We start from the raw sequence: 54372 nt of genomic DNA on the forward strand, positions 1-54372 counted from the left end.
CAAGAGGAGGCAAAAGACCTATATTCAGATGAAATATAAACACACAGATTGGGCCTATCAATTAACATAAGTTGAAGACAAATCAGAGTTATATCTATTATATGGAAAATATAAATCCACTACTTTATCATTTATCTAAATTCTTGCTAATTTCATGGCATGTGTAATGGATCTGTCAAACTCAACTGAAATTTATTTAAAAATGTACTAGACATGAGATTAGAATATATATGATTGTCGGCAAGAATATAGATAAGTAAATACTTATAGAAATAAATAGATAAAATATCTGTACATTCTTATAAGTAAAAATATAATGTAATAAATGAAAAAATATGAAGTTAGAGCTGGATAAATTTGCCTCATTCAATTGAGAAAGTTATATTATTTTGATGCAACAATGATAATAATGCCTTACACATGAATATTTTAGCATTCTAGCAAAATTAGGGCAACAACTAGAATTACTTGTGCAAAAATGCTAACAAGTACCGTGGAGAAAATGATCCAAGTCTTCATGACTAGATGATCTTAGAACTAGTTCATCCCCCTCCTCCCCCTTAATCCAAATAATAATGCCTTTTTTCACTCTTGCAGGAAGTAGACGGTCAAAATTTGTGAGAAAAGCCCAGAAAAGAACACACACAACAGAAGAAAAAAAAAAAATCCAGGAATCTTCAAATTTGAGGTAGACAGTGTGATGGCATTGATAGAACAACAATTGATGATGAATCTTCAAATTCAATTTACAAGTTGACATCTCAGATTCTCAATCATAAAACTCAATTCTACGGATGTGTTGAACTATGTGAAAATCTTCCCCTTCATTGTCATGTAGCACTCGAACCCTATCTTGGAATGCTCTAGGCATGTTCCGAATTACTAGAGACTTCAACTTGGAGATGAATTTTAATCCATCAGGAATCTTCTTCAACTCCTTGCAAGAAGCAATCCATAACTGAGAGAGAATAGGCATGGCTCCCTCCTCCACTCTCCATTCCTCTAAATTGTGCATATTCAAGAGGGAAAGACGTTGGAGACGAGGAAAACCACCAATTGAGCAAACAACTTCTTTTCCCACAAAAGCATTAAGCAAACTGAGATAACTTAAGTTAGGCAGCATCTCCAAAGTTGGCATAGGATCGCCCTCAAGTAGAGAGTTGATCAAGGATAAATTCACAAGGGACGGAGACAACAAATAGTCTGATAGCTTACCAACAATGGTTCCTCGTATCATCAAGTCACCAAGTCGATCATATGTGATAAATTTTCTTAGGAGGCTTATTCTTTCATCCTTACAAGAATCATCAATTTCAACTTCAAACGATGCGAATTGCAGCCGATGCTTGTGAGGAAATAAGTAGTCGTTGATTATTGCTAGGTTATCATCAAGTTTTTCATTCAAGTATGCCGCAGATAGTACCCTGAGATTGGATAACTTCAAGAGCCCTTTGGCGTCAACCTTATCTGAGCTAAAGTGTTCTAATGTTTCCAATTTGCTTAAACTATCTATTCGCAACTTACTTGTTGTATGTAAATAGTTACGGTGAGGAAGATAAAGATGCATCAATCCTTTCATCCTCCATAACACATTTGGCACTCTAATCTCCCAACAAGTTCGCAAGTCAAGTGTTTGCAAATATCTTAGGTCCCCCATTGATGATGGCAACTTTCTAAAATAAGTATTTCTTAATCCCAAGTACCTCAAAAGGATTAGATTTCCTGTTTCTTTTGGTAAAACTTGTCGACTAGGATAAACACCTTGTACATACTCAAGATCTAGAACTCTCAAAAATTTGAAATCCATGCAAAGAGGGATTACTTGCAACTGACTCCCAGCACCGGACCCCGCACTGAAGAATACGAATTGAATCATCCTTGTCCCCTGAATCCTCTCTTCTTGTCCAAGACGTTTAATATTTGTATCATAATCCAAATAGTCAATGAGTCTATGTATTGCGGTACTACCACTACTGCTAGTTAATGATGCATCCATAGAGCAGAAAGGGGGTTGCACTTGCTGATTTGAATGTCTATAATCATTTATCTCAACAAAATTCTCTTCTTTTTCTTTTCGCAAACATAACTCTCGAACAAGATCATGGAGTCACATTTGGTGAACCTTGTACGTTTTATGGGTTCCGGGTAATCCTCTTCTAGTGTCACTTGAACCATATACCTTTGTGCGAGTTCACTCAAGTAACGTATTGCCACATCCATACTTGTTTCTTCTTCTCTGGTTTTTTTATGCTCCTTTGATTCTGGTACAAAACCTTCAGCTATCCATAATTGACATAATTTCTCTACTTCTATGTCAAAATCCTCTGGATAGTGTCCCAAATGGAGAAAACATGTTTTCAGTTGATAAGGCAATTCCTGATAACTTAAACTTAACACCCCTAATATTCTTCCATCTTCTCCTTCTCCGTACAATTTACCATCATTCATTAGATGTGAATCAACATTTTCATACACCTTTTGCCACTCGCTCAAGGTATATTTTTTTGTTGCTAGAAGACCCCCAAGCACAACAATGGCAAGTGGCAAGCCCCCACATTGTCTTGCCATTTTCATTCCTAACTCTTCCATCTTCGCATCAATTTGAGAATCTGCAATAGAACAAAAATCAGAATTACTTGTGTACAACAAACTTGATTGTCTTGTTTTGATTTATTTGTCATATAAACTATTAATTGTCATTTAACTGAGAGCTTTATTGATAATATTATAAAGATTTCTTTTTCTTTAACAGTTACTTTTTAGTATCCCCTTAATGATACCAAATTGATGACCTTCCATCTATCTTGAACATTTTTCTTAACGCTCATGGTATAATGTTTATTATGAAATAGTAAGTTCAATACATATGTATATAGTTCTATAAGCAAAATATTGGAGAGTGTAAAATGAAAATGAACGGCATTTACACAGATGCATAAAAAAATGGTCTTTTTGTTTTGTTTTTTATTTTTTTTGTTTTCCAACTATAACAAGAGGAAAGAATGAGTTCAATGAAACAGAGATTACCGAGTCAAGAAGAAAACTAACCTGGATCCTCGGATGATCTTGGAAATGCTTTCTTGCGCAGTAACTCCCAGCTATCTTTCTCATCAAATAATGGTGGTTCGTGAATGATGCCCAACGGATCTATACCTTCAGCCACATTCCTAGAACGGCTAGAAAGCAATATTTTACTTCCTGCCTTTCCACTTGGGAATGCACACCTTATGATCTCCCAAACCTCAGTAGACCATACGTCATCAAGAACGACCAAGCATTTTCTATTCTTCTGGATTTTAAACAGTTGCCTAACCAACTCTTCGTCTCTCATGCTCTTAGTTTCCCCCTGCTGCTCAGGCATCAGGTCGGTTAAGAGTCTTTGCAAGACATCCTCTTTTCTCCATTGTTGTGAAATGGTAGTCCATCCAAACCTGTCAAAATGATGCCTAATGGTCTGGTGATGATAAACCTCTCGAGCAAGAGTGGTCTTTCCTAGCCCGCCCATGCCACAAATTGAAACAACTCGACATTGGTTATCATCACGCATCAATTGTGCTACCAATTCGCTTATATTTTCTTGAAATCCAACAAAATCCTCTTCAATATAGTGGGAATATGTCCGTCGAAGTAAGAATTGTGTGTTTTGCACAAAATTTGAACCTTCACTTTCCCTTAAACGACTAACACCGTAAGTATCTAAACTGGTAGTGAGATTAGCGATCTTGACTTTGATCTCACCAATCTCCAGTCCGACATTGTGAAAGTTTATACCTATAGTAAACGCATGTTATGAATCTAATAGAACAAAAACAAAAGACTCAAATAAATGAAGTTGAATGATTTTGAATTACCTTCGCTGAAGATGCAAACAAATCTTCGCACCATGTTACGCAAGCCTCCGGATCGGCCACTCCTAGACGCAACTTTGAGGACAAAAGCATCGAGGACGTTCTCTGCTTTGTAAGCGAGCTCTCTGATTTCCCCAATCCAATTACGAACCCTATTGTCTGTGTACTGAATGTTATCGGCATCTCTCAGGAAACTCTGCATTCGTTTGAGCTCTGTTCGAAGATCCTCCACTTGACCTCTCAGTCCGCGTAAAAACTTCGCTTCTTCAATCAACAGATTACTGATTCTTTTCACGGCCAAGGACACAACAGCTTCCGCCATTATTGACGGCCGATGAGATCGAGTGCAATTTGATGGTACCTTGGAAGATCTGGTTGTGCTTCAGAGAAAGCGAAAGCAATTTTCTTGAAACTGGACAGGAATCAGTCTGATGGAACTATATGAGCATCCAACAACGTTAAAGCGGGCAGACATTCTGATGGGAGATCCAGCTAGGGGGCAAACTGATTTAAGTAGATTTTGCTGAACTGGTGTAAAGAACATCAACAACTTAAAGCAGTTACAGAACCCTGTTTGTTTACGACATAACAAGATTACTCACACCTCCAAATCTGACAAAGAGTCGTACGTTCTCTTCTCTTTTGTGTCAAACACTGTTATGCCAGCAATTTTCTGAACCCCTAGTTTCGTAGCAATTAGATTCTGCAGAAAAACACGGTTAAGGAATCACTTATAAATGATGTAAAAGGCAGTTAATGGTAACTCAAAGATACATATTAGCTGTTTAGGCGGCAAATCACCACTATGCTGCCGGCGTTCCAAGAAACTTTAGACAAGGAAAAATAGTGGGAGATGCAAATATCATACCAATTACTTAATTCACTCACGGCCTAACTCAAGGGACAGGGCGTGAGAAACACAAACTTGAGAGAGAATCTGAGGCCGGAAAGTTCCAGAAGAGATCGAGACGGAGAGAGACGCGCTGCTGGAGGCGGCGGCGAGGATGAGAGAGAGATGCGAGGCGAGGCAGCAGCGGCGAGGATGCAGCAAAGAAATGGCGGCAAGGCGAGGCGGCGGCGAGAGGGTCGGCGACGGTCGTGAGAGAGAGAAAGAGAGAGAGCGAGAGAGAACGACCCGAAGGGTCGCCGCGTCTCCGGAGGTGGAGGACCGGAAGGCCGGCGGTGGAGGACCGGACGGGCGAGAGAGAGAGAGAGTACCGCGGGGGGGGGGGAGTGAATGAGTAAGAAGTGGGCGGGCGGGCAATTTAAACTGGGTGGCAAGAGCCAAGCCAATTTGACAAAATCACCTGACGAAGGAAGCGTGCACCTACTCCAACGTGCGTGAGTAGTGTGTGGGGCAGTGTCTGGAGAGTTTTTAAGGTGAGAGAATTCATTTTTGCAGCTAAGGTAACATGCACCTACTATCGCACTTCAAACTGAAATGATTGAGGCGCCTGCCTTTGCCTTTTGAAAATGCCATTTGTACAAAAATATTGTTAGAGAATATTTTATAATGGGTGATATATTGTGATATATGTTCATTCCTTCTCCTTCTCCCTCTCTCTCCCTTCCCTCTTCCCCTTTCATCTTCGCTACAATCGACCACTCATCGCCATTCTTCGCCTCAATTGCTTCGCCTGCTCTTGTCACCACCTTGCATCGTCTCGCTGTGACCGTCTCGTTCTGTCACCTTTGCCGCCTCTATCGCCTCGCCTCACCTCCAGAGCCGACCCTAGGCCAGGGCTACCAGGGCCATAGGCTAGGGCCCACAAGTAAGGGAGGCATAATTTTTTTTTTAAACTTATGTATATGTGTATAAAAATTAAAAAAAAATTAACAAAAGAAGTTGTCACTTATACCCTATCAAAAAAAGATTTCATTGCTATTTTTATTTTGTTGGTACATGTGATGATTGTTTTTATTTTGATTAATTGTGGATGATTAAAAATAGGGGTGTCAATGGTTCGGATTGGTCTGGTTCTATAAAAATTCAATAACCGAAGTATTACATATATAAAACCAAGCCATGACCAATCCGTCACACTGGACTGGTTTCGGTTCGATTTCGATTCTATCCAATTAATATTTAACTTTTAAATATTTTCGCAAAATGTGAAATTACCAACAAATTTGTTAATTAAAATAAACCCATAACTTCATTAATACTTCAAGTCTTAAAGTAAAAGTAAAATAAAATAATTCATAGACTATCTCATCAAATGAGATTACATCGACTATTTAGTATAGCAATAGCGCATAAAAGATTAGAAATAAAAGAGTTCATGAATCTCGTTAGTTTTCTAAGAAGTGATATTATTTATGTATATGTATATATATATATATATACTCAAAAAATTATAATATATATATAAGTATAATATCGGTTCCGGTTCCGGTTCGGTTCAAACCATGGTTTGAAAAAAAAAAAAAACTAGTAACCAAACTAAATATATTGCTTTTTAATTTTTTAGAACTAGAACCTAACTATAGAACCAATCCAAAAGGCATGGTTCGGTCCGGTTTGGTCCAGTTCACCGATTTTTGGATATTTTTTAACAACCCTAGATGAAAAGAAAATTGATCAAATCAAAAAATACTTACGAAGATTCAGGAGAAAATATGTAGACTCAAATATGTTGTTTTCGTTTTTTAATACAATATTTACAATACATGGTACTCTTTTTCCTACATTTGGGGTTTTGTCCCATTGGATTTTCTCTAAATAAGGTTTTAATGAAGCCCAAAATTATTTTTTCTTATCTTTTGTAAATTCTTATAATTTTAATAAAATTAATTAATTGATAATTTTTATTTTTTTTATTTAATCTGTATAAAGGGGCACACTTGAAAAATTTTGTCTCGAGCCTCCGAAAACCCAGGACCCACTCTACTCACCTTGCTTCTGCCACCTCCTCTCACCTTACCACTGGAGTTGAAGGTGTGAGAAGGAGAGCGAGAGAGACATAGAGGGAGAGAGAGATGGTATTGCAGGGGCAAAATGGATATTTCATTGCCTGTAAGTGATTTTGTAATTCTCCTTTGTACAAACAACATGACTCTTTCTGAATTATTTCATGTCCAAGGCATGATTTGTGACCACAATAATTCTATCACCAAGTCAACAGTACTCATGGATCACGTATTCTATTAATATAGGTCATATTAACCCACTGAAAATTAATATTAATATATTAAAATATTTTAAAAGACAAAACTATCATTCTTTAAAACTTTTAACAGTCTTAACATAATTATAGTTAATTAATAATCAAAGATTAACTTAAGCACGTGAGGGTTTAACTCTTAAGCAACTTATGCTAAGTCTAATTTTCCGTTCTCATTATATTATGAACCTTACTACATTATTCGAGAGGTTCACAATCAGCTTTAGATACACACATGCAACAATAAAAATATCCTTCACCCTTGGTCTATCTCCTATTTTTTCTCTCTTCTTCCTTTTTCCTTTTCCATGGTTGTCACTCGTTGTCTTCCTTGTTGTTACCTCGCCTCGCGCTAACCGCTATTACATTTTCCTTGTCCACAACAAAGAGGGAAGATGTAGCAGTGATTGGTGCGAGACGAGGCAGAGACAAGGAAGATGACGAGCGACAGCCATGAGAAGGGGAGAAAAGAGAGCAGAGAGGAAATGACCAAAGGAAGAGGTGATGGGTATTTTTGTAATTTGATTGTCAAAATAGTGCATTCGATCATTATCTTAGTCATGCAGTCGGGCAATGTAATATTTTCCTTATATTATTTGGGCATGAATCTCTCTATAATTCGACCTTATATAAGTTCATTTATACATGTTAAGCCTAATTTACTCTTTATTAAATTTAACTTTTAAAATACATTCAAACTTGACCAAGTAGATCACCAATTGATGGGATTAAATAATCAACCCTGATGGGATTAAATAATCAACCCTGCTAATTAATTTTGAGGTGTCACATAGCCCAAGCCAAGTGAAACAGGTAGACCGTTAGGTAAAGAACACATGGCATGAATCTAGGAAAAAGTCCTAGTTACCAGATGAGGACATCCCAAACAAGGTACTTAGCAGAAATCACACTCGGATTCTCCCTTGCGCAAATTACAAAAGCACTCAAATTTTTCGATAATTGCAGCATTAACTCCTTTCCTACTCATTACTATACTCATTCTCTGATTACCGAATACTAACTTAACCATTAAAGAATAACCCCTAAGCTTGCAAAACATCATTTGGTGTTTCTGTGGGTCATTATCTTCACCAACATCACCAATCAAGTCTCATTTAGCCCACAACACAACTCCTTGGACACCCATTTTCTCAATTTTAAACCCATCCTAAGGATAATTATAGAACATTTGAAAACCCCATTAAAATTTTTTATAGAATTATTGTAATACCCCGAGAGCCTAAGGTCAAGTCCAAAAAAAGACTCTAGAGAATCTAGTATATATATTAAGAATAGTAAGGAAGAAAACAATACTAGCTGGATCTTTTTTGAGCTGAATGTGGATAAAGAACTCCCGAATTGAGTGTACTTGAGTTAGGGTAGCTCAATGATGGGTAATCTCTAGAAAGTTCGCGTAGACCCTTCAAGGTAAGTTGACCCGGTCCTTTTTATCACTTGATGCGAGATGTTACAGGTGGTATCAGAGCCGACCCTTGGAGAAAGCGGTCCGATAAGGGCGAGGAGTGGCATCGAGGCGTGAGAACATGAACAAGAAATGACTCTTGACAGGTTTCTAGGATGATAGCCCCCAAAGAGGAGAATATCTGAAATCAATTGTAAGGTCACATGACGAGGACGCCATGTGCTCAAGGGAGGAGAATGTAATATCCCGAGAGCCCAAGGTCAGGTTCAATAAGGGACTTTAGAGAAACTGGTATATATATATCAAGGATCGTAAGGAAGGAAATAACACCAACTAGATATCTTTTGGACTAAATGTGGATAAAACTCTTGGGTTGAGCGTGCTTGAGTTAGGGTAGATCAATGATGGGTGGTTCCTGAAAAATTTGCATAGGCTCATTAGGATAAGTTGATCTAATCCTTCCTATCGCTCGATGCAGGATGTTACAATTATTGATTAATATTCTAAGTTGAAGTAAACACAACTTTAATCCATCATACTTCTTTTAATATGTGATTGTCTTAGAAAATGCACTATCAATACCCAAATTGCAAATAATGTTGTAATTTATGGAAAAGACGAGACTTCTCGTTGGATTTGAATAATAAAGACTAATTATCTGAGACTAATATTTTTATGCTCAAATTAGTATAGATGGACAGAGGGAGAGAACCATGAGAGAATGCAAAAAATGTGTTGTATATGTAGAAAAAGAAGAAGAAGGGGAGAAAAAGTGAGAGAAGAAAAAGAAGTGAGCTTAAATAGTCTTCAAAATATGAGAAAAAATTATACAAAAATGACCTCAATAGTCTTCCTTGTCATTTTTTTTTTTTTTGGATAGTTTATTTTTCTTAATTTGTCATATTGGTGTTGACTTGTATACTTTTAGTTAACCATTTTCAATGACAATATAGATAGATTTGTGGAATGTTTATGACTTATATTTCTTAGTTTTATTTCAGTTTTTTTGAGGTCTCTATTTGTTAATTTTTTTCTTAGCGATTTTTTCTTTTTATTAAACATAATTAGATAATTTTCTATCTTCTTGAATTCATGCTTTTTGTTTACTCTCAATTGGCTTTGTTTAACTTTTTATTATATGTTTGTTAAAATTTCTTTTCTTTATGGGTTGTGAGATATAGTGTTCAATTTTTTGTTGATGCTTTTATCTTTTTTAGTGGTTGATCCTTTGGACCAACATTTTATGATTTGTGAACTATAGTGTTTGATTTTTTATTGTTGCTTTTATCTTCTTTAGTAGTTGATCCTTTGGCCCAACATAATAACATATATTTTGTGAAAAAAATGTCATGCATTTAAATTTTATAGACATTTTTATTGTACAAAGCAAGGGAAATGCTTTCTTTTTTGCATAAGGAAGGTCCTGAATTTGAATTTTAAAAATATTTGTATTGTGCAAAATAAGAGGAGAGTTTTGTGTAAAAATAACCTCATGGTTTAAAAATACCTTTTATTATAATTTTTTATTTTTTCGCGTAAGTGTCATTATTTGTTTTGAAATGCATTTTTTAATTCCTTATTGTTATTAGTGTGTTAATTTGGTGGTAAGCATTAGTTGTAAAACTATGGTTGTGGTTTTATAAATAGATGGTTATGGGTTTAAGTAGTTATAATAAAAATTTCATAAAAAATATTCTTGAAACACTTTTACAACGAAGAAAATCATGTGTTATGAGGACTATTGTCTAATAATTATTATAATTATTTTTTATATTTTTATAGATTATAATTTATAAATAAGTTATGACGATGAGTTTAAATCTCATTATTAGATAAACTTGTTATCTAAATAGTTAATCTAATTATATAGTGAAGTCTCACCTTATCGAATGAGATATGTTAAAGAAATAATTTTTGGAGACATTTTAACTTTTGTTTTTCTAATTAAAATCACTTATTAATTATTTATAATAATAATTATTTTAAAAATTATGTTTTAAAGTTGTATGTTTGGAAAAAAAAATTCATAAAAAACATATTTTAAAAGAATCTACTAATGAGTTTTATGTTACATACAATAGATAGATCCTTGATTGATAAAAAATTGATTTAGGAGTGTTATTATTTTTGAAAAAATATTTCTTGGAATCTAAAATTGAATCTCAAAGTTGTTATAGTTTATTCATTTGCTCGAACATCCCTTAATCACAAACAACATCAATCAAGCCTTAATGAGCAATATGAAATTAATTAAACTTTAATTAACTTAAATTAATTAAAATGAAAAATAAAAACAAAAAAATAAATCACTTTATCAACTTCGATGAGTAAAGTTTTGTTGTAGGCATCAGCAAGGTCTTCTTCTTAGACGACACATGTCTGGGCTTGCATTGATGGTATAAAGATGGAAAAGATGATCTGACGATAGAGATAGACTAGCAATTAGAAATGTATATCTAAATTCAATTATAAAACTCTATTTTACAATTATGATGAACTATGTGCAAATCCTTCCCTTTGTTAGCATCTACCTCTCAAACCTTATCTTGAAATACTCTACACATGAATTCAATTACTAGAGACTCCAAGCTAGAGATGAATCTTAATCCATCAAGAATCTTCTTCAATTCCTTATACGAAAAAATTCCCATTATGGAAATATAAGACATGGCTTCCTCCTCCACTCCTCTAAATTGTGCATCTCCACGAGGATAAGATATTGGAGATGAGGAAAACCAACACTTGAGCAAAAAAAATCTTTTCCCATTAAGGCATTAGACAAAAAAAGATACCTTAAGTTAGACAGCATCTCCAATGTTGGCATAGGATCCTCCTCAAGTAGAGGGGTCTCCAAGGATAAAAGCATTAGAGATGGAGACAAAAGATAGTTTGATAACTTACCAAAAATGGTTCCGCATATAGACAACTCACAACAATCATAATTGGTTGCAAGTCAAGTGTTTGCAAATTTCTTAGGTTCCCGACTGATGATGGCACCTCAAAAGGATTAGATTTCCTATTTCGTTTGGTAACTCTTTTTGACGAAGAAAAGAAGGTTGCAATATTTTCTCAAGATATAGAACTCTCAAAAATTTGAAATATCTACAAAGATAGGATAATTACAATTGACTCCTCACATTGTAGAAGAATTTAATTGTCCTTGTCTCCTAAATCCTCTCTTCTTCTATAGGACGATTAATCTAGGTATCATTATCTAAATAGACATTGAATCTATGTATTGTATTACTACCACTATTGTTAGTCAATGATGCATCCATTGAGGAAAAAGAAGGTTGCATTCGTTGATTTGAATATCTATAATCAATGACCTTAACAAAATTTTCTTCTTTTGCCTTTGATAAACATAAATCTCAACCAAGATTATGTAAACGTGAACCTTGTATGTTTTATGGGTGTTAGGTAATCCAACTCCACTTGAATTATATATCTTTGCACGAGTTCACTCTAGGAATGTTCTACCACACTCATACTTGTTTCTTCTATTGTCTTTTGATTCTCCTTTGACTCTAATACCTTTAGCTATCCACAATTGATACAAATTCTCCACTTTTATGTCAAAATCCTCTACCTAAACTTAACACCCTTAATATTCTTCCATATTGTCCTTTTCCATACAATTTACCTTCATTCATCAGATGTGAATCAACAATTTCATACACCTTTTGCAACTCATTCAAGGTATATTTTGTTGCTAGAAGAACCCAAGCACAACAATGGCAAGTGGTAAGCCCACATTGTCTTGCCATTTTCGTTCCCAACTTTTCCATGTTTGCATCAATTTGAGAATATGCCATAGAACAAAAATCAGAATAACTTGTGTAGAAAAAACTTGATCATTTTGTTTTGATTTATCAGTCACATAAACTATCAATTGTCATTTAATTGAGAGCTTTATTGACAACATTATAAGGATTTAGTTTTTTTTAATAGTTACTTTTTAGTAGCCCCTGACCTTCAATCTACCTTGAACATTTTTCTTAACGCTCAAGGTATAATGTTTATTATGAAATAATAAGTTTAATACATATGCGTATAGTTCTATAAGCAAAATATTGGAGAGTGTCAAATGAAAATGAATGGCATTTACACAGATGCATAAAAAATTGTCCTTTTTGTTTTGTTTTTTTTTTTTCTGTTGCTGCTGCTGCATTTTCCAACTACAATGAGAGGAAAAAATGAGTCCAAAAAAATAGAAATTACCGAGTTAAAAAGAAAACTAACCTAGATCTTGAGATGATTTTGGAAATGCTTTCCTGCGCCAATAACTCCCAGCTATCTTTATCATCAAACAATTGTGGTTTGTGAATGACGCCAAATGGATCTATGCATTTATTGAAGGTGTGTTGTATTTTTATTGAAGGAGTGTTGTATCTTGTGCTTTTTAAAGAGTGCCATGAGGATTTTAATTGGTAAAAGTTGGTTCTGATACTGATAAACCTGTTGGATCTCATGGCAAAGATCGCTGAAAATCTGTCTCACTTCATGACCTGCAACAAATGTTTTGTGTAAGTTCTCTCCTTAACTATTAGCTTGTGATTTTTATTTTTAGTGGATTGGGTCTAGGAAGTATGTTTCCTTTTTTCCGTTTAAATGAATTTATATTATGCATTCATAATAACTCATTGTAATCCTTGAGGTAAAACCTTCCATTAAATAATAAGATAACTCATGTTTCCAATTGTTAGTTGAATCTTAAATATTGATTTCATTGTTTTATTTTTTGGGTGGAGAATAGTGTTTTTTTTTTTGGGAGAGGAGGGAGAGGCATCTTAGATGAAAGTCTTAAATGAAACTAGGTCTTAAATGAAACTAGTGTTCAAAAGAGAGGCGAAGGTGATTAATTCAATGTTCTAATTGTTTATCGTCTCATTTATATGCACATGAAACATCCAACACTCCTTTCTATTTGTCAGCAACTGTTTGAATGCAAAAGTGAGTCACTTACTGTGAGTTTTCATTTGGCAATGTTTTTATCATGTGGATTTTTTCCTTTTACAATTATCTTACTTAGCTAAAGAAAAGGTTTATCAAATCCTTCTCAAGGGAAAATGAAGTCGCACAGCCCTCAGACTCTTAAAAATTCTTTTTCATTCTTCAATTATGTGTGGACAGATGAAGAAAAAATTCGCTGCAAAAACTATACTATTCTGTCAAAAAGCTGGAATTGGGGCACATGGGAAACCAAATTCCGAAGAGTAGAGTGGCTCCAATTTTAAAGAAAAATAACAATTATCCAAACAGCAAGACAGCCTTCCCAAAATCAGATAAGACCTGCTGCTTCTGTGGATCATGATGACAAATTGGAACCAGTAACTTCATAAAAATTGTCATGGCCAGAACAACCACAATGTCTAGACCTCCTTGTATCCATTTAAACCCACAAGCAACTCACTGTCCTTGCGGGAAACACAACTAGTTGTATGTAATGACACCGAAGCAAACATATGAGATGAACAGCAAAGCAAATATGACAATATAGAACACTGCTTCACGGAGTTGATATGCTAAGCAAAATGAAAAGCAAATAAGTAAAGTCAAATCATAGAATAAGGAGCTCAGCTTTCTATTACTAGCTTATGCAAGTTCATAGAAACACTTGTGTGAAGATACATAGCTTTTGAATGTGTAGTACAGCTCTGGTTTGACTTTTGGTACTTTTCTTGTAACTTGTAAGAAAAAGAAATAAACTAATAATAATAAATGGGGGAAAACTAATAAACTTAGAGTGTAGGAATGTAAGTGAAAAGAGAAACCAGCAGCTGAAGAAAGCAAATTTGAGCCATTTGCAGTTCAGTGCAATTCCAAGTTCCCAATTGTTTGTAACTGGGGGGCTTTCTGCTCAAGTAGTTGCTTAACATAGAATATTTCACAATCGTACTGGTCAAAACAAAATTTTCTTTTTCTACTGTAAACAAGTAGTGCGGAGAACCACATCCTTTTTTATTTTTTTTATTAGGCAAACCATTTGTCTATTCTTTCCTAGACAGTATCACCCTTAAGGTGCTAACCTTTTCGGTAAGAAATCCAACGGTAGAGAGCAAGGTTAAATCAACAATCCTGCCAGGCCACCACAATAAAATGGTAGCCTTGAGCTTTAATCAACTTCAAATTTTAAAAATCTAGAGGGCTGCAAACACTCTGGTTTTCAGCAAAAATTGAACCGGGCATGAAACTTGGCCGGAGATGATGACTTGACACATAGAGTTGATTTGTCAACAACTGGAAGCACGTGTTCTTGTATGCTTTAAAAACTGAAGCTGTTTCCACCTAACGATAGGATGCGGGGTGTAAGCATTTGGGATTTCATATTTGCCTTTAGGCAGCCATTTGAGAAGTATTGGAATATATGCCACTTATGGAATGTAAAACAGGTGACAGCTTCAAGAGGAGGGAAAGACCTATATTCAGATGAAATATAAACGCATAGATTGGGCCTATCAATTAACATAAGTTGAAGACAAATCAGAACTATATCTATTATTTGGAAAATATAAATCTGCCACTTTATCCTTTATCTAAATTCTTGCTAATTCCATGCATGTGTAATGGATCAGTCACACTCAACTGAAATTTATTAAAAAAGGTACTAGACATGAGATTAGAATTTATATGATTGTTGGCAAGGATATAGATCAGTAAATACTTATAGGAATAAATAGATAAAATATCTGTACATTCTTATAGGTAAAAACATAATGTAATAAATGGAAAAATATTAAGTTAGAACAGTATAAATTTGCCTCATTCAATTGAGAAAGTTATATTATTTTGATGCAACAATGATAATAATGCCTTACACATGAATATTTTAGCATTCTAGCAAAACTAGGGCAACAACTAGAATTACTTGTGCAAAAATGCTAACAAGTACTTTGGATAAAATGATCCAAGTCATCATGACTAGATGATCTTAGAACTAGTTCATCCCCCTCCTTCCCCTTAATCCAAATAAAATATGTGCGCGCGAGAGAGCATTATAGCATCATTAAGGATGCACCTCAAATATTACTTGTCAAAAATATGAATAATTTTTTTTTCACTATTGCAGGAAGTAGACAGTCAAAATTTGTGGGATAAGCCCAAAAAAGAACACACACAACAGAAAAAAATCCAGGAACGTGAAAGCTACAAGGCACGAGACCTCATTCAATGACAAGGGGGGAAATAATTTATAGTAATATGATACGAGAAAGCCATTGAAAAGTGCCAGGCTCCAGTAACAGAACCTGTTAAAGAGGGATAGATTTTTGTACAGACCTCATTTTTGTCATAATTGACACAAACTACCTCTGCTCAAAGCCTCTATTCTTTGACCCAAATCAAATGAAATAGGTAAATCGTTAGGTAAAGAACACATGGCATGATATATGGTAAAAAGCCCTAATAACCATGAGAAGGATATCCCAAATGGGGTAATCAGCAAAAATCACACTCAGATCATCCATGTGCATATTACTATGTTCATCCTTTGATTATATTAACTTATTTACTACTTGTTACTATGCTCATTCTTTGATTATCGAATATTAACTTGACCATAGAAGTATACATTGAGAAAGAATAACCCCTGAGCTTACAAAGCATCATTCGGTGTTGCTATGGGTCCTACTATCCACCAACATCACCAGTCAAGTCTCATTTGGCCTCCAAGACAACTTTTTGGATGTATTTTTTTTTCTTCCAACTTTAAATCCATCCTAAGGATAATTATACAACATTTGAAAACTTCATTGAAAATTTATGTAGAATTATTAATTAATATTCTAGATTGAAGTAAACACAACTTTAATCTATCACACTTCTTTTAATATATAATGATCTTAAAAAATGCACCATTAATACCGAAGTTGGAAATGACGAGACTCCTTATTGAATTTACATAATAAAGGCAATGATTAACTGGGACTAATCACAAAAAAAGTTTTTCAATGCTTAAACCTGTATAGATGGACATGGGAAGAGACAATCATTGGAGAATGTAAGAAAGGTACTGTAAATGTAGAGAAAAAAAGGCATGGGAGACAAAGTGAGAGAAGAAAGGTTAAATTATACTTTAAGAGGTTAAAAATTCGTTGAAAAAGGATCTTAGTAACCTTTCTTATCATTTTTTTTTTTGGACAATTTATTTTTCTTAATTTGTCATGTTGGTGTTGACTTGTATATTTTTAGATAACCATTTTCAATGACAATATAGATAGATTTATGGAATGCTTTATGATTTTGATTTCTTAGTTATATTTCAGTTTTTTAACTTTTTTTAGTCTTTACTTGTTAATTTTTTCTTAACAATTTTTTCTTTTTATTAAATATGATCAGATTATTTTATATCTACTTAGATTCATGCTTTTTGTTTACTCTCAATTGACTTTGTTTAACTTTTTATTGAATAATTGTTAAAATTTCTTTCGTCTTTATGGGTTGTGAAGTATAGTTTTCAATTTTTTATTGTTGCTTTTATCTTTTTAGGGGTTGATCCTGAGGACCAACATTTTATGATTTGTGAAATATAATATTTAATTTATTATTATTATTTTTATCTTTTTTAATAGTTGATCATTTAAACCAACATAATAGCACATCTTTTGTCATAAGAAGGTCGTGAGTTTATATTTTAAAAATGTTTATATTGTACAAAGTAAGGGAAATGCTTTCTCTTTCATAAATTTGAATTTTGAAAATATTTGCATTGTACGAAAAGACTACACCAAGCACTTTCCTTTTTCTTTTTCCAAGCTTATTTTGAATGGTTTCTTAGTCACCGATGATCTTTCTCAACAGAATTCTTTGGAGCTCATTTGCATCGCATGGTAAGACTAAAATGCCTGGTTGATGGAATCTAAATTTTTTTTCTGTTGCTTTCAATAACTTGATAAAGAGTGGACATGCAAGAGCACTTAATGCATCCCAGAACTTCCTTGCTTTGCAGTTGGCAGCACAGGGAAGTGTCATGCCTTCGTATTCGCTTCATCAATGATTTTTCTGACACAGGACGCTATTTTTGTCGAGCAGAGATCTGTTGTCCCATTTTTCTGTCTCTTTTCTTGTTCAACTAATGAGAAGCAGCCACATCACTCATTTTTAAATAATAATTTTTGCAAAAAAGTTATAAAATCAAACAAAAAAATTATAAAATCAAATAATGACATATATTTCATTTATAATTTTTTTGTTTGATTTTATAATTTTTTTGCAAAAATTACGATTTAAAAATAAGTGATGTGGCTACTTCTCATTGGCTGGACAAGAAAGAAGACAGCAAAATGGGACAGCAGATCTCGACTCATTTCTGTCTTTCTTAACCCGCTAACAAAACAGCTATTGTTTTTTTACTTTGAATTTAAATTAATGTATGTACTGTGCGCTTTTCTTTTTGGATCTTTTCTCCACCAATCCGAAGGCTGGTTTCTTTTTGTGTATTATTTGTCGTTTGTAGCTGGAAGTTTAAAATAGATATATATGGACCCTGCAAAAATGAGTCTACTTACTATGGATCTCCATTTATCCACTCTGTTTTTTTTAAAAATGTTATTATATATATAATTTATTTTTATTATTATTATTATTATTATTATTTTCTGAATATCGGCCAGTAGTGACACAATTTGGACTCCAACAGATCTGGGCTCCACTAGGGTAGAAAAATTTGGACGGTCACATGGAAGGAAGGAAAAAAGGCATGGTACCCGAGGAAGGATAGAAGTTTCGTGTTTCTTTGTCTGTGCAAGTGCAACGTTGGGGATTTATTGGGGTTTGATCTTGGGAGCCTTACCCATGCACATGTATAACAACAAAAAGAAGCTTACCATTTACCCAACTGTCCTCCTTTTATTGAAAAATATACAAATTTTTTTATGTCCATATTAATATTATTATTATTATTTATCTGAAACAACTTTCTAAATTTCTCTCCACGTCTCAAGCGCGTGTTTCAGTAACTTTTTGGAATTTTTGCGCTTGTCCATATGCTATCGCGAGGTCTCAGCAGCCTTTCTTATTTTCCTCCATGTGTTTCTCTCCATCGTGTCTCGCGGATTTTCTGTAGATTTTGTGACTGGTCTTACGGAGTGTTTGTCTCCATATCGGGCTAAGTTCGATTATATAATCGAACCCCGTCCATCTGCTCAAGGTTAGACGACAATCAAAGAGTCTCTCTCTCTCTTTTGTTTTCCTCCGATCATTCCACTGTTCATCAGAGAGCTTTTTTGTCAATCGAAAACCGAGAACCTAGTTCATTTTTCCAATCTTCATTCTATCCAAAAACAGAGAGCAAATACCACTATCGTCTTCCTTCTGTTAGCTGCCATGGCCACCGACGCTACTGCTGCCGATGTTGCTCCGATCATAATTTCAGCATCTGATTTTCAATGCGGTGCCTGCAAGTTCATGAGAAGAAGATATATCAAATGGTGTGTCTTTGCCCCTTACTTCAGCCATGAACAATAACCTACTTTTTTTGTAGCTATCCACACGATTCTTAGTGTCAGAAATGCCTCAAAGCTCCTGATCGGGCTTCCGATAAGTAATCGTTATGCGACTGCCATTATACTCTCATATGAAGCTCAAGCTAGGCTTCAAGATCCCATTTATGACTGTGTATCCGAAATTTTTGTTCTCCAACAACAAGTATGATGAACCACTATAAATCTTTTGTGTTATCTTGTACTTGTATTTTTTGTTTATTTATCTTTTCAAGCATCTCTATATTCCTCACTTGATTCATATATTTAACCTTTCATTGAAAAAGATTTCATATTTTTCAATCTTGTGTTCTCCATTATCAATATTAGATTGTCTTTAAATGGTTGATACCTCATCGTGCCATTTCAAGATCTTGAAGTTTAACGAAGTCGTGGTTTTCATAAACGACATATTCTTTTTATCAAAAGAATTTATAAGGAAAAAGAATTTTTATATATTAATTCATCTTTTTGAGTTTTGGACTTAATTTACTAATTATGTATAATTTTTAGATTAACAATCTACAAATTTATCTAGCATTTTTGAAGGAGTTTGCAAACTCTTGTGCAAACCCTCAAAATTGGTTTCACCCAGAAATTAATTCAAACTCTATTCCAGAACTCGATCCGAGCTTCACAGGTAATTTTGGACACATCTAAGAAGAAAATATTTTGTTTTCTGATTTTCAAGAAGTTAATTTTCAACATGATCCAAACCCTATCTGGGGTTCTGAAAACCCAGTTATCCCAAAAGAAAACGTCGATGAACTTGGATCTGTTGTGTTCGGCAATCATCATTAACACTAACCATTGGTGAAATCCAAAACTATTGTGAGAGAATTATATATATATATATATTTTTTACTTTTTATATGATTTATTAAGCTGCAATAATGCGAATTGGGTTGAAGGTATATTTCAATTTGTTGTTCTTATTTTATTAATTTGTTTATCAATATATTTTTTAATATTATAATATTTTAATTTTTTTTATTATTTCATTTTTTCCCACCCTGCCTAAAATTCCTAACTCCACCCCTAGGTGTTGCCATGGTCCTACTGTTCAGCAACGTCACCAATCAAGTCTCGTTTTGTCCACAACACAACGTCTCTGACACCCCTTTTTCCATTTTTAAATCATTCTAAAGATAATTATAGAATATTTGAAAATCTTTTTAAATTTTTTTGTAGAATTATAAAATAATATTCTACATTAAAATAAGTAAAACTTTAATCTACCATACTTCTATTAATATATAATGGCATTAGAAATTGCACTCTCAATACTTGGGTTGATAAAGAATGTTTTAGTTGTTAGAAAGGACGAGACTCATTATTAAGTTTGCATAATAAAGACTAGGATTATGTGGAACTAATTCTCAAAAAAGTATCTTCGATGCTAATCAATATAGATGGAGGTAAGGAAAGACAACCCTAAGAGAATGGAAGAAAGGTGTTGTAAATGTAGTTAAAAAAAAATAAAGAAAAAGTGAGAAAAGAAAGAAAATACATATTCAATTAAAGGCTAACTTGGGCATTAGAGTCCAAATGGAGATTTATGGATTTGATTTGGGCTTGCCCTAAGGCTATATTTAATAATTTTGTTTATTTCCCTCCCTATATTATGAATAATTCACTTTATATTCTGTTTTTGTCTTTAAAATTGTGTCTGTTCCAACAACATTTTATATTTTTCTTTCTATTTGACTTTTTATTTTATTTATTTATTAATAAACTTCAATTCTATTTTACCTTATATATAATTTTCACTACTATAAAAATTTATTATTTATTTTTAAATTTAATAATAAATATTACCATATTAATATTTTTTAATATATTTTTAATTTAATTTACTAATACTTTTTAAAAATAATTATTTTACAAAATTGTTTGAAAATATTTTTTAACACAATTATTCAATATGATTTATCTTGTTTAACTCAGTAATCTCTAATTCACTGGTGTATAAATTTGTATATAAAAATTATAAATATATTTAACACTATTATCTCTAATTTAGATAACTAATCACATTTTTATTTAAAAAAAATATTTAATCTAAACATGAGATTATCTTTGAACACTTAATACACAAGATAATCAAATACATGCATACACAAAATGAATAATCAAATATACAAAATAATTAGATACGCATATACACATAATCAATAATCAAACACACAAAATAATCAAATTCACTTATATACAAAATTAATAATCAAATACACAATATCAATCATCAAATACAAAAATAAATATAATATATACAAAATCACAAACCACTGAAAAAGACTCGTCAAAGAAGACGCCGTCGCCGCCACTACTGCCTTTTGTCATCGTCGGATCTAGTGTTTGTAGGCGAGCCTACACCTCGTATTCTTCTTCCATTTTCGCTGGATCTGCTATTGTTGCTCGCCTTTACTTGCAACTAGTCTTTTCCAGTTGAACAAGGCCGCCATATTTGGTTCTCTCTTCTCGCGTTGATGGCAGTCGGGGGAGAGATGGCAAGAAGATTTCAATCACCAACAATGGCAAGGCTTTTTAAGGTTGTCAAAAATTTGACAAGAAAAAATAGCTATAGCAAGCATCATTGGAGCTCAATTTTTAGAGATGACTCCCTATAAATAGATTTCATAAGTTGGATTTACCATTGTTGGAGATAGCCTAAGTAGGCTGGTTCTAAATTTTGTCTTTAGATTTTGATTGAGCCTTTTTTGACCTCTAGGCCTTTAGATAATGATAATTTTGTTATTTTGATAAAACCTAATTTAATCATCCACATTGAATTACATATATACAATAATAAAGAAAATATTTATTAATTAAGTAAATAAGTAAAATAACTTAAAAGGTATTATTGATTTGCTTAAATTAGTGAACAACTATGGGTAAAATTAAAAATAAATTTAAAAAAAAACTATAACCCATATAAAGTAATAGAATATGAAGTCCTAAGGATACGCCTTGACCATGCCTAAAGTCACATCAGAGATAAGGTTCTCAAAAGAAATTATGCTCGAACCATGGCGGCTTATAAAATCCTAAATTCTTTAATAATAAATAAATATTTACTACTCTCATACTCGTTATTCCATTCCAGTATTCTTTATTCATTTTTTTATTATCAAACACCAATTTAACCATCAAAATTCACCCAAAAAATTAAAACTCCAAACATAGAAAAAATTTACAAGTATTGTGTCAAGTACAAAAAAATTAAAATACTGTAGCTATAGGTAATACGAAAATTGTGGATTTACTTAATAATAGAATCAAATTGGGATGTCAAGTCGTGCTTATAATATATTTTTTATTTTTTAATTAAATCTCAATTGATAACTATGTAAGTTAATAGTTATTTAAATTTGAAAATGCAAATGTTAGATTTATATTTAAAATCTAAAATTATTATAAAATTTAATAAATGTTGATAGGAATATTTTTAAAATGAAAAATTTGTGAGGGCATTATAAGAAGTTCAAGAATTCGGTGCACCAAAATAATAGAATGAATAGAATAAATATATTCATATTTTCAAACATTAGTGTTAAAATCAATTCAAAAGCTAAAAATCAAATTTTTGTATAACAATATTAAATTGAACTAAATTAGTCAAACTAATCATTTTGATTTATAAATTTTATTTCTGAACTAGATTGGCTTGCCACCGTGGCCCTTTTTCTCATTTTATAAAATAGGTTGTGCCAACTGAACTCATATTAAAAAACGAAAAGTCCAGCCCTCACCGGATGTAATAGTAAAACACAAAAAGAATAATAGGAATATAAAAAATTAAAATTTTTATGATATTTTAAAAGGTAAAATTATTATTTAAAAATAACTTTAGCTACAAGACAGTAATAAAGTTAAAAGACGACTGTATATGTGGAGGCAGGATTATGGTGTGTCGTGTCGCCCCTCTAGAAGTCTTGTCCGCACGACGTAAATGTGAGGTTTACGAAAAGAGTAGTCATTTTTCGAAAGTCTATTCTAAAAATGTATAGGTTGTGACCGCATCTGCATTTTCTTAGAAAGTGAATTAAGGGAGAAGACCGCTCTCGTCAAAATTAGTCAGGCAAAACTCAAATATCTAAGTCATAAAAAAAAAAAAATCTAATATAACTTCTAGATTTTTAATAAAAAAGTTAGGCCATGCCAAGTTTAGCGCAAAATGAGAGACTCTTGTCACGTCTTGAGCTAACCTTACTCTTCGCGGCCAAATTATTGTGTTGAATGGAGCAATTCGTATAAATTTAAAATATATTTTTTAAAGTATATAATTTGTTATAAAACATACAATATATATTCAATAAAAAATATTTTTATTTTTTAAAAAAATTTAAATAAACTTCTAATCATTTTAAAAGTTCATATTTTTTCAGTTTTGAAATTTAAACTATAAATCTCATAATTATTTATGTTTATTTTATTTATAATAATTTTACTTACAATCAATTGTCAAATTTATGAATTTTGTATGGTCCAACCTATCTACTGTCTCCTATGCTTAAATTGTAAAAAGAAGTATAATTTAAATTTATTATAATCAATTGTAATATTATTAATAAGGGCATTGCTAAATGCTCGAACGAGAATTAGCTAAATAAGTAAATATTAAATATAATATTAACTCTAAAACTTAAATTATTGTAGATAATATTTGATTTATTAAATTTTATATATATTTTTAAAATTATTCTTTAAATGGCAAGAAAAATCATGCCACGTACTAATTTACTAGCTTCTTATATAGAACTTGATGATACTGGACCGATCATTGAGGTCTGCCTCGAAGCAAGTACCTACAAAGGCGAGGCCTTTAATCTCTCGAGAGAACTCCGACGCTCAAGTCAGTAGAAGAAAATACTCGAAAATATAAAGTCACACAGTAGTCAGATGATCCATACCTGTAGAAGTTGACCGCTATTTAAAGATGGCGTATAGCCTATTCTGAAGAGATAAGATAATCTCTGAATAAGACGTTGGAAATAATCTTGATTGACCGATTCAGCCTCGTTCAAAATCAAATATGGGCTGAAGATCTAGATAACACGTGGCACTTCCTGAGAGTGCCACGTGGCGGCACCGGGTTGGTAGTCTCCGATGGTAGTATAGTAATTTTGCCCTTAGTAAAATATCCCCTCATCAGAGCTAAATGATCATATCAGGACATAATAAGTTTACGAATTATGTCATATTACAAGTCACAAGTTACATGCTCTTAATTCAACACATCTCATTTATTATAATTGCGAGATATGTTAGATTGGTTGTGTATAACTTTTGAATAAATAGCAAATAGTATGTAAAATATCTGGATTGCAGCGGAATAATCGAAACTGATTTGTTTAATGATCTCCATGAAAGAAAATTATAAAAACTTTTTTATACGTCCACCCCTTGTTTGCTCGAGACTATAATAGTGATGTCAGAGACAGTATATGAGCAATCAAAAACTAATTCTAATTGTTGTATATTTTTCATTAGATTCTATATTTATTTATAAGTATCACGCAAATATAGATAGTCATCTCTTTAAAAATTTGAATTTAATTCAAATTTCAATTACTTATCTCATTATATTGTTAAAATTCAAATGTTAATGAATTTGAAATAAATTCAAATTCACAACATTTATCTTATCATTAGAAAACTTATCTCAATCTAATTAGAATTCCAGCAAGTTGAGAAGTACAAAGACTTAGTTTGTAACGTAACCCCTAGTTTTGTTAATTGATAATACACATGGGAATAAATAAATTCATGAGAAAAAAATAATATATATATATATATACAATTCTGTTATGTTATTCACTGGCGGGCACCTGTTTATGTGACTGTTATGTTGTTTATTGGCGGGCACCTACTTATGTGACTGTTATGTTATTTATTGGCGGACACCTGCTTATGTGACTGTTATGTTTATCACTAGCCGGCACTTGTTTATGTGACTGTGTATATATATATATATATAATTAATGGAAATATTATTCTAATTTTCTAGAAAGAAGCGTAACAAAGGGAGCCAAGCCCAAGATGGTAATTGTCTGTGCATGCCACGCGTTGAAGCCGGAGAGTGGGGGATAAGAATGAAAGGCCGAGCCTAATAAATCTTAACTATATGGTTTTTAAGAAAATTTTATTTTGGGGCTTAGGGCTTGTTTTGGGTCTGGGTTTGAACTTCGAACAAGCATTCGCATTTCTCAATTCGCTCTCGATTGCTTGCTGGTAAGCAATCTCTTCCTCTCTCTCTTTCTCTCTCTCTATCTCTCTATGCATATATTTCTATTTCTATTTCTATTTATGTTCATGCATCTGCATATGGTTTCCTATGTCTGGGATTAGGAAAGGAAATTGGATCTTAGGGTTTCCTATTTACGTGATTGAGTTTTGAATTGTGATCCTTCATACGTGATTACTTTAATTTGCTCCCGTTGTGGGTAATTTAGCTTTTAGATCGTTGGGGAACCTTTTTTCTGCGTTTGAAGTAATTTCTAGTTGTATAGAGTCTGGTGTTTCATTGCCCTGATGGTGATGGATTATAATTTGTAATGTAGTTATTCTCCTGAACTTTTTTATTTTGTTAGTGATCAGTGTTGAGCTTGAATTTTAGTTCTTGGACTTGGGCCGGTCTGATTTTATGTCATTATACGTCCTTTCTCGTTGTGAATGTATATATTTTTTAACTATTTATACTTGCTCTAACTTCCAATGCCTTTTTTTAATATCTGTTTTTTGGGTTTATCCCAGAATAATATCATCTGTTGGTATTAATGAGTTGGTGTTTTCAGATGTGAAGCAATCTTCCATTATCATAATTGGGCATTTTATTTGGAAGTTGCAATAATTTGAAGGACAAAGACACTATTTGTTTCAGATTTGGTAGCTGAAGGGGTATGGGAACATAGAACATTTCTGATGTGTTTTGACATTCAAATGGAGCCACAGGTCTCCTTGCGCTCTGAGGCATGCCTTCAATCTGAGAGTATCCTAATTCAAGATGGTGATTGTGGTGTAACTGCATCCTCTCAAGGACATGATGTGCAAAAGCGAGGTATTTAATGTTGGTTGTCCTTTTTAGTTTCTAATTTTCCTTAATTGACGCACTTGGTCAAATGGTTTAACCAAGAATAGCAACTTGCCCACTCAACCTTTTGCAAATTCTAATGTAGCAAAAAAGCAAACACGCCAATGGGCTGCATGGACACGTCAAGAAGAGGAAAGCTTCTTCACTGCATTACGACAAGTTGGCAAGGCATGTTTTTGCTTATGTCTTTTAAAGATGTTTGATGTGTTCTTAGCATAAACTGATGTTACATAAGAAATGTTTTGGCAGAACTTTGAGAAGATAACTTGCCGCGTTCAAAGTAAAAACAAAGATCAGGTAGTTTACTTTCAATAGAGTTCCAAAATGTTTGCATTTGGCGATTGCCTAGCGTTGACGGCATTGTCCTCGTCAGTCTTTTTATATTTCTATTTTTTGCATTTTTCAGGTCAGACATTATTACTATCGTCTTGTGAGGCGCATGAACAAGTTATTGGGTCCGGGGCTTTGTCTTGATGCCAAAGACTCTAAAGATACGAATGCTGCAATGCTTCGATGGTAATTAGTTAAATGTATTCTCTATTTAATGTATTTTTCTTTTGTAATTTGCTAGTGAAATTGTTTGAAACTTATCTGAAGCTAGATTATATCTGTCCTTAACTTCCCATTCTACTCGTACTAAGATAATTGGATAGTCACAGGGTATTAATGAAGTTACATTTGGGTTTTGGGGGGTGTTAAATGAAGCTCTTTTCTGGTCAGGCGGAAAATGTTTTTGGACCCATTTGCACAAGTAATGGGAGCCCAGAAACCAGTCAGTCATGTCAAGCTCATCCAATGTAAAATCTATTTTGAATTAGATCTGTCTCTATCTTTTGTTTATTGCATGTTATATAACCTTATAGAGTTTGTACAGTCATACTTAATGTGAAGAATTGACTTTTCTGATTTTTTCCTGAGATGTGTTATAGATAAATTTTATTGTCGTAAAGAAATTGATATATTTTGGCCCTGTTTTATTTGAGCTACCATAAGCACCATTTGATGCACATGTTATATTATTATTTGTTTCCTATATCTATGCATCAATTTTTCATTCTTTATTACGTATGGATATAAGTAATGCTGATCATTAACTAGAATAGTAAGCTTTATAAACAGGCTTCATTTTTATACAGAGTACTTTATTCATGGACGGTCTACTCCTTACTTAAGGATTGTGTAATTTCCTATTGCAGGTGGTCTTTACTTGAAAAGTATAGCTGTAAAGCCTCAAAGCTTCACCTGAAGCCTAGACGTTTCAAGATATTTATTGAGACCTTGGTTAGTTAAGACTGGCTATGGTCCTTGAATAATTTATTGCATGTGAAACTTCATTTCTTCTGCAATATCTTGAACTAGTTTATCTTGGTATGAAGGAGCACCAACTCTTAAAAGACCGAAAAAAGAGTAAAAGGAAACGCCCGTCTCAAGGAGAAAACTATCCTCCCACAATTACAACAAATGTCTCAAGTCAGGGCAGAGCATCTGGAAATGACACTCATGCGGTTAACTTGGTTCTTCTTGACAATCAGAACTTTCAAAAATTAGGACCTGGGAAAGGATCTCCAGTAAGGCGCAATGTTAATGTGGGAATTAATCGAAGCAACTGCAAAGGAGACTCTTTTCCTGCAAAGACAGTGAGGCCACGGCGGAGACCAGGTGATTTTATGAATTCCTCTCAGAATTTTAAATCCAGATATTATTATTTTCCTTTCTATTTTTTGCTTGCGTTTTTTTTTTCTGTAAATGAAAAATACATTAACAAGAAAAAAGCGCGCTAATGTTTAGAAAAGACCATCAGGGAAGACCCCGCAAAAAAGCGCAAAGAAACAAACCCACACTCACATTAGAAAAGAAAACAAAACCACACTTGCCTTAAACATGCAATGTGGAAATTACTTAAACATTTTTAAGGGGGTGTGTGAAGGGATATGTATTGAGAACTTACTTAAACATCTCTATTGTTTTTATCGCAAACGTTGTAAAGTAAGGTGACCATTTCAGAACTTTGTTAATGTCAAAATTTGCATCCATTCCAAAGTTTCTTACTTAATTTCTTAAGGTTGACACTTAGTTCTGTTGTGTTTATTTATAATTTTTTTTTTATAAAACTTGTACATAAAATGATATGTTAATTGTGATTTCTTTTTATTTCAAATGAAAACCTTAGCAATTTCATTTAGATTTTAAAACTTTGTAAAATTCTTTGTATAAGATTCTACAAAAATAAAATTTGTCCTCTGTGGTACATTTTTGACTTAGTAGACAAACTTTAGTCATTAAAAAATTTAGTAAAAAATGATGTGTTTTTTTAATATTCATTTATTAAAAATAAAATCTATGACAATAGTTTACAGTTACAAAAGTACAATTATCAATAATTTCTGTATGAAATTATGTAAACATATCATTATTGAATTATATTTCAGAAATAGTTCATAAACATAAACAAATCTATAACGCATAGTTCTGTCCCGCCACCCCAACAACAGGCATAAAAAAAATAAAAAAACTTCTATGCTCTTTTTCCAATCCGATCAGCCTTGTCCTCCTTTTGATTGCACATGTTTTCATTTAACATTAAACACTAGGGGTGCCACTTTCTTTTGGATTGGAAGAATAAAACATAATAGATTTCAGCCTCACATGACTATGGGATAGAAAGTTTAAATGGGATTCCCCTTTGTGATGTAACAAAAGAAGCATAGAATAAGAAGTTTTAATAGGTTTTAAAACTTTAGTTCCTTGGTCTGCTATGTGCATTGTATGTTTAAATATATTTAGCGAAATTGTGACACTAGCACTTGTTTACATTCATTTGTGCTATGAAGTATTTGCTGATATCCTTTGGCAACCCAAGTTAAATAGCATCCAGCTATAGTTGTCCAATTCTGTTGACTATTAAGTGTCATACCTGACACATTCTGACTATGGGGAAGCTTTGACTGCCCAATACTAGACAAGGATTAAGCATGCAAGGTTGCACACTTGAATAAATTTTGGGGTAGTGAGTTGAGAAAACTGACCTATGGGGATTAGGAAGCATAATGTTCTCCTTCTGAATTGAAAATAGTTTTAGGTGATTAAGTTACATATGGGAAGCTAGAACATGTTTAGGATTATGAAAGGGGAAAAAAGCTGTATAATGGAGACTAAGCTCCGATTGTAGATTTACCTTCTCCAGATTTCTTGGAATCGATGGAAATGCCTTTTGAAGATGATGGAATAGTACAGTGGTGATTTGCATGGTAATGTAGATAGAGAATGGTATGTGCACATCTATTTTCTAGAAAGGTTACGTGTTCATGGGATAAAAACGATTGAGGAACATCTGACTGAATGTGGGAAGTGCTGGTGATAATTGTTGTTAAAGTGGGAGGTGTTGCTGCAGAATGGCTTGCATGGGCTTGATAGAGAACTTATTTGGATGTGCCTTTTTAGATGTGGAATATGTTGCCAAGAGTAACAAATTGAGGTCAGATGCTAGCTAGCATCTTAAAAGAATGGGGTGTTAGCATTTTTTGGCATTTTGAGTAGCCTTTTAATGTCTTCTTTTTGGTGTTAAGAGCTGGAATTTCTTGACAGCAGCCTAAATATGGATTGTTCTGAAAGGATTGCGGTTTGGCTGGAGTGCTTATGCATGTTTGTAATTTTTCCTGTTCTTTTCTTTTCTTTTTTTTAAATTTAACTCCAATCTTTAGAATTGAAAATTTTATGTCAAATTTTCTTTGTTGTTACACTTATTTAACTTAGAATGGCCTTGTTCTGAAAGGAAGCTTCTCATTGTGGTGTACAAGTAAAAAGAACATTCAGTTGGAAAAGCAAAAGTTTTGGTAATTTCAAAATTTCAAGCTGTGAGGTTTTGATAAATAGTTTGCTGGCAATCTAAATTTGAAGGTAGAAAAAGGTCAAGAATGCTTTAGGCTTGATTAGTTACAATGTCAAGGTTAAAAAGGTTTGGACAGCACAAGGGGTAACCGAATAATAGTATTTTGCGAAGGGATGAGAGAGAAACTCTTATCTTTGAAGAAAATACTGTACATGGTCAGCTAGTTAATACAGTTTCACACAGATTACGCAAAATTCAGCTGTGTGCAATTGATAGCTTTACACGTATAGGCTTGTATGTTTCCTATTTTATCCGAGAATAAGTGACTCTAAAATTAGAAAAATTAAAAGGGTTAACCAAGTGGTCTCCAATGATTTATGTTTTTGCCCTTGTTCTTGGTGGCTCTATTAATGATACTTTTGCTTATTAGGGAAAAAAATTATACATAATGTTGTTGACCTAATTCTACTTGTGTCTAAATCCTACATCATTCCTCGTTTACTTCATAACACTTGATTGAATTATATTCCTTCTTACTGCAATTCCTTCATTTTGTCACAATCTCATTATCTTTCTTACTGCAAATATATTCCAAATGACATATAATTTTGAAGGGATAACTGAATTTCGTCCAGCACTTAAGTGGCTCCTATGATGGATTTTGTGCTTATTCAAACTAATATATTGAAATTGGACATGCAGTCAACTTGCCTCCCTTTTCAACTGAAGCAGACTCGCAACTGTCACTAAAAGTTTGCTCTATTGTTCTGGTTTTATTTCTCTGACATTCCTGGTCTCTTTGTTCCTGGATCCAGCTGGTAATGTCTCAACAGCTGCATATAAGAGATGGGAGAAGGCTGCAATTGCTGGAGTTTCACTTGTTGCTGATGCTGCTGAGCATTTGGAGCGGACAACCATGGGTAATGAGGTTGTACATCTCCAAGGTACAGTGAATGAGCATGTTCAGAAATCATACATCTGTAAAGGAATTGATAATTGCACTGATATTACGATTCTTGATGCTGTCTGGTTCCTTCTTATTTGTTTTCCAGAGGAAAAAGGTTCTGACCCCGTTGGGAAAGACTTGCTGCCTTTGCCAGGTTCTTCACCAGATTCCTTCATTGAGACTAACATACAAAATTCTACTAAACTCAAGCTCCAGTTGTTCCCAATTGATGAAGGTACCCGAAGAACCTTGGAAATGGTAAGCACAGAATGATGTTCTAGCTACTGGGTGATGAAAAACATTTAATAAAACCCCTGGACATTTCACAGGACAATCATAATCCACACCTGGAGCTAACTTTAAGTACTCGGAAGAAGATATCATCAGTTTTGGAACATCTGAATCGCAAGTGGGGAAATTCAAGTTTAGCATCTGGACAATTAATTCTTTTCCCTTTCTACGTCCAAAGAGAAAACCTAGTGGGTTATGAGAGGTGGACTCGGGACTCTGTTCTTAGTGCGGCGGATGTATACCAACTGATTGGAAGCCCTCCAGTTTTCCGCTTGAGGTTGCCATTTTTTTCCCTTTCTAACTTTTGAAGTAAGGTATACATATTATGCAAATGGCTAATCTTTTTCATCTTAAATTTTATTTTGGTATTTTATCATTCTTATTTTAAGGTATGGGTGGTTTTCCAATGCTGAGCTTGCGTCAACATCTCAAGCACCTATAGTATTATCTGGAACCATCCAGAATCTTAATGTGGACATCAGTGATATGGAGGAACCAGGCAAGGATTCAGTGCAAGAATCCACACCATCTGAGAAGCTTATTGATCATTGTAATGAAGATCAACAAGCTTTGGGTGCAGAAAGCACTGCTGCGGCACCCTCTTCAGTGGAGGTGCCTAATGACACTATTGAATGCATTAGCGTGGGTGCCAACAGTAATGTTCAGGAGTCTTCTATTGGGGCAGAAACTGTACCTTGGGACAGAAGGGAGACTGGCAAAGGAGCTGTTTTGAGAGAAGGGGAGAATAAGGTACTTGTTTTTCTCCTCCATCTTTATGTTTGTGAATATCTGCTAATTTGGAAGTCATCATATGACTTGAATCCAGCCTACCAGGTTACTCATTTGTCACAAAAAAGAAAGTCCATGTTTCTCACCTAGTGAGCATCATTGAGAGATGTGGATCTATTTTTTATAATTTGGTTATCATAGAAAATATCAAACAATAAAAGCTCCAGCAGGTTGACTTCATGGTTTGACAACATGAATCCGGACTATCATCTTGGGCATGTGAAATTTGTATATCCTCTAGGGTTATGATTTATCCTTTTAGAGAGCTGCATGTCCTTGCATTTTGCTTCTTGTAACCTCTCTCCCATATTGTTTGTATATTACTGCCAAACCTTGCAAGGTTGTTTCCTTTAACAAATAGGAACCATATAAATGGAGTTAAAAGTATTTCTTATCAGCCAATATGACTTATTATATTTCTTTTGTTTACACAGGATTTTCAATATCAACTTCTTTTCTGATTATCCATTAGAATCGACAACTCATACTCTGCTTTATAGTTGATTCCTATTGATAGCTAGGGTTAAAACTACTTTGCCTTGTTTTGTCAATATGATGAGGAGTGATAAGAAGTTAATCAGATATGCAAAAGTGCCCTTTTCTATGCTGCCTCTAAAATGGGAGGTTTGATAAAATATTTGGGCAAAGATCATCTAATAAAATTTGTATGCTTGAATAAAACAATGTTGCATGGAAGCAGATTGCACTTGATGAAGACCTGATTTTTGTGAAAGCTATGATCTGGTTTTTTCGGCATGTTTCTAAGCCTCCAGGTTGCGTTGTTTATTAGGACAATCAGCTGTTAAGACGTGGACCTTCATTGTCGGCTGGGGAGTGGGCTGATAGCCTAACTAACATAAGCGTGGGGGATTTACTGTCAGAGGTGTCACATGACATAGTTTCCTATTGCAATGATCCAGTCCTACCAGGAAGTTCTCAATGTATTCAGCAGGGTCCATTCAGCTGTGATTCATTTGATGCTGCAATTTCTGCTCATATATATAGACACCAAAGCAGAGCTGGCTTTCCACCAGCTCTGGCATCTGTTTCATCTTCCATTTGGGATGCAGAAGAAACATGTGATGCCTTTGCATTTCAAGGCACAATACTTAGGCAGGAGTTCCGGAACTCACTTGCCATGGCTTCTTCAGAGGCCTGCAAGCAGATTGACAGAATGAGTTCAGTGGGATCTGGTGCTATCATTGAGGTTCTTTCATAACTTAATTCACAATATTTTCAATGGATTTTACTGCTCAGCTTCTGCTTGATGGGCGTGTACACATAATATTTTCAATTATACTGCAGGAGTTGCATGAAATGGAGGTGCCCACGGATGACAAGCCTGATGATGAAGATCCTATGGATGAAAATCCAATTGATGAAAGGACTGAGGATGATAGACCTGTATCCGGGTATCCAACGGACAAGTGTCTCTCTGGTCCTCCTCCACTGGGCAATTCTGCGAAGGATCTGAACGGACTTACAGATATATATTGGGTATGTTTCTTTTTTCAACGCCTGATATGTAGTTTGTCTGTTATAGATCACATTTTGACTTAAAATTCTGAAACTTTGATATAAAAAATCCCATGTTCATGTTCTACGATAGTAGGATGCTGTTTGAGCAACTACCTAATTTAATGTTTTGCATATTGCAGCCTGACTCTTTAGGACCATTGGATTTGGATATGCCTTCCTCTAGGTACCATGCAGAGGATCTAATTCTAAGTGACAGCCTCAGCAGCTTGAACCGGCTACTCGCCAGTAGTCTAGATGCATTCCAGAATTGCTTATTCTTCGGATTAGAGAAGAAAGAAGTGACATCAACTGTTGAATCTCACGGAACTGCTTCCTTTTCAGATTACAAAATTGGCCATGGGGTTTGAGATTGTGCCAAGCTAAATCTACCTGGGATAACATTTCTAGAGTTTCATGGTCAAGCCAAAGGAACAGAGTCATTTTTGTATGTGGCTGAGATGTTGTTCCGAGTTTAGTCAGCTATTGCGCATGGAAAGGACTTTGCTGGGAGCCAAGAGTAATTCCTTTCGTGGTGGCCTGAAGTGTACCCTGTTGTACAAAAATAGATGTGAAGAAACTTGTTTACAGATTTTTATTCCAACTTCTGATATTATTACTAGTTCTCTGTAAATTGCGTTTCAGTAGCTGCAAAACTACAGAATCTCTTGCAACCATACAGCACAGAAATAACTTTGATTAATCTGACTTCGATTCTATGTTCACTCCACAAATTAAGTCACTCGTGAACTGTTAGATGGTCCTCTCAATTCCATAGGGTGTCTGCTCTATCTTGGCTTCATTATATTTTGGGATCAGCCAAAAATAAATCATGAAATGAGGCACAACCTGGCCTGAACCACTTCTGTTTCAAGCGGCAAAAAGAGGTTTGAACTTTGGTTATAGGGATAATAGTTCTCTCTCTCTCTTAGGTCTACCCTCCCTTGTAAAAACGTTGCCATTTCTCTGGCCATCACCACTCTTAGCCTGTGTAACGGCCTGCCTCCCGAGACCCCCACTAGCAAAGGAGATCTGTGAGAGAGTTGTTAAATGTTAGGTACATGACATATCCCAACCACATAAACAATACATAAATCATAAAATTCTATTTATACACATTTACATCTCCAGGTTAATACAGTGTTATGTTCGGGCTCATCTGCCCAAACATTACAAAATATTAAAAAGGCTAAAGGAAAGTACAAAATAAAACTCAGTTCCTTGCCCTCAAAACAACTCCCAATGATCTACAAGTTGGGAAGATATCTATTACAAGACTCACCAGCAACTATACCTGTCACCTTCCTTAACTTTTTCTTTATCTTTACTTGGAATGGTGCAAAAAACAACATGAGCCACAAGGCTTAGCAAATCTATGAAACAAATATGGATCACAACACAGGATATGAAACAAATATGAAACAAAGCAGGGTCATAACACGATAACCATAAATGAGTAAAAAGATAATCACAGCGACCAATAGCAAGTACAAGTCACATGAGTAAAAATAGCCTGAACGTATATCATCTGCAAGATCGTCTCACCAAGATGGAACAATAGTACGAATAACACGGATAAAATAATGTCAAGGGTTCTCTACCACGAGTGGAAATATCAACAGACTCATTACCAAAGTAATATGCAAATATACTATAGTGTAAGTGGACTCACCGTTATAGTGTCAGCGGACTCACTACCATAGTATCAGCGGACTCACCGCCATAATGACAATGGACGCACCGCCATAGTGTGAATGCACGGACGCATCACCTTGGAAATCCATAGCACACCACCATTATATAACTTGCACACATATGTCAATGCATGAGATATGTATTTTCTTTCCATCGCAACATGCAACTAGGCATTCTCATAGTACAAGTGATCATTATCTCATTCAATGATACTTTTATGGGATATTCTTAATCTAACATGTTTATTTCTATGCATTTAATACACTCAAGTCCCCATGCGCAAACACGCTAATAGTTGTACATAAATTGGCCAAGAACATCTAGATATATTTTGTAAATAATAGGAGACCACTCAAAACTTGTCCAAATAGTTTCAAATATGAACCAAATCGAAGTCTATCAAGTCTAGTTTATAACTCAACAAACGGTTCATAAATTCGATATTTCTACAAAAAGTTATGGCCAAAATCGTGAAACATGCGCAAATTGTAAAGTCTAAAAACGGTCGACCGACAGTACCCGAAAAGCCACGAACAACCCACAAAACACCCAAAATACATGCAAGCAACACCAAATTCTTGTATGTAACTACACCCTAGCAATAATACGCCATTCCTTTTAGAAATACGAGGTGAATCGAGTCCCTGTTTGGATGCTGGGCACAGTTTATCAAAAATACAAGAAAAACGACACGAATCGCAACCAACCAGTTTTGTACAAAATCTCCTTCCAACGAAGGATTTTATGAAAACTTAACCCAAAAATGGTTAACTCAAGAATCTCAAAAGAAGAAGAGGGTCACGCACACATTAACAAGATTCCAAAAGAAGCCTTTGACATGGAAAAGAGATAGAAGAGGAACTTGCCTCAATGGTTAAATAAATCTAAAAAAGAAGACAAACCACGAATCGAACTTCCGCGATCAACTAACAACCCCTTAGCTTCAACAACCAATCTCCTCTTTAGCATCAACAAGATGGGGATGAGGGAGGAGAATCAATGGAGCAAAAGAAAAAAAAGTATCGAGAGAATGAGGAAGAAAAATGAAAGATTATACATAAGGCTATATATATACTTCTCCTCTTTATCCCATTTGCCCTTGCAACTATTTACATGGTTGCCACTCCCTTTTTTTCCTCCTTTAATTTAAATAGAAAAGCTTATACACATATACACACTCACGCACACACCCGGCTGCTCCCATTTCTCCTTAAATCCCAAGGCTCAATTCTTGACTTTTCCACACCTTCTCACTCCTTTTGACTTGGACCAGTCGACCCACGTTTATTTCATTTCATTTTTTACTTTTCACAACACTTAGAATATTTTTAATCTTCTAAATCAATTTTTATCGACCTATACCACACACCCACCAAGACTAACATACTCTAGACCCTATGTCAGATTATTATAGACTGACTCTGTAATTTTTATTATATTATAAATAATTTATTTTTTATTTTGATATTAATTTAAAAATTATGTCTTTTTTAACAATATTTTTTATTATTTTTTTATTTGACTCTATATTTTATTTATTTATTAATAAATTTTAATTTTATTTATTTTATCTTACATATAATTCTTACACACGCATAATCAATAATTAAATATACAAAATAATTAGATATATACATATACATAATCAATAATAAAATGCATAAAATAATTAAATACACATATATATAAAATTTATAATTAAATACATAAATCAGTAATTAAATGTACTAGATAATCAGATACACATAAAATTAATAATTAAATAAATAAAATAATTAAATACACACGTACACAAATTCAATAATCAAATATACAAATCAATAATCAAATTGATGCTTTTGAGCTTCGCCAGAAATTTAGCGAATGATTTTGACAATGGCAAGGTTTGTTGGAGGCATCAATTTGGGATTAGTTCGCTAAATTTAGTGATGACGATCGATTTAGCACGTTGTTAGAGTCAGGTAAAAATGTTGTTTATTAATTTTATCTAACAATATGAATATAGATATATTTTATCAGGATTTAAAACCAAAAAACAAAGACACAAATAACTTTAATAAATTATTTATGTCACAAAATAGTAAACACAATTTAAAGATATTTATATCTTTTTACTTACGATTGTTCAAATTATATTATTAGTATTGTTTTAAAAATGATATATTATAAAAGTGAATGAATTTTATGTAATGTTATTCATAGTTTTCTAATTTCTTATTAAAAATTTCATCTACATGGTTTATATATAACTCCACAATGTATTTTGGAAAGTAAAATCTCAAAATTAAAATCAATTTTTTGTTGTTACATATCAATTTATTATTGATTTGAAAAGTGAGACTTTTAAGAATAATATGGAAAAATGGGTGGGTTGAAAGTTGAAACAAGGCCTTTGATTTTGAAGGAAAATGAAAACAGGAGCGAGTGGGTGGGAAGAAAAGCATTTCTTTTGGAACAAGAAACAGAGGGAGAGCCACCCCAATCCGACTCTCTCTATAAATCTTCCATTCCCCTTCTCCTTGCGCCACCGGCCACCCCTCCCTTCATCTCTCATTTATCTCTGCAAAACTCTTCTTTTCTCTCTCTAGAAAGATGAGTATTCCGGCTGAATCGTCCGACTGGTAAGTCCCCTTTTCCCAGATCTTGATCAATACGCTGGATGGATATCCTTGTAGTTGTCTGCAATTTAAGTTTCTATATAGTAGTTGTGTTGTTCGTTTGATTTGCCTTTTGATTCCGAGGTTTTCTTTGGCTTGTGAATGCAATTCTTTGCAGCAAGGGGACGAAAAGGGACTTCAGCACTGCGATTCTTGAGCGGAAGAAAGCCCCCAATCGGCTCATTGTTGACGAAGCGACCAACGATGACAACTCCGTCGTCGCCCTTCACCCGGAGACTATGGAGAAGCTTCAGCTTTTCCGCGGTGACACCATTTTGATCAAGGTTTGATCTAATGCATGGGTTTGTTTCTGGATTGTTGGATAGATGGTATGGGTCTTTGTATGTTGTGGCATGGGGTTGGTTCTGATCTGGAAATTGGATGGATCAGATTGTGGTATTTGGGTGTTTAGCTGATGGATAGTCTTTGATCTTTTGCATGGGGGTCTGTGATCTGGAATTGCGTGTGGTCATTGTGTAAAAGATTGAATTTTAGGGGCACCAAAAGATAGTCCCTTTGAACCATGCCTTAGAAGAGAGTTCGCAGTCACGATCCATCCTTCGGGTTTGTATTCAATAAACTCACTTGCCACGCATAATAACCACTGGACGAAGGGCTTGAATTGATTTGAAGCGGGAGAGCCTATGCAACTCATTTGGCTCTGAAATGCTTGCAGGTTCTCTGCAAGATTCCCGTGCCATTCAAGCCCTAAACAGCAATTTTTTTCCTACAGAATTTCTTGGGAAAATGACGGCATCATAGTACGGGTTTTGTGCCTGGAAATTTGTTTGCTCGTGAAAGTGATTTTTGGTCTTTGCTGAACTTCCTTTCGCCAGCTAACCCATTTCCGCTCCTCGGGAACCCGCCTCCAAACGCCATTACATTCTTTTCTCCAACCACGTGTAGTTTTTCCACGATTTTCTAGTAGGGGCTATGGTAAATTCTTTTCATGTCACATAGAATACACGTGAATCTGATGGAAGATGTAATAACAGGGCTGTGACTTGTGCTCATAGCCGAATTGTGTAAGTGAAGTCCATGGTTGGCTGTGTATGGTTCCCTTCTGGTAATGTGCATTTGTGCAAGGGAAAAGATCTGGCATAAGGTTGAATAGTTGCAGTAAATAATGCTAACGTGAAAGTTCAGTCTTACAGTTTTCTATGACATTTGCCAACTTGATTTTTATTAGAGTTTTCTATGACATATTTGCTAACTTGATTTTTAGTGTTTATTTATCTTTGGTTTGGGTTTGTCTCAGTTGATCACTTGATCAATGCAAATCTTTGCTTCATGTTACGTTAGTTCTGTGTTTTGAATGAATCTAGGTTGATTATTTGGATCTTTGGATTTGTTCTAGTGTTTGATTTTAGGAGCTGTGTGCGCATGCTTGTCCAACTTGGATTTCTAAACACAATTCTTGTGTTGCACTATGGTTTCCAGGGCAAGAAAAGAAAAGATACCATCTGCATTGCCCTTGCTGATGACACTTGTGATGAACCAAAGATTAGGATGAACAAGGTTGTTAGATCTAATCTTAGGGTCAGACTTGGTGATGTGGTTTCTGTGCTCCAATGTCCTGATGTCAAATATGGTAAAAAAGTCCATATTCTTCCTGTGGATGACACTGTTGAAGGAGTCACTGGAAATTTGTTTGATGCCTACTTGAAGCGTAAGTTTCTGGATCTCTTAACTCTCTTTTTTGTTCATATTATTATTGTCAAATAAATTCCAGGCAATCATATCTTGTTGCATCATCAACATTGTGCCCACCTGTATTGACCATTGGTGGATGTTGCTAGCAGATGCGCACATAAACATTTTACAACTGTATATTGCTCATGTAGATATTAGTTGGTGGGTAGCCTTGTAGCATACCTGCTTTCTGCCCTTAACTACATTGGATTACTCTGCTCCTCTTCATAATTGTGTGAGCGCCACTTATTTCTATTAGTGGTATCCTTGTATGAGGTAATTGTATTTCAATTTTGATTTGATTTTGTTTTGTAGGCTTTAGCCTGGTTGTTATTTTTCATCAGCTTTTAAAATGCTTGCCTGTTTCTTTTATTAACTAAATTCTCATTGACATATGTGATTTGGTTAAGGCTTTAAGCTTAATGAAGAAAATCTTGTAAAATCTCTCTTAAGAAACCTACAATTAGTGTTAGGATTATTTACATAATACTCTCTCTCTCTCTCTCTCACTTTGATGCTGTTCATTCATCGTGATCCTTTTCTGTTAATACTTACAGCTTATTTCCTGGAAGCATACCGCCCTGTGAGGAAGGGTGACCTCTTTCTTGTGAGGGGTGGAATGAGAAGTGTAGAATTTAAGGTTATTGAGACTGATCCCGCAGAATATTGTGTGGTTGCCCCTGACACAGAGATCTTTTGCGAAGGAGAGCCTGTGAGAAGGGAGGACGAGGATAGGTTGGATGAGGTTGGTTATGATGATGTTGGTGGAGTTCGTAAACAAATGGCACAAATTCGGGAACTTGTGGAGCTTCCTTTGAGGCATCCTCAACTCTTTAAGTCAATTGGTGTCAAGCCACCCAAAGGGATTTTGCTATATGGGCCACCTGGATCTGGAAAGACTCTAATAGCGCGGGCTGTTGCTAATGAAACTGGTGCTTTCTTTTTCTGTATTAATGGACCAGAGATTATGTCAAAATTGGCTGGAGAGAGTGAAAGTAATCTCAGGAAAGCATTCGAGGAGGCTGAGAAGAATGCACCTTCCATTATCTTCATTGATGAGATTGATTCAATTGCTCCCAAACGAGAGAAAACTAATGGAGAAGTTGAAAGGAGAATTGTTTCTCAGCTCTTAACGCTAATGGATGGACTTAAATCCCGTGCCCATGTCATTGTTATTGGTGCCACAAACCGTCCTAACAGCATTGATCCTGCATTGAGAAGGTTTGGTAGATTTGATCGGGAAATAGATATCGGTGTTCCAGATGAGGTTGGCCGCCTTGAGGTTCTTCGGATCCATACAAAGAACATGAAGCTCTCTGAAGATGTAAGATCAAACACCAAAAATGTCTTATTGTAGTTATGATTTTTGTTCGTTTCAGGAAAGTTACATATCTTCTATGGTTCCTGGTTCAATCTCAACAGGTTGATCTAGAGAGAATTTCAAAGGATACACATGGTTATGTTGGTGCTGATCTAGCAGCTCTGTGCACTGAAGCTGCACTTCAATGCATCAGAGAGAAGATGGATGTGATTGACTTGGAAGATGAATCTATAGATGCAGAGATACTCAACTCTATGGCTGTTACAAATGAGCACTTCCAGACTGCTCTTGGAACAAGCAACCCTTCTGCTCTCCGTGAAACTGTAAATGGATTCCTATATATGCTATATAGCATCTTTAATCTCTATGGCAGTTCATATTCCAATTTTTGCTCATCTGCCCATAATTGTGAATGAAATTTGTGATCCAGGTTGTTGAAGTTCCTAATGTCAATTGGGAAGATGTTGGAGGCCTCGAGAACGTTAAGAGAGAGCTTCAAGAGGTATGCATAGTAGTAAAATTGAGTGATATAGCTAATTTTCTTTTCTTATCCTTTTAGCAACCAAGTATGTGCTTATATGCTATTTTGCCTTTTGTATCTTGTAGACTGTTCAATATCCTGTGGAACATCCAGAGAAGTTCGAGAAGTTTGGTATGTCACCCTCAAAGGGAGTTCTTTTCTATGGTCCACCTGGATGTGGAAAAACTTTGCTGGCCAAAGCCATTGCTAATGAATGTCAGGCAAACTTCATTAGCGTCAAGGGTCCAGAATTGCTTACTATGTGGTTTGGAGAAAGTGAGGCCAATGTCAGGGAAATATTTGACAAGGCTCGCCAATCTGCTCCCTGCGTCCTTTTCTTTGATGAACTCGACTCAATTGCCACCCAGGTTTGTTTGTTTTGGCTGGGACTTGTAGATGACTTGGATATCATTTTTAGTTGCTTATACTGTTTGTGCTTCATCATGCAGAGAGGAAGCAGCGTCGGAGATGCCGGGGGTGCAGCTGACAGGGTGTTGAATCAACTTCTTACAGAAATGGATGGAATGTCAGCAAAGAAAACAGTTTTCATCATTGGGGCAACCAACAGACCAGACATAATTGACCCTGCACTCTTGCGCCCTGGCCGTCTTGATCAGTTAATTTACATCCCTCTGCCTGACGAGGAATCTCGCCTGCAGATTTTCAAGGCCTGTCTAAGGAAATCTCCTGTTGCAAAAGATGTTGACCTTGGAGTCCTTGCTAAGTACACCCAGGGCTTCAGTGGTGCTGACATTACAGAAATATGCCAAAGAGCGTGCAAATATGCCATTCGGGAGAATATTGAGAAGGTGGGTTTCTGAAGACAGTTGCTTGTTATTTTTATGGCGCAATGCCCTGATGTAGAGCCGTTTGAGTTGCCCTGGACATGATTTTATTGCTTTTGTTAAGTTCAAGTTTTTCGTTGGACACTAAGGCCATATATAGAAATGACTAAGAGCTAGAATTGGGGTAGTATGTGGGATAAAGAAAGGAGGTTTTGTATGTTGTGGTACACAAGATGATGTTTGGGTTAAATTTTCTTTTCTTGTTTGCAGGATATTGAGAGGGAAAAGAGGAGAGGGGGGAACCAGGAGGCCATGGAAGAGGATGTTCAGGATGATGATGATGAGGTAGCAGAGATCAAGGCCGCCCACTTTGAGGAGTCAATGAAGTATGCTCGTCGGAGTGTGAGCGACGCGGACATTCGCAAGTACCAGGCATTTGCTCAGACACTGCAACAGTCGAGAGGGTTCGGGGCCGAATTCCGATTCTCCGAGACCAGTGCCGGAGCGGCTGCCTCGTCGGACCCATTTGCAGCATCTGCGGGTGGGGCTGATGAAGATGATTTGTATAGTTAGGCCAACTCTCTCTCTCTCTCTCGGCCTCTGTTCTCTTAAGCATTTGTGACAAGATTAGAAAGAGTCAGTTCCACTGGCAGTGGGGAATGTTTCCTTCTTGTATAGGAATAGGATCCTGTTTTTCAATAATTTGAACTCTTTAAAAGTAGGGGATTAGTTTTTGTTGCATCAATATTTATTTGAACTCAAAAATATCTGAAGCCAATGTCGTTGAATCTCAAGAATTCATGTTTTTGTGAGTTACTTATCCGTTTTTAGTTTTTAGCAAGTTGCTTCATAAGTTATACCCTACTTCGTAAGCTTTTTTTGCTTCTTTATTCATCATACAGTTCCAAACCATCGGTCACCTTTTCATCAACAACTATGCATTCGGAGGTGTAGTTTCCGGCGGCGTTGGGATATCAAGCACCCGCCGGCCGCGCTCCGACCTGCTGTTCTCGGCGAACTTCAGGCTGCCATGGTGCAAACCCTTTCGCTTCTCCTCCTCGTCCCACTCCGATCCGTAGTAGTACTCTTCGTTGAACTTCGCCAAATCCTTTGTCGGCGGCAAGAACATGCTCCCCCACTGCGGAAAATGGACGAGCGAAACTAGAAGCGTGCAGGCCACGATCATGATTCCCATCAACGTGATCCCAGTTGCTGTCGAATAGCTCGAGCTCGTGAAGAAGAGGAACTGCGTCAGGCCGGATCCGAAGTTCCCGCCAGCACCGGTGACGCCGGAGATGACGCCGAGGGACCGCCGGGAGATGAAGGGGATGATGCCGAAAGTGGCTCCGCAGGCGGCTTGAGCACCGATGGAGAAGAGGATCATGGATGCGACGGAGATGGGGAGTGAGCTGGCTCGGCCGAGGCCTATGCAGAAGAGGCCTCCTAGGGTCTGGAAGATCCAGAGATTCCATAGCCGGCCCCTCATGCCGTACCGGCGGGCGGCGAGGTCCGACATTAGACCACCAAAGGGACGGACAACTATGTTGGCCATGCCGAACGTTGCAGCTATTATGCCGGCCGTGTGAAGCTTCAGATTAAACCTAACCACACACACACAAAAAAAAAAGGTTACGATTTACAATTTTTTTGGTTCAAAATTATAGTTAAATTCCGCCCCAACCTTATGTAATTATGGCTAACTTTATGATTTTACTTTATGCCTAATATTAGATAAAGTTTTTAGATAAAATGACATTACTCATCAATTTATGAATAATGTTAGGAGTCATTATTGATGTGTCATTAGTAATGTGATGTCTCTTTATTAAAAAAAATTAAGTAGACTATGTGTCATTATTTTTTTTATTTAACACATTCTCTAATGAGGATGCATCACATCAAAGATGACATTGTCATTACCCATAATATTGCTCAAAAAACCTTACTACATTGCCTGAGAGATTTATATTCAACTTCACATACACACATGTAATGATGAAAATAGCTTTCACCCTAGCTGTTTTCTCTCTACTCTCTCTTTTTCACTTTTTATGGCCGTTGCTCGCCACTTTCCTCGTCGCCACCTCGCTTTACGTCGACCATCGCTGCATCAACGATTGGCAACAAAGCAAAGTGAGGCGAGACGACGACAAGGAAGGTGGCAAGCGACGACCATGAGAAGGGAAAAAGAGAGAGATATGGCACAATCAATGGAAGTGGTGAGGGGTATTTTCGTAACTTGATTGTCAAAATAGTGCATTGAGTCATCCTCTCAGTCATGCAATGTAGTATTTTCCTCACTAAAAAAAACACATTAAAGTAACTAGTATGAGTATAAAAAATAATATAGTTACATTCTGTAATAAAATTTCTTATAACAATAATATATTTGAATAATAATGTGATAAACCTGTCATAAAAGTACTCTGCAATCACATTGTCAGTGGTTAATTCAACTCCGAGTGACATGCCATATAGAATAAAGAAAATCCACGTTCTGTAATTCTTGATGGCGTATAGAAACACCTGAACCACAAAAAATTATAATAATGTCAATATCTTATAATTCTACAATCATCAACAACATTGTGACAAGGAAATATATATAAGAACAAATTCTTATCAAAGTTTCAAATTCTATAATTAATTGTGCAAAATTTAGAAATCAGTGGGCAATGTATATATTGAAAGTTTGGGCGACGAAAATCACCTTGGAGAAGCGATCTTTGGGAACGTCTCCTTTCTTCTGCAAGGTTCCGAGATTTCCATCCGGCAAATCTTGGCCCAGCCCCATAACCAGGAGCCCCATGATGACATGAAGCCATCCGGGCACAAAGAAAGCAATCCGCCACGCCGTAAACGGCGGTGCGCCGCTCCGGCGGATCACTTCATAGAGCAGCGGCATCAGCAACTGAGTGGCTCCGCCGCCCATGTTCCCCCACCCTGCGGCGGTGCCATTGACAAGCCCAATGATCTTGCCGTTGAACATGGTGCTCATCCAGTACTGGCACGACACGAACGTCGCCAGAGAGAAGCCGATCATGAATCGCACTGCCAGGTAGCCGCCGGCGGAGGAGACGAAGCTCATGCAGAACACGGTGGGGGCCGTCAGCATCATCAGAAAGGCGCAGCCATATCTCGGGCCGAGTAAGTCACACACCGCGCCCATGACGAGCCTGAAGAAAAAGCACATTCAATTCTTTACATTAATTCATTTGAGAAATAATGAGAAAAGATTGATCTTGCGAGTCCTAGGAAAATTCAATTGTACGCAAACAGTCCAAAAATTGAAGATATATATATATATATATATATATGTCAGTGTTGAAAAAGAAAAGAGACGAGCCTGGAGAAGATGCTGCCGGAGACGGAGGCGATGCCGGCGTTGCCGATATCTTTCTTGGTGAGGTCGAGGTTGTCGCGGATGATGGGGACGAGCGGTGCGGAGGCGAAGGTGGAGACGAAGCATGTGAAGAACGAGGTCCAGGCGAGGTGGAAGGTTCTCATATGGGGGTTGGCGAACGAGAAGGCTCGGAAGACTTTGGCCTTGTTCTCGGAGTCCACCGGCAAGGAAAATTTTGTGTCCGCCGCATGGGCTGTGGGAATTATGGAGGGGTCCGAAGTGATGGAGAAGGCGAAGGTTTGCTCTCTGCCGGTGACTCCATGCATGGAGCTTCCCGGCGAGCCTGGCTCTTCACCCGCCATTAACTCAATTGTTCTGGTCTCTGCTCCGACGTAGGAGAAGAAGGTGGTTTTCGGTGTTGCAGGCCTGTAATGGCGTTGGTTCTTATACGATGTTAATTACCGCTGGCCAGGCATATCCATTTTTCTAAACTTCTGGACGTTAGACACTTTAAAATATTATTATATTTCTATAATACAAAAAATTCATATTTCCAAACAAGTCGCTGTTACTCGTAGGGAGTAAAACAAAATTAATTAAAGAGGGAAGATACTCTGTTGTTTGGTGTGTTTGTAAATGGTAAGAAAAAGTCAATCAATTTGGCTCTGTCAAATAGAAAAATCAACCCAAAGCCCCCTCAGTTTCCGCATCCCATATATCCCAACTTAAAACAACTAGTTTCCACCCTTTCGAGTGTTCAAAGGGACTCTTAGTCTTCGATCCTTCACCTCAGACACCACACAAATCCTGTCTTAATTAGTTTCATGCACGCTTGGCAAAGGTCGTTATATTGGATTTGTATTTATGCATGCTGCAGATTCCTCGGCCGAACCTCAAAAAGAAGCCATTAATGCGAGCTCGTAATTGTAATAAAAAATGTGACTCTCACATTAATAAAAAAAAACAAAGCCTCCTCCACGGATATATATGGTCGAAAGGCATTGCAGTGGCTGCTTGTGGGTTGTGGCCGCAAACATTCGTTGAGATAAGCAAGGCCTGCGCCTGCGCCTGCGCCTCCGCCTCGTACGTCGAGCTAGCCTCGCCGATGGGTAAACTGAGGTGATTTATCGTGAGCTTGGCTACACTTCATTGGCGTTACACTTCTTTGAGGTGATTTGAAATTTTTTGAAATCTGGTTCGATCCTATTTCTATATATATTTTGGACCCAATTGATGTTGGGTTAAGACTTAAGACCATTAGATGATAAATTTTATATTGAAGCCCTTTTGTTCTTTGTTTATTAATATACTTTTGTGCTCTATTGTTTTGCTTGTTCTTGTTTTTTTTTTTTTTTTAAATTTATGTTAAAATAAGTTTTATAAATTTTAATATTTTGGTGCAGTACAAGTCTTGAACAAGAAATTCAAATAATTAAAATTGAATTTAATTGAGTTGTGTTGATGAAATTTTATTTTGTAATTAAATTCATTGTGAATTTAAATTTTCAGATGCGATCATGATCAATTCACAAGCATATTTAATTTTTTTTAAAAATAATATTATGTAAATTAAAAGTTAAACTAAAATTTTATATAACATAATATATGACTAATTAGTCACTAATACGTAATAATCATATATTGCGAAAAATCAAAAACCCATCAAAGTGTTTATAATTTAAAAAATTATTGTGACATTATTGTCAAAATATTTTTATGCAAAATTTTAATAAAAACAGGATTCTCTAATAAAAAAGAGAAAAATAATTTTTTTTTATGCAATTTTTTTTTATCAAAATTAGTAATACACTTCAGAGGTAGCATACCAATATTTTCTCAGGAAAAAGACAGGCCATTGGTTTTGTTTAAATACCATCATGTACCATTCAAATGGGCCAATCCAAAGTCATCACAGTTCGTTGACGGGTTGGCCCGCTGCCAATCTCTCCTTTATCATCAGAAGATCATCAATCAAACGGTCCACATTCACGTGGGACGATCCACCTTCACTCACCGCTGCTCCAGCCAACTCGCTCAGCGAACGCACCCGCTGCCGGATCTCCCTTACCGATTCACTGCCACCCATCAACCGAGTCGCCGCCGCCGCGACCCGGCTCCGTTTCACCCTCACTCCAGCTTCCTGCTCCCGCCCCCACTCCAAACCCGTGTCCCCTCCGATCCCAAAACCGATTCTCAACCGAGTCAACACGAACGCCGCGTTATAAAACTGCTCGGCGAAGAGCGGCCACGTTATCATGGGCACCCCCGACCTCACCGCTTCCAACACCGAGTTCCACCCGCAGTGAGTCATGAACCCGCCCACCGCGGGGTGGTTTAGAATCAAGGCCTGCGGGGCCCAGCCCATTATCACAAGCCCACGGGCCTTCACTCTCTCCCCAAGATCCCCAATGGCGATCCCGTTCCCGTAGCCTTCTCTTATAACCCATAAGAACGAACAATTCGAAGCCTCAAGCCCCAGCCCAATCTCAACGAGTTGTGACTCGGCAAAAGTACAGAGGCTGCCGAAACACACGTAAATCACTGAGTTCGGTTCCTTGGAGTCGAGCCAACTCAGACACCGGTCCACATTGACAGAAGCTCTGTTTCCTCTCTCCGCCATACCCAGCGAGTCCGGTTCAACTGACCCAACCGGCCCGATCGGCCATATCTTCTTCCCACTGATCTTCCCATAGTGTTCCACGTACTTCGGTTCAATCTCGTAGAAGGTGTTGGCGATGGTTCCATAGGTGTTCCGCTCGGCTTCCACGAACTGGGCGAAGAATTCTTGCAGACCCACGTGGCGAAAGAACCGGCTGGGCATCCAGGACTTGGTCACGTGAACCGGTTCCGGTAAACCGGGTACCAAGAACGGTTTGTAGTCCGAGTTGACGTTTTCGTGAGGCTTGTACTTGCTCACGCTGTCTGAGACGCAAAGGGAGAAGCAAGACGTCCCGTGGAAGACGAGTCGCGGGATGCCGTACTTCCGGGCGATCTGGGCCGTCCACGGGATGTTCTGATCGGAGATGATGGCGTCTGGTTGGTGTTGACGGACGAGATCGTCGCCCTGGGGGTGGAGCATCATGATGGCGCGGCTGAAGCTGTGGGACATGAGGGTGGAGGGGAGAGAATCGAGGCTCTCACAGTGCTCCGGCAGGCCGGCGGCGGCGGAGGGGAAGTGGAGGGGGTGGACGGTGATGGGGAGGTGAGCGAGGCGGTGGAGTGCGGAGCGGAGACGGGAGAGGTTGAGGGGGGTGGTGACTATGGAGGTTTGGACGCCGCGGGAGGCGATGAGGGTGGCGATGTCTAGCATCGGGATTTGGTGGCCCGGCGACATAAAGGGGAAGAGGAATACGTGGAGCTGCCGGCGGCAGCGGTGGCGGGTGGCTGTATCTGGTTCCATTGGAGGGTGGAGAATGATGGAGCTTTCTTTTCAGAACCAAATGAGTCCAAGATTAGTTGGGCGACTCAACTGGTCCAAATTCGAAGGGGCCGTAAGAAGAGTCAAGTCAACGAAGAGAGGGCACTTTGGGCAAGATAGCAAAATGATACATGCATTAATAACAACATTATTTTTGCCAATTAGTTTTTGATACATTGATTCTATTAGGCATTAAGAAAAACTCCAGCAACATGATAGGGCGGCTATTAAAACATACAGAAAAAATTACCACAATTGCTGATACAAATACAATTGGCCAGAATTGTATGTACATTCATTGAGCTTCATCAAAGACCCATGATAAAGCTTTGAAGCTGACTACACCATACAGATTTCAGAAAGCTGACAAAAATAGCAGAGGCCATTATTAGCATCTAAATAACCAAATCTGCATATGCATTGAGGCCATGGACGCTCAGACTTTGCTTCAACTTGTGCAATGCTCGGCTCTCCAGCTGCCTAACCCTCTCCTTGGACAACCCGAACACGCTGCCAATTTCCGACAGCGATTTGGGGTTGGCGCCCTCCACGATGCCGAATCTCAGCCGGATTATTCTCCGCTCTTTCGGGCTCAGAACGCTCAGAAGGCTGCGGACGTGCTGCCTCATCAGTCGCTTTGCTACCAATGCTTCCGGGGTCTCAATTGCAGTGTCAGCAGTGACTTCCTGGGAGCAGGCACAAAATTTGCAACTCCAGTGTCAATTATACCAAAAGCACTCTATTTGTAATTGCCCTTTACTCTATCCTAGCTACATCAGCTACAGTAAGCTTGCTTCTACTGTCTATCTATCTATCTATAATCTTCAAGTCGTGCACAAGCTTTCACGCAAGCAAGGAAGATGCAGACGTAGTACCAATATAAGATCCTTGCACGAAACAACTTGAGGTGAGGAGCTTAGCAGTTGGTATATGCGAGTTTGCGGTTGTGGGTTCATCAACTCATGCTGAGCCCTATAACAGATGGTCTCTTGCCAACATAATTCACCGCTTTAAGTGAGGAGACTGATAAAACTACCAAGGATCGTCAAGTGCGTCAGGGGTCGGTTCACCTTAAAATGAACCCTGACAAGGTGGCTATAATCCCCCTTCATACCCTCTTGTTCCACAATAGGTCAAGAACTGTCTGTGACTAAGCAATGGAGTTACTCGTGGTTCCAACTTGAGTAACTCCTTTAAGCATTAAACGAGAAAACAAGAATTGTGATTGCAACAAATAGGAAAGGCCTGTTGCCTTCCCTTCCCGTCAATCAATAGATTATTTTCATTTTTCTCTCCCAAATTATTTACCAAAGGGGAAGGCCATCTACATGACATTCTGATTCAAATGCTAAAACTCTTTTTAACTGTTCTCAGGAATATTAATTGTAAATTGTTGATACAATGATATGATCTGATAGAAAGGGCCTCCCTAGTGCATGAGGCTCCCTGCTTTGCTATGCACCAAGTGTCAGGGGAGGGCCATATTGGTATGCACAGCCTTCCCCTTGCTTTTGGCAAAGAGGCTGTTTCCAAGAACTCCTACAACCTTTTTTACTATTGCTACAAAAGCTCGCCCTCTACAATGACACCACCAAATTCTTTTTTTAAAAAAAGGTGCACCCCAGTGCAGAAGGAATGACACAATCAGATATTCCAATCAATTTCAACTACAACTAGTTTTGCATGAGGACAGGAACTTACCTGGCAAATTGAGGAATGAAATATCTAACCAATCACTTAGATGATCAAAATATTCTGAAAACTACTGAAAGTACATATAAATCTTAGTCTAATTTTCACCTTCCAAGTTTCTATTAATGTCATATCGGATGGAGATGAAGATCACTGAAAAGGGATACCTGAAAAGTAGTGTCTTGGTCTGTCCATACAGGCTGTTGCATTGAAAGAGGCATTCGTGCAGCAAATAGTAATCTTTCCAGCTTCTCTACTGTAATTCCAGCACGTGCTGCAATTTGCTCTTTTGTTGGTCGATGATTTCCCTCTTGAATGCATAATCTCTTTGCTTCAGTCACCTTCTTCAGAAGGATATAAACATTTTCCTGCATCATCAATTTGTTCTAGGTCAAACTCAACTAATTCAAAATCTGCTCAAAATTTTCAGCAGTGGCAAAATACTTGAAAGTCAGACAGTTTCATAACATTCAAATATGCCAACCACTTTAAAAATCAGGAATACTTGAGCAAGAATGAGGGAATTACTGGAAGACGAATTGTCCTAGAATGATGAAAAATGGCTTCCCTAATTGTTTGCCTTATCCACCAGTAAGCATAAGAAGCAAATCGGCAGCCAGCCTGTGGCTTAAATTTCTCAACACTTCTCATGAGACCTCTACTTCCCTCCTGCAACAGGAAAATCAAGGTATCAGTAAGAAACAACTAATATTGACTTCTCACATGATTTCTCTTGATGTTTCATTCGATTGCAAACAGAATAAACATAACTTCAACCATGCATCTCAACTCCAAGACAAAGAAAAATAAATAAATGAAGTCTATGATTATTCTCATCAATAGTATCCTAATGGAGAACGGCAACACGTTGCTGCAAAGAAACTGAAAACAGACACTATTCAGGTCTTGAACTGGTGTCCAAGCTTGGAAACCTTCTATAACTAGGTGGAAACTATGTCAAACCTTTAATGAGAAGTGTTTCGGGTCTTATACATTTCACAAGGCAAAAGGACCCCCCAAAAATGCCACTCATAGTTTGAACAATCCCCTGTTGCCAGTACCTGTGACTAATACTTCCTTCTATAACTAGGTGGAAATATGTAAAAACTTTAATGAGAAGTGTTTCAGGTCTTATACATTTCATAAGGCAAAAGGACACCCTGAAACTGCCACTCATAGCTTGACCAATCCCCTGTTGCCAGTACTGTGACTAATACATAGTGTGATAAGAAAACATGGCATATCTCAAATAACCTCAATGTTTTACCTGCAATAAATCCTGAAGGTTGAGACCACGGCCCTGGTATAGTTTAGCAATATGAACTACCATACGAAAATTAGCATAAATTAACTTTTCCCGGCTGCTGTTGCCCCGGTGAATCTGCAACTTCAAATCCCTACAACTAAGGCCAACAGCTGCAGCCCATTCAACCAGTGTTGGTTCACAATTAAATTGATAATGAAGCTTGTTCTTCACTTCCTCTAATCTCATCAAATCCTGAGATACAATATATTGGCAAACATCAGTTGTCTTGTCAACCAAAATTTCGTTGGATGCTGGACAAAAAATAGACATGCAAGTAAACCTGTATCTGAGCAATCAATTCAGATTCTTCTTTTGCCGTCAAAAGTTGCCTAGTTTCTGAACCCCGAAGGAACAGTCTAAGGGGGTCATTTGGATCAAATGATACACTTTTTTTTCTTTGCAAATTTGCCTTTCTAGAATTGCTGGTCTCTTCAACTGTAACTCTTGGCTTTGCTACCCTCCTTTTCTTAGATCGCCTCTCTAGCATTCGTGTTGATCTAACAGTCTTCTCCTCAAGTGGAAAATTGCCAAAAGATGTAGATCTTGATATGTACAAAAGTTCAGAACATGAATCTCAAGAAATTGATCTTATAACAAGAATATGATAGTCTTTGCTTGAGGGAATGATAATATGAAACTGACCTAGGATTTAAGGACTGATCAATATCAGCTAACAACTCTGAATCCTCAGCTAACAAAGCTGCTTGTTTTGAGGCTGACAATGCTTTTTTAGCAAGGGCAACCACATTGTGGGGTTCTATAAGTTTATTTTCTTTACCTGGAGTGGATGGTACAGTTGAGGATGGCATTCCCTTGGTCTCGAAGGATGGCAATCTGCAAGAGACTCCATACAAGTAATTAATAATAGACAGACAGATAAGAACATTCATACAAACATGACGAGCCGTTAAGACAAGAACATTGTGAACCTTTTTAAGACAAGATGATAAATTGATGGATGTAGGAGTGTTAAAAAGTCTGATTGATCTTACAGATACCATAAGCCTGGCAAATTAAGCAAACGACGTTGAAAATGCTCCAGGCATTGATCAGAATCCATATTACTATTCTCTTTGTGTCTTGGGGACCCACCTTCCATCTGCATTGTGCTCAATGTTACCTATCAAGGAGATAATCAGTGATCTACATTAGCAGAAACTTGCAGAGCGATAGAGGTGCCAGAAGATGAGCCATAACATTTTAGTTCAGATGTGGCAGTTGGTGGTGGTATTTCAGACTTACCTGAGACATTTTATCCTCCTTGATCATGTGCATGAAAGGCCTAGTTTCATCACGCTGCTCTTGCAGAACTGATGTTGGGAAATGTTGAGCTAAAGAAGTTGTAGGCATAAAGGGAAGTGCATGAGCTGCTTGCTCATGAAGCATCAAAACTGCAGAAGTAACAGGGTAAGAGGAGTTACATTCTGAAAAAAAAAAATGATGTAACTAATTATGTGCAACAGTGGAAGTAAATGGTACTTGGCAGTGCACCAGCTACCAGGTGATGAAATAATGAAGATTGTTACTTCCCCACGAGAACATAATTTATACAAATGAAAAGGTCTTCCTCCATAAGAATACAGTGTATGCTGACCAAGGGGAAGAATTACAAGTGAGAGAATTGTGTTGTGGGGTACAAATACAGAAATGTGCATATCATATACTGACTTTACTTTATAAATCCAAAAGCTTATCATATTAACATGAAACCATAAACAACATCACTCTTAAAAGGCTAGCCTGGGAAGATCAACTTAGACTATCTTACCACACAATAAATCTATATAATAAAGCAATAATTTCAAATATTAACGTTTTTTTTTCCCACGAAATAAATCATCTCCCTCCCAACAATCGTTTCCCTCCTTTCACAAGTGCAGCTTCTTTTTTTTTTTTTTTTTTTGACCCTATGATACACTAGTTGGGCCAAAGAAAATGGGCAGAAATAAATTGTCTATGAATTCAGTCAACCCACCCCTGGAAATTGAGGTCAGCATGGGAACAAGAACACCAAATAAGGAATTTTGGACAGCCAAAAGAACATGAAAACCTATTAGGGAATGTTGCATGCCATAAATTTAATACAAATCATATAGGTCACAAGTACTTATTGTGACTTTTTTACTTTTTATATCTTTTTCCCTGTTCATGGCTTTTTTCTTTTCTTTTTTTTTTTTTGTTGAACAATACTATCATTAACATGTTTTTTTATTTAAATTGAACAGGTACGAGTATCCAATGGATGTCCGTTATCTGTTGAGAACAAGCATAAAGGACTAAATATATTATGCAACGGGTAAGGTTACAGGTATTAGAAAGGAGATACAGGTATAGGTACAGGTACAGTAGAAGATACATCAGATCCATATTCCATTGCCATTCATAATATGACCTTTCATAAAGGATGTCTCAAATGCATGAGGCTCCTCGCTTTGCAAGGGTCAAGGGAGGATCATATTCTTAAGCAACCTTCCCCCTTGCTTTTTTGTAAGAGGTAGTTTCCACAATTCAAACCTGTGACCTTTAGTCACAAAGGAGCAACCTTACCGTTGCTACCGAGGACCGCC

General features: G+C 36.4%; 6 protein-coding genes across 7 annotated transcripts in view; 2 read left to right on the forward strand and 4 right to left on the reverse strand.

Annotated features, from left to right (window-relative positions):
• Positions 1-358: 358 nt before the first annotated feature.
• On the reverse strand, positions 359-5080 carry LOC127787963 (probable disease resistance protein At1g58602). The gene is given in 5 exon segments (XM_052316070.1): positions 359-2103; positions 2106-2609; positions 3049-3771; positions 3852-4551; positions 4717-5080. Coding segments are annotated over 4 exon segments (2880 nt in total). The 5' UTR covers positions 4171-4551; positions 4717-5080; the 3' UTR covers positions 359-769.
• A 19924-nt stretch (positions 5081-25004) lies between these two features.
• Positions 25005-34010, forward strand: LOC127789134 (TSL-kinase interacting protein 1-like). 2 transcript variants are annotated; one of them, XM_052317930.1, is made up of 14 exons: positions 25005-25147; positions 25711-25973; positions 26092-26174; positions 26256-26303; positions 26413-26522; positions 27203-27287; positions 27383-27665; positions 30651-30779; positions 30888-31039; positions 31111-31349; positions 31462-31822; positions 32652-33068; positions 33167-33358; positions 33520-34010. In XM_052317930.1, exons 2-14 carry the CDS (start codon positions 25838-25840, stop codon positions 33745-33747), a joined length of 2463 nt encoding a protein of 820 aa, XP_052173890.1. In that variant the 5' UTR covers positions 25005-25147; positions 25711-25837; the 3' UTR covers positions 33748-34010. The 2 variants fall into 2 exon arrangements, with proteins under 2 accessions (XP_052173890.1, XP_052173891.1); XM_052317931.1 differs by having other exon boundaries at positions 25022-25147; positions 25797-25973.
• Positions 34011-37513: 3503 nt separating this feature from the next.
• Positions 37514-42876, forward strand: LOC127788389 (cell division cycle protein 48 homolog). Its single transcript, XM_052316579.1, has 9 exons — positions 37514-37692; positions 37847-38012; positions 39169-39397; positions 39978-40744; positions 40843-41064; positions 41172-41243; positions 41348-41629; positions 41711-42070; positions 42317-42876. Exons 1-9 carry the CDS (start codon positions 37664-37666, stop codon positions 42617-42619), a joined length of 2430 nt encoding a protein of 809 aa, XP_052172539.1. The 5' UTR covers positions 37514-37663; the 3' UTR covers positions 42620-42876.
• Positions 42877-42980: 104 nt separating this feature from the next.
• LOC127788391 (high affinity nitrate transporter 2.4-like) lies at positions 42981-45862 on the reverse strand. Its single transcript, XM_052316581.1, has 4 exons — positions 45393-45862; positions 44757-45222; positions 44457-44572; positions 42981-43647 (listed from the first exon to the last, which is right to left on the reverse strand). The coding sequence occupies exons 1-4, from the start codon at positions 45749-45751 to the stop codon at positions 42981-42983; spliced, it is 1608 nt and encodes a 535-aa protein (XP_052172541.1). The 5' UTR covers positions 45752-45862.
• A 1436-nt stretch (positions 45863-47298) lies between these two features.
• On the reverse strand, positions 47299-48789 carry LOC127788799 (scopoletin glucosyltransferase-like). Its single transcript, XM_052317412.1, has one exon. It carries the CDS (start codon positions 48787-48789, stop codon positions 47299-47301), a length of 1491 nt encoding a protein of 496 aa, XP_052173372.1.
• Positions 48790-49042: 253 nt separating this feature from the next.
• Positions 49043-54372, reverse strand: part of LOC127788390 (RNA polymerase sigma factor sigF, chloroplastic) — a 9773-nt gene continuing 4443 nt past the window's right edge. Inside the window, exons 2-9 of the mRNA XM_052316580.1 lie at positions 53048-53196; positions 52798-52925; positions 52448-52639; positions 52086-52347; positions 51767-51997; positions 51028-51168; positions 50667-50867; positions 49043-49493 (exon numbers count right to left, since the gene is read on the reverse strand). Coding sequence (XP_052172540.1) covers positions 49203-49493; positions 50667-50867; positions 51028-51168; positions 51767-51997; positions 52086-52347; positions 52448-52639; positions 52798-52925; positions 53048-53196 — 1595 coding nt within the window. The 3' untranslated portion in view covers positions 49043-49202. The remainder of the gene's footprint in view (positions 49494-50666; positions 50868-51027; positions 51169-51766; positions 51998-52085; positions 52348-52447; positions 52640-52797; positions 52926-53047; positions 53197-54372) is intronic.

This window comes from Diospyros lotus, chromosome 13 (genome assembly GCF_014633365.1).
Source record: "Diospyros lotus cultivar Yz01 chromosome 13, ASM1463336v1, whole genome shotgun sequence".
NCBI classification, from domain to species: Eukaryota; Viridiplantae; Streptophyta; class Magnoliopsida; order Ericales; family Ebenaceae; genus Diospyros; species Diospyros lotus.

What these genes read in the sequence shown, in the direction of transcription:
- LOC127789134 (XM_052317930.1), top strand. Translation starts at nt 25,838, where the DNA reads ATGTGTTTTGACATTCAAATGGAGCCACAGGTCTCCTTGCGCTCTGAG. An exon ending in GAGGCCACGGCGGAGACCAG is followed by an intron (nt 27,666 to 30,650) that starts GTGATTTTATGA and finishes TCCTGGATCCAG; the next exon opens with CTGGTAATGTCTCAACAGCT. An exon ending in CCCGAAGAACCTTGGAAATG is followed by an intron (nt 31,040 to 31,110) that starts GTAAGCACAGAA and finishes GACATTTCACAG; the next exon opens with GACAATCATAATCCACACCT.
- LOC127788389 (XM_052316579.1), top strand. Translation starts at nt 37,664, where the DNA reads ATGAGTATTCCGGCTGAATCGTCCGACTG. An exon ending in GTGACACCATTTTGATCAAG is followed by an intron (nt 38,013 to 39,168) that starts GTTTGATCTAAT and finishes TATGGTTTCCAG; the next exon opens with GGCAAGAAAAGAAAAGATAC. An exon ending in TTAAGAGAGAGCTTCAAGAG is followed by an intron (nt 41,244 to 41,347) that starts GTATGCATAGTA and finishes TGTATCTTGTAG; the next exon opens with ACTGTTCAATATCCTGTGGA.
- LOC127788391 (XM_052316581.1), bottom strand. Translation starts at nt 45,751, where the DNA reads ATGGCGGGTGAAGAGCCAGGCTCGCCGGGAAGCTCCATGCATGGAGTC. An exon ending in TCCGGCAGCATCTTCTCCAG is followed by an intron (nt 45,223 to 45,392) that starts GCTCGTCTCTTT and finishes CTTTTTCTTCAG; the next exon opens with GCTCGTCATGGGCGCGGTGT. An exon ending in GCAGAGTACTTTTATGACAG is followed by an intron (nt 43,648 to 44,456) that starts GTTTATCACATT and finishes GTGTGTGGTTAG; the next exon opens with GTTTAATCTGAAGCTTCACA.
- LOC127788799 (XM_052317412.1), bottom strand. Translation starts at nt 48,789, where the DNA reads ATGGAACCAGATACAGCCACCCGCCACCGCTGCCGCCGGCAGCTCCAC.